This window comes from Populus nigra, chromosome 5 (genome assembly GCF_951802175.1).
Source record: "Populus nigra chromosome 5, ddPopNigr1.1, whole genome shotgun sequence".
Lineage (NCBI taxonomy): Eukaryota > Viridiplantae > Streptophyta > Magnoliopsida > Malpighiales > Salicaceae > Populus > Populus nigra.
In genome coordinates, this window is record NC_084856.1 from 12673671 (window position 1) to 12745759 (window position 72089).

General features: G+C 30.8%; 3 protein-coding genes and 1 long non-coding RNA gene across 8 annotated transcripts in view; 3 read left to right on the forward strand and 1 right to left on the reverse strand.

Moving 5' to 3' along the window:
- The window catches only part of LOC133695330 (SUMO-conjugating enzyme SCE1), a 3366-nt gene extending 1854 nt beyond the window's left edge, over window positions 1–1512 (forward strand). For both annotated transcript variants that reach the window (XM_062117265.1, XM_062117267.1), the window contains 3 exons: window positions 14–166; window positions 257–370; window positions 1113–1512. In XM_062117265.1, the coding sequence (XP_061973249.1) occupies window positions 14–166; window positions 257–370; window positions 1113–1175 (330 nt within the window). In that variant the 3' untranslated portion in view covers window positions 1176–1512. The remainder of the gene's footprint in view (window positions 1–13; window positions 167–256; window positions 371–1112) is intronic.
- A 12319-nt stretch (window positions 1513–13831) lies between these two features.
- LOC133694070 (uncharacterized) lies at window positions 13832–16191 on the forward strand. Of its 4 annotated transcripts, none has more exons than XR_009842229.1 (5): window positions 13832–14128; window positions 14588–14657; window positions 14845–14986; window positions 15418–15533; window positions 15906–16191. It is a non-coding gene; the product is annotated as an uncharacterized LOC133694070 (long non-coding RNA). The 4 variants fall into 4 exon arrangements; XR_009842228.1 differs by having other exon boundaries at window positions 13835–14128; window positions 14848–14986; XR_009842227.1 differs by having other exon boundaries at window positions 13837–14657.
- Window positions 16192–34037: 17846 nt separating this feature from the next.
- On the forward strand, window positions 34038–35290 carry LOC133694734 (ethylene-responsive transcription factor ERF010-like). The gene has a single exon (XM_062116414.1). It carries the CDS (start codon window positions 34485–34487, stop codon window positions 35046–35048), a length of 564 nt encoding a protein of 187 aa, XP_061972398.1. The 5' UTR covers window positions 34038–34484; the 3' UTR covers window positions 35049–35290.
- A 1353-nt stretch (window positions 35291–36643) lies between these two features.
- Window positions 36644–41876, reverse strand: LOC133694735 (CBS domain-containing protein CBSX1, chloroplastic-like). Its single transcript, XM_062116415.1, has 8 exons — window positions 41521–41876; window positions 40808–40895; window positions 40657–40721; window positions 39952–40000; window positions 39684–39736; window positions 37361–37476; window positions 37169–37226; window positions 36644–37080 (listed from the first exon to the last, which is right to left on the reverse strand). The coding sequence occupies exons 1-8, from the start codon at window positions 41734–41736 to the stop codon at window positions 37006–37008; spliced, it is 720 nt and encodes a 239-aa protein (XP_061972399.1). The 5' UTR covers window positions 41737–41876; the 3' UTR covers window positions 36644–37005.
- Window positions 41877–72089: the final 30213 nt, after the last annotated feature.

Consider the following 72089-nt stretch of genomic DNA (forward strand, 5'->3'; position numbering starts at 1 on the left):
TGTAATTTTGCAGACTGATTGGGAAGGTGGTTATTTTCCTCTTACACTCAACTTCAGTGAAGATTATCCTAGCAAGCCACCAAAGTGTAAATTTCCTCAGGGTTTCTTCCACCCTAATGTATATCCATCTGGAACTGTTTGCTTGTCAATCCTTAATGAGGACAGTGTAAGTATCTTCTGTTGCCTTTGATTATTGTTCCAGTTTTATAGGTTAATTATGTTATGGGATTTGTTCTGCTTATGGTGGTTTGTATAGGGATGGAGACCAGCCATCACAGTGAAGCAGATTCTTGTGGGTATCCAGGACTTGCTGGACCAGCCAAATCCTGCTGATCCTGCCCAAACTGAAGGTTATCATCTGTTTATCCAGGTATGCCAACTTTTGAAATTTTGCTCATCCATCTCTAGGATATTTCTCTGGTTTTCTGTCTAGAAAATCTGGAAGAGCCTTCGAGCTTTTTAGGTCAAAATTTGTTTGACATGGTATAGAAGGGCTCTATCATATATATATATATATATATATATATATATATATATATATATATTAAATATTTTAATGTAATTTCTAAACTGTTCTTTAGCATGCATTGTTAAATGATGTGTTCTGATCTGGTGAACCATGATCTTTGTTTAAAGTTTTTCTGGTTCTACCTTATCAAGTTCTTGCCATTAGAATTGTAACTCTCCTTGCTTCACCCAGCATGTGAGAAATATTGAAATACCTTAGAAAAGAAATGCTTAAATGTTTATCGGTGAGGTAGAAAAAACACTTTCTGGCCTTGGGCATTGAGAACCCTGCCTGCAAGCTCATTGGGTATCAAATTTCTTCTGGATAGTGCTGTGTAGATTTTGTTGTTGAAAACACCTGTTCCAATTTTATCAGATAAACAATTGAGATATGGTGAAGTACATGAAAAGTTGCTAGATGGTTAGTAGGGGATAATAATTTCTAATTTGTTGAGAATTGTAGCCATAAATGGCGAGGGTTCATGGGTGCCGTTTCCATGTGCAGAGAGGTCAATTTGTGTGAACAAGGGCGCAGAGTTTCTTGCACTTGGTATAGCATTACCATAACTTAATCTGAATTCTAAATGTACTTTGATTCGATGCAGGATGCTGCAGAGTACAAGAAAAGAGTGCGCCAGCAAGCTAAGCAATACCCTTCTCTTGTCTAAATGAAAGCTAGCGTTTCTGATTACTGTTGGTTCTTGGTAACTGTCCGTTGTCTGCAATTGTGTGATGCTGAACTTGTTTTTCCTGGTTATAGTTGGAACTTGGTAAATGTTGATGGCCTTCGTATCCTACTGCATGGTTGAACTTCTGTTTTGTCCCAAATTTGATTCCTTTTAATATTTTACAGCACACTAGTTAGGGAATGATACCTGTTCGTGTTTATATCAGATAGAAATCTAATGATCCTCCTGAGCGTATTTCTGTAATGAATGCCAAACAAGAGAAAATTTGGATTGCCACTATAGTTTAAGATAAAAGGCTTCTTATTCTCCACTGTTACTGATTGGCTTCCATTGATTGTGCTTAGTGTGGGGTTGGCATTATGGCAAAATGTTGCTTGCTAAAAATTGATTTTTTTATTTAAAATTATTTTTTAATATTTTTGGATTATTTTCATCTGTTGACATAAAAAATAAATTTTTAAAAATAATAATAAAGGATTATTTTAATGTATTTTTAAATAATTTTTTTTTTTAAATGCAGTCTAGCCTGCTTCTAAACGGGAACTGAGGCTTCCAAGGATAGCTGATGTCGCTCCTCTTTGAAAGTGACTGCTTGAGACCTTACATGTTTGAAAAACTTGTGCGCTTCAAAACTATGAATGAATCTGCTGAATTTTAATAGTATTTTTGTTTTTATATATTAAAAAAATTATTTTTTTAATTTTCATATGAAAAATAAATTTAAAAAATAAAAAAATATTATTTTAATATATTTTCAAATAAAAAATATTTTAAAAAATAGTTTTTTTTTATCACAATTTGACTCTACGTCACTGGTCCTTTAAGTTTCAATTTTGGGTTTGACCGTATCACATTTCTTTTCCCATCAAGTCCCTTTCATTAGTTTAAGGATTTTTGCATGTGAAAAAATGAATTTTAATTATCATTTAGCAATCTTGTGTTAAAATCTGTAAGAAAAAAAATTGAGGGAGAAAAGACCTGACGAGTGGCAAAAAGGGTAATTTTGATCATGTAAGAAAAGTACGAAATTTGTTTAGGCATACCACTTTTCATCCATTTATTAAAAAAAAATTCAAGCATAGGAAGGAATCATTTGCTTGACTTAAAATAAAATAAAATTAAGAGTTGAATGATTAGAGTTTTTTAAAAGTAATGTTAGCAATTAAGTTACTAATGATTGTATATAAAAAAATCATGTGCATAGTTTTTTTAAAGTTCTCATAATTATTGAATAAAAATAAAATGTCTAATTTTTTTATTATTAAGTTTTTATACACTTTTTTTAAAATTAATTATTCTTTTATTTTTGCACACAATAGCATAAAATTTACCAAAATATAATACTTTTGTTTTTTTTATTTGAATTTGTTTTTCAAATCACCGTAAGTCTCTATTAAGAAAAAACAATGTTATTAATAAAAAAATATGTTTTATATAAAATATACATAAAAAAAGAAGCTTTTTGGATAGATTCATAGTGTACCAAAAAAGCAAAGAAGTACGTTTTAGTTCCCAAACTAGGCTTCTTTTAAATTGGTCGAGTTTCTCCTATAACAAGTTTTGGGTTCAAGATGAGATGAAAGCAACATTATAGTAATGGTTTGCTATGAGAGATTTAGTTTAACAATTCTGAAGATGTTTTTTGTGCACCCGACATGATGGGTGGGACCTTCTAATTTGAATAGGAAAATAGAAAAATAAAATCATTACCTTGTAATTAAAGAAAACTAGGAATTCTAAAATAATTATTGGTTTCAAAGTTTCAGGGTAAGGAGTTTGTTATACTTAAGAAAATATTGATGTCACTTTTATTGTATCTTTTCAAATAAAATGTTACATTTGCTATGTGTTATCTCTTAGATTTATTCTACACATGTTATTTATTAATAAGAGATTTCGTCAATTTATTTTAACAACAATTTTTTTTTATGTTAGTCCCTAAAAATAGAACATTTTATCAATTTTGATCTTTTAATGAAAAACTTGATGTTAATTTCTAAAAATAAAAGATTCCATTGAATTTGATATTTTAACAAAAGATTTGATATTGATCCTTAAAATCGTGTTTTGAACCCATTTAGATGGTAAAAATTAGGTTTTGACCTTATGTTTTTTAATATGTCTAAAATAGGTTCTAATGGCACCATTTTATACTCAGTTGTACTTATATGGGGTCACATTAACCACTAGGTCTACTCACAATAATAATGAATAAAATGACATAACAAACAAAAATCATCAAAATAATATTTACAAATAAAGATGATAAGAAGAACGTTATAGTTTTTTTTTATAATCATATGATGAAAATGACATGTTATCAGTTCGAAAGGGACTCACCAGTAGGATAACTATTTACTGTATGATGAAAAAGTGAAATGAAAAGTATTGCCATGGACATTTTTCAACTCATCTATTCATGTTCTTGCTTAACAAAAATAAATTATTTGAAAAAACAAGGTTGCAATTCATCAAAATAGCATGCAATTATTTTTTTTATGTTTATGTTTTTTCTTGTTTTATATGAAAATGCACCTACTATATTTTTTAAAAGAAAACTCACATTTGAAATGCACATTCATATACAAGAAACATCATGCTAAAAAATTAGACACACAAGAAAGTCCAAAGTCCATATACAAATTACATTCAAATACAAAACTTTTAACACACAAAATCATCATAAGCAACCAATGTTTTGTCACAAAAATTAAAAAATATGTTAAAAATTAATTTGGGGTTTGAGATTTACCTTTTTGAGTTGTCAAAATCACTTAGGAAGGCCTGGAAAATTGTTGAGAGAACGACAATAATGGCGTCGAGTGCAAGCCACGTGCTGGAGAGGGATGCCACTTTTGACATATCATTCATGTTTTACATGAGGCTGGAAGGCATGTGACTTGCCCATCAGACACGTGGCTTCCTCCATTTTCATTCATGTGGTGGAGATGTCACAACCTACCATTGCTTATGGAGAGAGATCAAAGCCTTTAAAGTGTCAGCTTCTTTTTTCTCTCTCTATTGGTTTGTTTTTCTCTCATTAGTTTTTAGATCTGTTATCATTGGGTTATATGGCTTATATGATTGTGTAGTAGTCATCTAAGGGAGATAAATGGTGTTGGTGGTGCCTTGTTTAGAGGTTGGAGGAGAAATAACTTGAGGAGAGAAGTTTTGGTAGTAGTCCTTCTCTCTCCTCAATCTATGATGATATAAGGGTCATTATCTTTAATTGATGGAGGGCTTTTGTAGGGGGTTCATATATGAAGAGAATATCGGTGGTATCGCAAAAAAAATAAAAATAAAGGTTCAGTGAGAGAGAAACCAAGGAGAGCAGTTCCACATTCATTATCGCAATGAAAAGAAAGGAGTTTGTGGCAACTATTGTGATGGTTTAGGGGTTGTTATGAACGTTGGTGGCTATTGTGAGTTTTGTGAATGAGTGAGAATATGGTGGCTAGGGTTTTATTTTTTTGGGAGAAAAGTGTGATTTTTTCCCTTTTAAATTTTATTTTTATTTTTCTGCACACCATGTTCGTTTACCAATAGTGTCTAGGTTTTTTTACACTCTCCGCCTCCCTCTCTGTCAAAGTCTTTTCTCTATTTATTGTACGATTTTTTGTTTATCATAACCAAATTTCACTTTGATCTATCTTTTTTTTGTTTTGTGTTTCACCCACTAATTTTGTTTTTAATTTAATCTTTTAATTTTTTTTTTATGCTTTTGATTTAAAAAAAAGATTTCAATAAGAGAAAATTAGTAAAAAAAATTATGAAATGGGTGTGAATGGCTGAAATGTGTTGAGTTCTTTCTCTTCTTTTTGGATTTTTGAAAATATTTTTAGAAATAGAGGTTATATTTTAGGTTATGATAGTTGTTCCATTTTTAAAATGCTTGTGCTACAAAGTCTATATATAAAAAACTTTTTGTAGACTTGTTTAATAAACTTATAAAGAAAAGATGGTGTTTTTGAAAGGTTTACAAATAGTCAAAATAAAAGGTGATCATAGGAATGCCTGATCGTTTTAAGGGTCAACCAACTCAAAGCTTAGTTATGAATTACTTGATTTCCATGATATGTCAAAGATATGATCATTGCTAGATGGATGTCCTTTTATAACAGGATTGGACATGGGGTTGGATTCCTGGTGTGAACTTAAATTATTAGTGCAAGGTTGAAATCCTAGTATAAGGTTGAATTGTTATGACTCAAAATCAAACTTCTTAGTACTTGTTTGAATTTCAGTGACACAAGATAAATATTTTGGTACTAGTTTGAATTCTAATAACATAAAATCAAGCTATTTGGTACTGATTTGAATTCAGTGACATAAGACAAAACTTCTGGTACTGGTTTGAATTCTAGTGATGGATTGGTACATGGGTTTTGATAAAGCCAAAGTCAATAAATAAATTGATTTGATCACAATTTTTACCAAACAGTATTCGTTGATATTTTAATTGGCCTTGCAAAGTATTGAGAATAAAGTTGTTACAACTTTGAAATGATATGCTCAAAGATGAAAAATACTCGCATTCAAGTTAACCCTTATTTGTTTGAAAATGAAATAATCTTCATCTTTATGAACACTTTCAAGTCTCTTTATTTTAGGATGTATGATTTGCAATATTTTAAAGTAATTCTCTGATATGGTGAAAGAGTAAAACGGACTTTTAATGATAGGAAGATCCAAAATATGATGATACCTTTAGGAATTGAGAATGAACACTAAAAAACATGACATAAAATCTATGTCTTATCATCACAATATCAAATACCACAAATTTCAACCATTGATACACCTTTTCCATCCTACAATATATTGTATTCTCTAGTATAAAAAAAAGTACCCTAAACACCTTCAACAAACTTATTTAAACCTGAATATCATAACCTACAAGCCACGTAAGGTCCAAGTCATAAAAGAAAATGTCTTTAGCATTCCTTTCTAGTTACTCTCATCAATATCTACCAACACTTGATGAGTACTCACCAGATAGTGAATGGTACAACAAAAATGCTAACTGTGAATGTTATGAAGGAATTATGGGTTATTACATTGATCTTTTTCAAGAATTCAAGAAGCATAAAAATAACCTGATTTAGAACAGATAGCTGTCATTTGAAGAGAAAATGATGAATATGACATAATTCATAAATGATTTTAGGTTAGTTGATAAGGATATTATCTTAATGATGAGTGAGATCTTGTAGTTGGTATGTGAATAAATAGGTTCAAATTGACTTTTGAAGAAGTAGTGAAGATATCATGGTTATTAGAGAATCGGTGCCTTAACTTTACAAATGTGGTCATCATACTCTTTTTAGACTTTATTGTTTTTAATGTATTTTAAGGTTACATCATATATTTTAATAAAGTGAGCATTTTTCAATGACCAATTGCTATTTTAAAATCAATAGATGTTTTGATGAAGTAATATCTAATATTTCATTTCCATCCAAAATGGATAAATATAATGGCAAGCTCAAATTGTTTTGTCAAATTCCAAGATATATCAAGGAAATATTGGGGGCTAATCCTTATTCTATAAATCCTAAACTCTTTTTTCACTCTCAATGAACCTTGGAAGGATAAAATCTTGATAATATATCTTTTAAAGCCTTAAAATTACTTCTTTTTTTTTTTTTACTTCCAATGAACCTTAAAAAAAAAAATCTTGCTTATAAAAAATGATTTGATGAGATAAGTGATGATAAAAAGCACATAACTTCTTTTGTAATATTAACCTCATGGTTTTCGTAGTCAACAATGATTTTGAATAAAGTTAAGATTTATCAATATGGATAAATTTGGTTTTGAGATGAAGAAATGTCATCTTAAATAATCCCCATTTATATATATAAAATATCATTTGTAGTTTCCATTTGAACCTAAAATAGAATCAGCCTTTACATTATAGGTAAATTTTTAAAATTCTTCAAGTAAAGCAAACGTCATAAAGGATAAAATTGTCATAAAAGAGATCAATGGAAATGATCAATAAGTAAAGGGGAAAATAAAGCTCTCTAAAGCATCCTTAACTGAAGAAAAAATATCAAATGAAAAATCATGAAAACAAATTGAAGAATTAAGGTTGTAGTGAGATTAATCGCTGAAATGTCAAAATTAAAGCGACAAACGTAAATAATGTTTGCATGTAATAAGTGATTCTATGTCTTTGAACTTTTAAACATCGTTTAAGCCTTATGAATATCTTAATTTTTTTAAACACAAGTCTCAATCTACATTATGTGCTTTTAAAAGTCACTTCTAATAATAATAAAAAAACAGTTTGTTTATATTGATAAGTTTTAGCCTCTAAAAAGATAATAAAAAGATGTTTTCAAGAAAAATCATGACCTATTTATGTGATGGATATCGTTCTTCATGAAATCAAGTTATCAACATAATGCAAAGCAAGACTGCTTTTTTTGAAAGCCCAAACTTTTATTTGGAATCCAACCTTTCCTTTCCAGAAGAGCCCTCAATTATTGGAAAATGCCTTCATTTTTTTCTAAGAAAAATGAGCCAAAATCATGAGATGATCATTTTTTCTTACAATCCCAACCTGCATATACATTGTTTTTTGTCAACAAAATACATAAAAATTGCATCCCGGCATTGCATGACATGTTTTGGGCTCTCAACCAAGTGAATCTTATTTTTATGAAAATACTCTTAAAATCACGTTTCAATGATTTCATTTCAATAATTGGCTTGAATAAATACAAACATTAAAATTTACAACATGACCCCAAAACAAAAAAGGATGATTTTTAAACAAAATGGTAATTGACTGAATTTGCAAAGTTTCTAGCTATAATGATGATGATGTGTTTAAGCCGTATGGTGCATGATGGAAAGATAAATAGTCAAACTAACCGAGGGCAAATCTATTTGAAATAATTTGTGATGAAAATGATATAAGTGTGCCTCTTGATGGTTAAGAGAAAGATAAACAACCAAATTAGCTAGGAGGCAACTTTGTTTGAAAGAATCTATGATGATAATGCATGTATGCCTCATGTTGGATAATGGAAAGATAAACACGACTAGATCTGCTAGGGATAACTCTGTTTGAAGAAATATATGATGATAAGGCATGTATGCTTCATGATAGATAATGAAAAGATAAACACAACTAAATATGTTAGGGGTAACTTTATTTAAAAGAATATGTGATGAAGTGATGTAGATGTGCCTTATAAAGGTGGCTAAATCTACTGGGAGCAGTGTTGTTCAAAATAATTATTGATGATGATAACCATACTATGTTTAATTTTCATTCCCATTATCACTTCATTATTATTTCCATTTCATTTCTTTGAATAAAATGCCTTCAACATAGTTATTAAACTTGACTCGACTTAGTGGGTTGATCCAAGACCTGATTTGAGTTAGGTCTGTTAGTAGATTGACTAGGACATTAATTAACTCGATCCGATCAAAACCTAATTGATCTAGTTGATCCAATCACCTTTAATCTAGATCTAATCGTGTTAAAAAGATGTCTTCAAAGAAAAACAAAAAAATTGTTTAGAGTAGCATTTGAATGTGAACCTATTTTATTAACAAAAAAGATTTTACCAACTTACCAAGACCTAAAAAAAGATATTCAATTTAGTTTTAATATTACATACGTATAGTTAGTAGAAATCTAAATCAACCAACTAGATATAACATTAGACATTAGTCTAGTCAAGTCTTAGATTAGGTTTAACAATTATGTTTATAAAGCGGGAATAATAATTCCATTCATATTCCTATCATTCCATTCCTTGTTAAGAAAAAATATATTATAAATAATATGGATGATGATGATAAAGTATTACGTGTTTTTATTTATTTATAAAATTTTTTTTCCTTATTAACACCCAAGCAATCTAATCTAGGTCACATAGGATGGCCACTTCACTAAGAAATTGATCGATACTCTCAATTCAATCCAATTAAATGCTTAAATGATCCTTTATCAAAATTGAGTGACTAGTTGTTTGGTTCATCAGTAATTTAACAAGACAAGAAGTTTGTTTCAAATATGTCCCTTAATTCAAATAAATACACCACGAACGATCCCTCAATTTTTTTTAATAACTTTCAATTGGTCAATAAGTGCAAAGCTCTTTTCAAACAAGTCTTTTAGTTCAAACTAGTTAATTAGTTATTGATTAGACTCCAAATTATTTTGTAATGCAAGAGAAGAATGTGGTGGTTTTGTGAACGTATTTTCTTGCATTACAAAAATATAATAATAAAGAATTAAAAAGTTGATGAGTGTATTTAATGAAATATAATGAAAGTTAAATGGACTAATATATATATATATATATATATATATATATATATATATATATATATATATATATATATATTCTCCTCTCTCTAATGTTGGGGATGTTGGAGGTGATTGTTGTTCAGTTTTGGTATACACTAGTTTAGGTATACACTGCAACTTCTGATACCAATATAAGAAGAAGCACAGTACGTGGCGTTGTTATTTTTTAGAATGATTTTTAGATCAGATCACAAGTTTCCAGCCGATATACTGAGTTTGTAAGGAAAGAAGAAAAGAAAATAGATAACTTTTCTTATGCGAATGAGCAAGGCAAAACCAGCAATGTCAGGATCATTTATCAAACACGGAGCATACTTAATTTGCAATTTAAAGAAAAATAAAGAATATATGTAAAGATTCAGAAGTTTAAAGAAATAAACCTTGAAATTTGTATTGTTACAAAAGAGAGGATAATTTGCAGGAGATATGGGTTACAGTTTTGGAAATTGATACAGGAAAAATAAAATTACAGAAGAATATGATTCGTTTGCAGAGAAACTAGATATATGGTTGTATCTTGCTCTGCCCTTGAAATGGAAAAAGACCTCCTTTTATAGAGAAAGGAAGCCTAGCTTTTGCAGTAGTAGGAGACATCTTTTGTAAGTGGGTGTTGCCTTTTGCAAAAGTGGGAGACACCTTTTATAAATGGGTGACTGTTGGGCTGGAAGTATATTTGTATTTTTTTGCTGACACATTTTTTTTTAGTACCTCTTAACAAGTGGCAGGATGCTAAAATAATCGTCTTCATTATCATCTCTAAGGAAAATGACAGGAGATGTCGAATTAGATGAGCTAGATTGGGACAAGACATATATATATATATATATATATATATATATATATATATATATATATATATATATATATTGTTTATTGTATAGAAACTTTAAGCTGTTAAAATCAATATCGAAATACATTCTAACATTTTGAAATAAGTCTAAAAAAAGTATCTCTTTAATCAAAACCTATTTATCTTATTGATGATTTTTTTATACAAAATTAAATTGTAAAATTACAAAAAAAAAAACAATGTGAAAAAAATTGAAGGATTAGGTGTGTATGGGCTAGACATGTATGCTTGGGTTTTACTTCTTCTTTTTCTTTAAAGGGCATTGTTTGCAACTCTCTCAAACAACACATCAGTTGTATAGATAGACAATGCCTCACCTGCTTGGATAGATAACATATCATTTATTATCCTTCCATTTCTAGTCACTTGAGGTAGCTCGAGTGACTAAAAAAATCAGGGTACAAGTTTTGGATAAAAAAACAAAGATTTCAACCAATTTTTCCACCAAGAACATGAAATAAACATTTCATGAACCACTATATACCTCATTTTTAATAGCAAAACACATTCTAATTGGTCTAAAAATACAAAATCAAATCTAATACAAAAAACTTTTCAAACTTCAAACAACTTTTTCCAGTATCATTAAAGGTGAAAACCACTTTTATTAAGTCTCACTTTCATAGATGAATCTATAAACACCAAAATCAAAGTTATTGGTGGTCTTATTCCAGTCACTCATCTCTTATGTTTAGAGATTAAAACATAAAACAAATGAACTTTAAAACCTAAACAAAATTCCAAACATGATCAAACTTAAAATAATTAAAATTAAGAGATCAAACTATAGATTTACACACATGGAAAGGGCTATCATTTGTTTTTTGTAAAATGTTTTCATTTTCATTTGATTTTTTCTTTCTAATAATTCAAAATTCTTTCATTCAAAATTGAGATGTTATTCAATAACAAAACAATCTTAAATGCCCAGGGAACATGATAAAAGGCAATTCAAAGAGAATGAGAAAATAAAAAATTAAGGGACGAAGGATGAAGATTGCACAATAAACAATGCCATGAATAGTATTCCTTGAGACCTCATTTTCATTTAGATTCTTTTAATTTTTAAACCTGGAATGAATCTTAGTTTTTTAATAACATCTAATTTACTTTATATTTATATTAAACTGGTTTTTGAATGCAATGTGTTTTTAACTTTTAATTAGGGGGTGATTATTTTCGGTTCAGTTCGGTTTTTACCTATAAAATAACCAAACTGAATTTTTTTATTTTAAAAAATCAAAACTGAACTGAAACCGGTTCAAACCGACCGGTTTCAGTTTGATTTGGTTATTTTATATTAAAACCAAAAACTATATTGTTTTTTGGGTTTTTTTTGTAATTTTTAATTGGTATGGTTTCAGTTTAGCTCAGTTTTTTCGATTTTGGTTTGGTTTGGTTTTTCAATTTCAAGCTTATAGAACCAAAACCGAACCAAATCGGTTGGTTTTTAAAATATTCTAATCAGTTTAATTGGTTTTTTTTCAAGATTTATTTTTCTCAGTTCAATCGGTTTTTTTAGTTTTTTTGCTCACCCTACCTTTAATTGATACATATACTTGAATTGATCCCTCAATTTTCAATGAGATTGAATTTAGTTCTTGATAGTAGAGTTCTTTTCCAATAGATCCTTTAGATTAAACATCTTTACCGATAAATTATTATAGTCCAATACTTCCATCTACAAATTGGATCTTGGTTTGAGTCTCTATTATACTATACTTTGAAGATTATGAATAATTGTATTTGATATTAATTATTTTATTTCAAAGTTTATCATAGTTCTCTAATATATTTCAAAAGTATTATTCCTCTTTATTTGTACTTGTGTATGTCAACACATAAAACAATTTAATTTTATCGTGAATTTGTAAATTAAAATTAAAATTTGAAATAACAAAACTCAAGTTTCAAGGTTAGAGAATAAAGAAAGCTTGAACTATTAAGTAAGGAAAAAAATAAATAATAATTTAATTCAAACTTGATGATACTGACTCGACTCAATCTAAATAATTGAGTTTTTTTTTACCTTATTCAATGAATAATAAATTAGATACAGATATTGTCAAACCCGATCAAAAACTCGATCCAAACCTAACTTATAATTTTATTTTTAATTAAATAATAAATATTCATATAAATATTTAAAACCCGATAAATAAGATATAAATATCTAAATTTTTCATTCGATAGATAAAAAGTATAAATATATATAAAAAATTCTATGAATACTAATTTTCATCCTTAAAAAAAAGGGGAATACCTACCCATGCCACCGTCAATTGCTTAAGCATCCTTTTAAAGTTGATTTTCGCTTTCTCATACGATACTTAACCACCGATTATAATCAAATTCTTTTTTTTTTCTTTATCAAAATGGAAATGTTCAAATATAAGATCTCCATATAATATTAAATATTATAACGTATATATTATTGAATCTTTTTTCACAAAATAAATATTGAATTTAATTTAAAATTTTGAACAAACCTCAAAAAGCCCCCAACTTATAGGGGTAACCCAATTAGGTCATCAACATATTTTTCATCTCAATTAAGTCCCCAATGTATCAACGGATTCTTAGTCAAATCTTTTTGTTAGTTTAGGTTAATGTAATGGTTAGGTAGTCATGAAAAAATCAAGTAATTTCACTTTATTATATTAAAACCCATTAATTTGCTAAAAAAACTAAAAATTTCCACATTACATAATAAAATATATTGTTTAAATAAATAAAAGAGCTTTATATTTCTTTATAAAGTTTGGTCTATCACGTGAGTTTCATATAATTCAAAGCAAAAATCTTAGAAAATTCACTTGTTGTTTATGAAAAAAAAATCATATGAGTTTTAAGTTTATTTAAACGAAAAAAGGATTGATTAGAAAATTATATTATATTAGAATTCTAATTGAAAAAAAAATAGATTAAAGATTAAATAAAAAATATTTTTAAAAAATAATGTGTTTATCATAATATCAAACACACAACACTTAACATTTAAAAAAAATAAAAAAAAAAATCAAAGGGCTTAATCACCCTCTTTTACCGCTCAATGAATGACAAAATGGTCGCATGCTACTTGTCACCGTGGGATCGCTACTAATGGTATTCTCAACTATAAACGTTACTAGCACTTTTTATGTGTTTGGAAACACCGATAAAGTTTTGATTTTTTGAATTTAAAATTATTTGTATATATTTTTAAATTATTTTAATATATTGATATAAAAAATATTTTTAAAAACAATTAAATTTCTACTCATCCCAACGACATCCTACGCAAATGTTCCTACTTATGTCTCCTATGATCAGATTTGTATGCTCTTTGTTGCATGCTTTCCTGATGTATGTTTCTGGGTGAGAGATGTGGTTTTTTTTTTTAAAAAAAGAAATATTTATTTTAGCTTTTAGGAACCGCACACACCATATTTTCTAAAACCAAAAAAAATACATATTTTTTATTAAAAAAAACTACTAGATCTCCCACCCAAACACACTCGACATCAAGCCCTGCGAAATCTACTCTTTATTCCGCAAGTTCCCTGGCTACGAATCTTCTCATCTCCGTAGCCCCTCCCAAAATTCACAGGTTCCTTGCATGATAAATAAATATCTTTTTCTGTTCAGTTGATTTATTCAGATGTACTGTGATTGTTGCAGCCATTTGCTTTTGCTACGTTTGCAGACCAGCCGTCCGCCGTTGCAGCCATGCATGCACTGAATGCAAGAACATCTTGCCCTGATCCTGTAAAATGCCCTGCATTGTTGTAGAGTTAGTTTTACATGAAACTTAAGTTCTGTCCCAGCTAACAGTATATATTGCTGCTGTGGTTTGAGGCAATGCTAATTTCATTTTTCAATTTGAAGTCTGAGAAAAATTCTTATACTGAAATGGCTGGTATCCAGTTAGTGGTGAGGGCGCCCTCACTGGGTTGTTTTTATGCATCAGGGTCATATTTAGATTAATTGCAATGCTGTGTGTGTTAGAAATGCCACCAATAACTGAAAACTCTTGGCTCTGAACCTTTGTTGCGGGGGATGGTTTTCGATCTTGAAAGGGGATCAACCCTCTACATTGATCTTGCAAAATCTAATGCCAGATCTTGCAAAATCTAATGCCTGCATTAAATTTCCATGTAACTTGACTTTTCTTCTTATTTCAACACTCGAAATCTTATATGTATATCACTTGATTTTGAGGATCAGCGATGAATGGTCCGGTTTGGATAAGAAGGCTGGAGGGCCCTCTGGATTCTTGATGGCTCTCCTGATTCAGGTAAGACCACTGTCTAAAATTGCTAATGTCAGCTACAACACTTTTTTCTGTGTTTATGTTTTGGACTGAGCACTCCCGGTTATTTGCTTTGTGGTTTCCTTGGAATACAAATCAATTACTTAATCACATGGAGGGCACATTCTTCTGAAAGCTCACATTGCACATGTTTTGCACTCTTGGACACTAGCAGGTTTTGGCAGCGTTCACTTGCCTGGAATGACTATTTCTGCTTCAACACGATTGGTATTCCCATCTGCACAAAGGTCATTTGCACTTCTTGAGCACATCTTTATGATAGAGCTACAAATGAGTCAAAAGCTGGAAAACTGGTTAGATTACCTCACTGCTTTTTGTTTTTATGCAAATATCAGTCCCATGAGTTCTGCACCTTTCTTTTCTATCCCAAGTTTTATCTCCTCGAAATAGAATTGCTATCATGTTCTTATTGTTTGAGAAATTGTTCATTTCTAGATCTGGATTTTTTGTAATTCTCTTGTGGAACTAGAATTGTTCAATTTAGTTCATAGGATAAGTTGTACTTGTAAGTAGTCGTAGAATGCTGGAATATTCACCATAGAGAAACATGACATGCAAATGTTCTTACAGTAGATTGTGCTCCTGTAAGAGTTCTTGCACATCCTTTATGTTATTATGGGCCCATTAATTGTTGGATTGTTTTCTAATCAAAATAACAGAATGTGATCTGTACAAAAGCATTTATTCTCTGATGATGATAAACTAATGTTTCCTACATTGACAGAATAATTCTTCAGCACCCCCATGGCCAACACTCTTTGTGGCTAATCTGGGGCAAAATTGTACAGAGCAAGAGCTAATTCAAGTATTCTCAAGGCCAGGAAGCATTACTCATTCCAGGTGTGATATTCTGCTGATTCTTTTTCTAAAAAAAAAAAAATAAGTAAAAATACATGATGATTAGTAACTTGAAGGGCAATAGTAATTGTTTTTTTTGGTAACCATGAGTTACCGGATTAACTTACGCGTACCTCGACTAATCCTTCGAGACCCTAAAGTTAACGACCATGTATGCCTCCAGTTGTCCTGAGATTTATGGCACTCGAACTAATAACTTCTAAGAAGAAAACTCAGGACTTAATCAGTTAAGTTATACTAGAAAGAGTAATAATACTTGTAATGCCTTAAGAGTAACCATAGAAAAGGCCTTCTTTTGAAAAGAAAGTGGAATATTTGAATGAATTTCCCTGTAACTTGTAACTATCTATACAGGTTTGGCTTCAAGGTAACGAACGAATAGTCTCGTTATTCATGCTTCTCGTAATGAAATCGCGCTCTATCTTGCTTAGGTTTTGGATTGTTCGCTTCCTCCTTGGCATTTGAACAAGCAATATCTTTAGTTTGCTCTACTTCTGAAATTGATTTCACAGTTTGTCCCGCGGAAGCTTAAATTTGTTGGGAATATCAATATACTGTTTTATTTTGTCTTGGATATATAAATTTTATTTTCTTGAAAGTAAATCATAAAAACAACTAATAAAATATCAGTTTTACTATATTTCTCGTATCTTATTCAAATTCTTTATAACCTGACAACATGAAATATGGAGCATCACCATCGAATCATAATCTCTTTTTAATTTAATTTTTTTTTTATGCGGTGGGTGGGGATGTGCGCAAAAACCTAAGTATACAACGGATGCATGCACCATGTTATTAACATCACCAAGAAAGGGCGTTGAGCTGAACAGCATTGAATTACCATGGCAATCACCACCGAAATTTTGACTTTTTTGAGCCCAATAATTGAGCCGGCGGCAACATTTACATCACAATCCAAATATAGGGACATGTTCTTTCTTGGTGGCGTTGATACCAAGATTTTTCTGCTAACTGATCTGTTGACTTCTTCTAGTCAGAAACAGGCAGGCAGGCACACGACCTCATATTGGTACAAGGCTTAGCCAAGAAAGTAAATTTTTCCATGCGCTCTCATCATCAGGTGCATTGCCGATAAATGTATTTTTTGACTACTACAGCAAATAAAAACCTTACACGTACCTAATGCTTTCCTGGAAAAGCCAAAAGTTATGACCCTTCAAAACATCAATTCAGTCACCCATATGTATTTCCACACGTCATTGCATGCCGCGAGAATTATTGGAAATGGCTCCCCCCAAAGTTTTGTTTGCCGGACAATTTCTTTGATAATCTCGGACGTTTGTTTTTAATAAATTTATTCCAAATAAAAATATTGTATATGCTATACAAAACAAATTTTTAGGATATTAAACATTGATGTTAAAAATATAATAATAATGATAACATTGATAATAGAATGATGATGGTAGTTAAGCAAGTATTATGGTGGTAGTGTTTTAAAAGTAATATAAAATCATTATAAAGTCATATCTAATAATTTAAATTCGTAGATTGTGATAATTTTTTGATATAATATCATAATTTTAATGATCAAATAGTTATGAGTTTGAGTCTTTAACTCTTTTATTTTTTCTAACTAAAATCAATATAAGAGATCCTTTGATATTTAAGTTAGTAAATATAGGAGAATAAGAGTATGTTGAGTAGAAGAATAAAGTGTGGAGTGGAAGAAAAATGTGCGATGAGGGGAGCAAGATAAAGGGAAGAGCAATGTGGCTTAGTGGTGTTGTGTGATTTGTTATGTTTCCCTGAATAGAGTTTTGTAATGTTGAATGAACTTGTGCGATTTTTTAAATGCCTTGAATTCATTTTTACTTAGTGAATCAAGATATTTATAGACTTCAATCATGTCAACTTACCTCGAGGAGAGTAATGATGAATAATAGTTGTTTTCCTTTGTATGTAACATGAAAAGCTGAGTCATTTGTTGTGGTGTCTTATTATGCTATTAGTAGAGAGATTGCTGTTTGGTAAGTACCATTTAAGATAGCATGCAACCATGAAATAGCCATTGGTTAGAGAAGATGGGCCCTATACTAAAAACTTGTGTATAATCTAAGGAGAGTGCGATGTTGTATTGACTTTTTTGGAACTTGTCATCTTGCATTATAGTGTGTACTAGCAGCTAGAATTCTCGTTGGTTGAGCCTAAAAAAATGGCTATTGGAAGGCCTAAGGTGTTGTGGATGGGGTCGCTAGCCGATGGAAAGTTTGGTTAGGCCTGGCCCAAACAAGTAGGTCAATCCATTTTGGACAACCCACAAACTAGTAAGTACTAGTCCATTTGGGATAGTATAATTGGTGCAAGGCTGAAGTTGGATTGAAATTGAGGAATTAAAGTAAATAAAAGGAGAAAAACTAGTTGGTCTATGTAACACATATGCCATCAAGTAAGCCATGCATTGTTGCTTTTAAGCGACCTTTATGACTCACAAATAGCTCTGATGATGGCATTTCTTGACGCTATTGGATTCATCTCGTCAAGATCTTTCTAATGATTTCGTATGTGTGTTGATCAAAACTCTAGTAAGTCTTCGACATACCATTCTTTTTTCATCCTTTCTCTTCTCTCTATCTCTCTTCTGTCTTTAAAAACACCTTGTTTTTGTTAGTTTCTCCTACTTTTTTAGTTTTTTTTAGGACATGCCATTTTTTTCCATTTTTTTCTTGTTATGTAGTCCATTTAGGCTAGATATCTTATACCTAACCTAAAACTTTCTTTTTTATGACTGACAACTTAAGAACTCCAAGACATGAAAGAGTAATTGACCTCCCCACCGTAAGCACTCCAGCTCCTCCAGATCTCCACTAACTTTCTTGTTAAGTGAAGATGCTTAATGATGTTGTTCTAGCTATAAAACAATAACTTCACACTCTTTCACTCTCTCAATAAGAAACATAACACCTACCTTCATTGCATGCACCACTGAATGCACAAAGATAACTCTAGTTTTCTTAAGGAATATGATATAATGACGTGCAAGCAAGTAGATACGAGACACACTCATACTCCAACTCTCCAAAGGAAATGCCTCCGTATAAAGAGTGTTCCCATACTGGATGCTTTAGGAATGGCTACCACCATCGATCTCTTTTTTAGTCTCACTCTCATACTTTTTATTGAAAAAAAACCTTGACACAAGACGAGATTAGTAACTTTACAAGTTCCTAAGAATGGACACCACATACACCAAGTAAAAGATTCTCTACTTTGTCACTGAATGCTACATAGTTATCTCTCCATAGATTGCGACATTATGAAGACCAACTTAAACAACTATAATGGCATCATAAAACCAAGAAAGCATATGCAAAAGATGTGAAGCATCCTAGAGCATGTAACCCAAGACATCGATGTTATGTATATAATTCTTATGATAACATTACATGGATATACTTAGGTGTGGTATCATAACCTTGAGTTTTTCTCCATTTTTTACTTTCACTATCTTAGTGCCAAACTCATCTCATACTTCAGTATAAGCATACAACTAATAAAAGTACAACTAGACTTTTTTCCATCACATAACAAGAAGATGAGAGAACTGAAACATATCTTAAAGGTTTAGCAAGAAAATGATCAACATGAAAATTCTACTTTAAGCCATTACCCCCAAAGCCCTAATTAGTGAAGTCTATAACTATTCCTTATAGGAACGATTATACACTCTCCTCGATCGAACTATCCTCAAAGTTAAACATGCATGAAAAGTCATATTCTAGTAGATTAAATAAGCATGACTAGACAAGAATGCCTTTATTTATAATAATAAAGAGAAAAGTCTTGCAAGCATCATTAATATATTAACAATTATAGGGCATCCAAGAGGAATACTAATGGATCCTTTCACGACTAATTGATGTTTACCAGGTTCATGATCACACCTCAAACCACCACACTTTTCTGAGATATTGGCTACCATGAAGGGAAAAGAATTCATGTGATACCCACCTTTTATAAAGAGTGGGTGAGCACAAGAAACCCCAACAAATCTTGTTTCTTTAACCATAATGATCATGATACTAAGAAATATTATGCCTTAAAACAAGAGATAGAAAGATTGATCGTCTAGGGTCACCTCTAATAATTTATAAGGAAGGAAATGCAACTTGAATGAAAAAAAGAAAAATCCTAATGATCCATTACTCTATATCTAATAATATCTAAAAATTATACCTATACTTGTTTGAAAAACTCTTTTGAAATTTTTAATGAAAAAATCAATATTATCTCTCCAAGTAGTCTCCGTATATTTTTCTTCATGGTGTTGTTTATCTTCATGTATCTAATAAAACTCTTTATGTCTCCAATGAAAATCTCCATGTCTTCAAATATTGAGTTCTCAAAACATTCATCATGGCATGTTAACAAAAGCCATGAGATGGTAATATGGAAATATTTGTTTTCCTCTAACTTCTACAACTTAAATCTTTCAAAAATTGATGTTTAAAAAACTTATAAGAGGAGGAGAAGTGATGATAAAAAAAAGGGGGGGTTAAACCAGCTCAAATGGTCTTTATAGGTGATCAGTCAATTAGGCTAGTTTAAATAGACTGACAAAAAATAGACCAATCTGTTTAAGTTGAAAACAAAAACAAAAAGGAAAATAAAGAAATAGAGAATGGGATTTTAAAGACACTAGAGCTTTGATCAACACGTATGCAATATCATTAAAAAGATCTTGATGAGACAAATCTAATAACATTAAAAAAAAAAAGTCACCATTGAAGTTGTGAGTGAGTCATAAACACCGCTAAAAAGAAACAAAGCGTGACTAATTTTTCTTTTTCTCTTCACTTCATTCTCTTTATTTCAGTCTAAATTCAGTCTTGTAATAGCTGCACCAGCTTAAATGGGTTGTACTTACTAGTTCATAGGTCAGGTCAATTCAAAAGGACTAACATGTCTATCCATGACACCTTAGGCCTTCTAACAACCATTTTTTTATGCTTGACCCATGATAAGTTTAACTATCAACACACACCGCGATACAAAGTGACAAGTTATAAGAAAGTGAATATAGCATTGCATTCTCTTGAATTATGCATAAATTGTTAGTATAATACCCATATTTCCTAACCAATTGCTATTTTATTCTCGCACGTCACCTCAAAAAATACCTAACAAGCATCAATCTCTCTATCAATAACATAGCGAGACATCACTTATAAACATGAGCGTAACATTTCCATCCAATGCACATTAGTCAACAAGTTAATTTTATATTAAAAAAAAGTAATTATTCTCTATCATTACTTTCCATGAGATAAGCTGGTAATCGATTGTTATCTAATTTCAAAGTTCATGTACGGGAGTCACATTTACACACGACACAAGAAAAGTGCGCTTGTTTTGCACATGAATATGCAGTGGCTAAAATAATAGAAACCACCTTGCTTTATACCAACTATTACTAACATGAATTGTTTACAGCAAATAGTTGATTACCCACTAAACTGACCATGCGTTGTTTAGCTTTTCTGGCTCTGGGCATATGATATGGGTTCCCACTTTCTAGGGCTAGCTAGAGGGGCAATAACTCTATGAGCCTACAGATATTATTAAAGCTTACTTTATATCAATAATGTGGTTAATCTTTTTTCTTCTTCTTTTTAGCTTTTCGTTTGTTTATTGTTTTCCCCGAGCTCCTGATCTCGTCAGGGCTTGCATGCTAGCCAATGTATATTAACATTTTTCTTCTTCTTCTACAGATAGATCATTTGTAGATCTCCTCAAGATTGCTTCCAATTAAATTATTCTCATAACCCCATTAAAAAAATATAATAAAAATATTGTTTCACAACACACCGTGCATGCCCTTATCATCATGTTTGGCTATAGAGGAGGGGTCCCTTTCTAATAACAAGTGTTTATATATACGGCTGAATTATAATTTGGCACCATATGCTCGTGCCAGCTAAATGTCACCATGGAAGCATAACCCGAGACAAAAGCTAACACGATTATATATATATATACATTCCTAGTATTTTGAATAAAATTCTTACAGGTAGGTACGTATTTCTGAGCATCATAAGAGGGAAGAAGTTGACTATATATATATATATATATATAGTATTTTCAGTTTTTTTCAAGGTTGTCAATTCCGTTCTGTTTCGCCCGGAATAGCCGAAACGTTCCATACCAATTCAAAAAACGGAACAAAACGGAATAAATTTAATCTCATTTTAAATCTCGGTCCGTTCCGGATTTTTCGGCTAAATTCCACCCGGAACGTTCCTGTTTCATTCCACATGTTCCGTTCCGCTCTTGAAAGCCATTGAATCAAATTTAATTAATTAAACCACCCAATTATAAAAAGTTCTTTTTCATTACAATTTTCAACAACAATGATATTAATAATAATATTGAAAATTATTATTACTATTTTCATTAACAATGATATTATTTTTTTAAAATTAGATTTATCACTAATATATATGGTTTATATTCATGTTGTTTTTTTCATGTTTATACTTTGTAGGAATTTGAGCAAAACAAAGAATGCTTTAGATTCCATTAGCCTTGATAACATTAACCTAACTTTATATTTAAATATTTGTGTTAAAACATTTTACTTTCATAATATTTTGATATTTTGTTTAAGTTGAATTACTTTAAGTTAAAGATCTATTTAATTTTGACTATTTAGAAATATTTTAAATTTTAAAATTATATTTGTTTGGCATTATGTTTGTATTGCATAATTTATAATTAATTTATCTTGAATTTGAATTATGTTTGTTGAATATATATATATATATATATATATATATATATATATATATATGAACAGTACAACCCCGAAACGGCACGCCGAAACACTCCGAAACTGAAACATTCCATTCCAATTGAAAAAACGAAATACCTACCGAAACGGAATTGATAACCTTGGTTTTTTCCGCACTTGAGGTTGTGGTCTTGCAGGGGAAGGGAGTTGTTCCCTTTCTCTGTACTCGGATTCGATCCTTTCTATGCATGTTTGTCATCCCCGCGGTGTTTTACCTGTTCATTAGGCTTGCAGGGTATTCGATGGGCCCGAAGATTAGTCGTGGTGTGCATAAGCTGGTCTGGATACCCCGGATTATCCAAAAAAATAAAATTGACTACTTTTTTTCTTAATATTAAACCGGTTTTAATTAATGTACTTTAAGAAAAGAAAAGGAAAAAACTATGGAAATTTTGAGTAGCATTTCATCCTCTCTAATTTAGTAACTTTCCAAGGAGTTTTCTAAACTTCTTCCTTTTAGATTGTCTGTAATTAAATTTTTTTTATGTGTTTCAATCCCAGGAACCTCTTGGTAATCAATGTGTGAATAGGCTGTACTATTGACAAAATAATTGAGATTGGAATCAAATATGAAGGTCACTCTAATTATAAATTCATTCTTTGATTCATCATGTATCCTTTAACAAACTTGCAAATGCTACAAAAAAAATATTGTTGAAGATTGAGTGAAACAAACCTAACAAAAACATGAAATTATTTGAATTGTTAAAAGTATAGATTTAATAACCAGATCTAGTATTAATAAATAAATAAAGGGAGAGAAAGAAAGTAATTTTCACGGACAACCATCTAAGAACATGTATTTCTTAAAAAAAAAGTTTTTTAAAAGAGAGAGAGTGCTAGAGTTTTCTTATTCATCTGAAGTTTAATTTTTTTTTGTTGCAGATATTTCTATATTCTGAAAACTTTATAATGATCTTGTTTTTGAAACAGATAATGTCCCTACTTTTTAGCATTGATATAAGACTCACTTGTTTTAGTAGGTTAATTTAAAACTCGAGTGATCTAGAGCCTTGGTAGGATTTTAAATCATAAAAACCCGAGCTTGCAATTAATCCAGTCAAACTCAAGCAATCCACTGGATCAACCCGAAACTTGAGTGGCTCGATATTTTTTTTGTATTTTTTAAAATAAAATCTAAAAAAAATTAATTTATGAATACTTAACTTCACATATTTTTTTTTTTTATAGCTTACATATCTACATAGGTTATTTTTTAACTTTTTGATGTGGGATAATTAAATATAGTTTATATTCATATTAATTATTTTTTAACTTTTTAATGTGTGATAACTATACTATATTATACTTCATATTTATTTTATAACTTACATTTATATATATTATTTTAAAGAAATTTCATGTGAGTTATTAAAACCTCAAACATATTTTTTTGGGTTAACCTGGATCAATTCATGTAACCTGACCTCTTAATTGGCTTGATTCCATACCGAGTTCAATACCTATACTTTGTATAATACAAATATAGAGAAAAGCGGCACACATATATACAAGATTAAAAAGATGATAATGTGTGTGTGTATTTATATATATAATACAAAAGAAAGTAAAAATATAAAATAGAATTTAAAATGGAAGAGAAAGAAATATTGCATAATACAATTAAGAGAACTGATTTACCCCGTAAACATGGTTTATTAGATTGCTTAAAATAGACGCAACAATTAACAAATAATTCTTAAAATAATTTGATATTTGACTCGATATTAAATTGTATATTACTTAGGATTTTAAAAAATAAAGTATATAATTTTTTTTTTAGTTTAATGTGGATGTCCGGATCAACTTGTGTATACTTCAATTAATCTTTTAATATTATTATATGTGAAGGGTTGGATTGGTTTAGATAGTAAAAAAGAAAAAACAATTATACGTTATTATTTTATGTATATCAATAAATAATTAACTCCCCCGAAGCGGAGGGGACCATGAGAAATTTAAAATTTAATTTGACAGATAAGAACAATGTTCTACAAGGACAAAAAAGCCCATCCATTCATATCGTTATTGCGTGGAGGGAAAGTCAATTCCTAACGGTATCTATCCACCGACCACCGACCACCGACCTCCGACCTACCCTTTCCTTTCCTTAGAAAATTATTATCACTCCTCAAAACAACAAAAACAAAATAAAAATCCCAACACTAATTAATAATACAAATGTCACTGTACCTATCGATCTTCTCCTGGCCACCATGACACAGTGATCCTTCTTTTTTTCACAGCCATTGGATTCCACCTCACTTGCTCACAAAACGACACCTACCATCACTACACCTTTTTTTTTCTTCTCAAGTATATAGTTTTCTTCCAGTATAAAACAATAAATGACTCCGAGCGGCGTGGTCCAATCACACATTGAAATGATTTAGACACCATTTCGAAACTCGGTGCAAACCGTGTTTCTAAAAAATTTAATTTTTTTTGTTAAAATTTAATATGTTTGGATCGTTTTGATGTGCTAATATCAAAAATAATTTTTTAAAAAAAATAAAAAATATTATTGGCATGCATTTCGACACGAAAAGTTATTTGAAAAGCAACCGCAATCACACTGCTAAACAAGCTCAATTTTTACAGCTTAACCTGCAAATGTATGAACGAGTCGTACTCTGCTATATTTAACCAGTAATCTTTAAATTATATATTTATGTTTTTATATATTTTTTGATGATAATAATAATATAAAAATTGAACTAATAATATGTTTGATTTAGAACAAGCTTTAAACAGATTTTATACGAAGAACACATCAACAAGCATGATAGAAGTCCAAGAAGGAAGAAAATTGAAGACCTATTTTAAGTATTCATTTTTAGTGCTCAACTTAAAATCTTTATATTATACCTAACAACACAAATTAAAATGAATGCTCACACTTCACTTTCCATATATATATATATATATATATATATATATATATATATATATATATATATATATATATATTGTCTATTTGCAGAATTAAGAAGGGAATCTGAACATATATCATATACAAATTGTTTTGGAGCAAAACACTTCAAGATCATCAATCCTTAATCATACTTATATTTGTGCATTAAAACCTTCATAATATTGCACAAAAGTATATATTCTCATTCTCACAACACTTAAACACTTTCTAATCCATTATGTGTTATCTAGTGAGATATATAGATACTTAAATTCTCAATTGTAAAATCTACTTTATTGAGAAAGTTATTTTGTGATAACAAAATCATATTTGTAAACCCTTGAGAGTTTGAGAAAAACTCTTGGTATTGGTGAGGTATTGTCACCAAAGAAAAATCTTGAAGAGGGAACATCTTTAAGTGATGTAAAAAGCTTGGTGTGGATTCATCAAATATCAATTATACCTTTTAACTTGGACTAGTGAAGGAATAAAATACTCAAGTATGGTTTGATACTTGAGGTGTGGATGTAGGCCTGTTGAATCACGTTAAAAATTAAGTATGTAATTCTCTCTGTTATATTTTATTTTAAGCACTTTAATTGTATTATTGGCAATTGGGTTTAATTGGGTTAAATTGCATTATTTGTTAATATTAGTAAAGCACATAATTCACCTCTATAGATGTTATTTTTGTCTTAATTCTAGAATAACAATCGGTATTAAAGCTTAGTTTTCATTTATATAAGTTTGATTAGACTTTAAGTAAAATGACAACCACTAGCTATAATCTCTAAAATGAAGGATCATCAATATTTTGGCCATCTTTCTTTGATTTTAATGAATATGCCTATTGGAAAACTAGGATGATTATATATCTTTAATCTATTGATTATGATTTATGGCTATCTATTAAAAATGGACCTCACAAACCTACTAAAATTGAAGATGGTATAACGATTCCTAAAGCTAAGATTGAGTAAACTGATGGTGATAAAAAGTTACTTTATATGAATGTTAGAGTTATGAACAATTTGTGTTGTACATTGAGTATAAGTGAGTTTAATAGGATCACATATTATAAATAAGCTAGGGACATATGATATACTTTAAAAATAACACATGAAGGTACTAATCAAGTTAAATAATCCAAAATAGACATGCTAGTACATCAATATAAGTTATTCAAAATATTTTCAAATGGATCCATAACTAGTATGTTTACTAGAATGACAACTATAACTAATAGTTTAGATGCTCTTGGTAGGACTTATACTAATATCGATATTATGAGCAAAGTTCTTAGTTCCTTACCAAAGACTTCGGAATGAAAGGTGACGGTAATCCAAGAAGCCAAGGACCATACCAAACTTCTATTGGAAGAGCTCATCGATTAATTGATGACACATGAGATCACCATGGAAAAGGAAGAGCTAAAAAAGAAGCCAAAGAAAAATCTGGCATTCAAAACTATACATCATGTTGAAGAAGAAAATGATGATGGAGAAGAAGAAGTTGAAAAGGACATTGCATTTTCACAAGACAATTCTGAAATTTCCTAATAAAAAAGCATAGAAGGATAGAAATAAAAAAGAATCTATCAAGGAAGCACTTAGATGTTATAAGAGCAATAAGACGAGACACATAAAGGTTCATTTTCCCAACCATGTTTTTAAACTAAAAAAGGCCTTTATGGTTTAAAACAAGCACCTAGGGCTTGATATGATAAACTCAAGATCTTTCTTATTAAAAATGGTTTCAACATTGATAAAATTGACACTAATTTTTTTACAAAAAGAAAAGGAAAAGATATATTGATTGTACAAAGTTATGTTGATGATATAATATGTGGCGCCACTAATGAATCTCATTATTAGGATTTTGTATAGTGCATGCAAGAAGAATTCAAAATCAACATTATGGAAGAATTTTTATTTCTTCCTTGGATTGCAAATAAAAAAAAAGGATGACATATTCATTAACTAAAGCAAGTACATCAAGAATCTTTTAAAGAGATTTGGGATAGAACATGTCAAGAAAGTCTATACACCCATGGGCACATTAACAAAGCTTGATATAGATGAAAATTGTAAAAACATAAACATCACCAAATATCAAGGTATGATTGACTTACTCTTATACTTAACTGCAAATATACTTGATATTATATTTTGTGTTTGTCTAAATGTATGTTTTCAAGGATGTCCTAAAGAATCTGATATAACTGCTATCAAATACATTTTTCATTGCTTGCATGGTACAATTGATTTATGGTTTTGGTATCCAAATGAAGTGAGCTTAGTTTAATTAGCAATTTGGATGCTAATTTTATTGAGTGCAAAGTTGATATAAAAAGTACTAGTGAAACTTGTTATTTTCTAAGATCATCACTAGTATATTGGGTTTGTAAAAAACATAACTCAGTAGCCATATCAACAATTAAAGTAGGGTTGTTGGATATTAAGGTCAGGAATAAATGTTTCATATCTAAGTAGGTTTCTCTGGTCCGGTAACACCTCCTCTAATCACTCTGCTCTTATTACATGGAATAAGGTTTGTCTGCCCTAATCAAAAAGAGGTTTAGGGCTGTTGGGTATTAAGGTTAGAAATAAATGTTTCCTAGTTAAGTAGGTGTGAAACATTCATCTAAAGTTTGATTCTTTTTGGATTCGCTGGGTTGATCATTTCTACCTTCCACATAACTCTTTATGGTCTTCAGAGAGGTTGCACTCTTCCTTCCCACTATCGAAATCCTTGTGCTCTCTTAAAGACCAGCTTGTAGTACAACTTGGGGGTATTCCTGATACTATCGCTACTCTTCATGATTGGTATCAGGGGTCTGGTTCCTTTATTACTAATGCTCATGAGTTCTTCCGTCTTAAAGGTTCTACTGTCAGCTGGCACAGTGCTGTCTAGGAGTAGTGGTCTTTACCTCGGTATAGATTTATCCTTTGGCTTGTTGTTCTTGGTAAGCTCAGAACTCGTGATCGCCTCAACTTCCTCTCCACTGATACTATTTGTGTCCTCTGTAACTGAAAAGATGAATCTCATACTCGCCTGTTTTTCAGTTGTGATTGGTCTTCTCATAAGCATGAATCACTCTATATCCTCCCTTTCTTTTGTTATTAGAGGTCTGTCTAGCCGCAGTAAAAGGTTGCACCATAGAATGAGATGAGTTTATCCTGCTATTCTTGTGCACTTAATTTGGAATGAAAGGAACAAGAGAATATTTAAGCGTATGTCCCAGTCGGTTGATTCTGTCTTCCGCAAGTTCCAAATCTTGTTTTTTATGGTTCTTTATTTTCATGAAAATCATACACCTCTGTTATTGTGACTGCATGCTTATGTATTGGCCATGCAAAAAGTACGTGTTAGGTTGTTTGTTGTTGCCAAACAATTTGGCGTTAGACTTTTTATCCCTTTTGGTGTGGATTTTTATGCTTCTTTGTTATGCTTCTGTGGATCCTATTTGTTTGGTTAGTTTGGGCACCCTATCTAGGATTTGGTTCTTTTTCTAACCATTATTTTAGGAAGCTTTTGGTTTTCTTTTTTTCTGGTTTTCTCTGGTTCTTCAGAGTTGTATTGTATTATGGGTTTCTCTAGATTCTCGGAGCTGTATATTTTTTTATCTTTAATAAATATTCTTACATTTGATAAAAAAAAAATTAAAGTAGAATATATAGTGGCGAGTAGTTGTTGTGCTCAAATCTTATGGATGAAATAAACCTTAGAAGACTTTAGACTTGTATTTTATCATGTACCCATTAAGTGTGATAACACTAGTGCAATAAGTCTATCTAAGAATCCTATACAGCACTCACATATAAAACACATAGAAGTGAACATCACTTTCTAAGAGATCACATGACTAAAAAAGATATTGCACTTGAGTTTGTGGGCACAGAACATCAATTAGTAGTTATATTCACAAAGTCTTTAAGAAAAGATCATTTTTGTGAAATGAGTAAAAATTTAGGCTTTATTTATGCTAAATATATTTGAGGTATTATTTATACGTGTATATATTATTAGAAATAAGTTAGATATGTTTAAGTGGTAAAATGTATATCCTTCTAGCATGAAATATCTGTTCTACTACAAAATTCACTGATTGTATAGGTTTGAGATGAACTAGTCAACCAATTCATTATAGCTAGTTCAATCGGCTGATTGGTTAAGCAAGAAAAACAAAGGATGGCTATTGTCAAATTTATGAGATTTTGAGTTTTAAGTTAGGTTCAGTTTTTTAGTCTACAAGTTGGACAAAAAAGGTATATTTTGACTCATAAAACATATGTGAAAGAGAAATTTCATAAAAATATGAACCTTGTGTGAATCGACCGACCAATTCATACAATTAGAACAACCAACCGACCAGTTGAACTAGAGCATTAATAATATTGTTATTATCAAAAAATTGAAATTTTCAACTTTTGATTCCTTTGTTTTTTTAATATAATTTTTACATGGAAATGTTCCATTTTAAATGCAAAGAATAAATCATAAGAGAATTTTATGAATTCTTGTTTTGGGTTTCAATCGGTCAATCGGTTTAACTTAACTCAAAAAAATCAATGGATCAATTGCTCGATAGCGCGCGCGCGCACACACACATGTTATTTCCAACAAAAACTCTAACCTACTATACTCTTAAATTTTCATCAAATCTTAACAAATCAAAAACCTTTTAAGTTGTTCCTTGAAGATTAAAGTCAAATGGCACAAAGAAAACACTAAAGAAAAGTTGAATCATGCAACAAAAAGGAAAATGATCCAATTTCATACCAAGGTGATAATATCCAATAATTCTTGAACTTTTTTACAAATAGTTCAACTGCTATAGAAAGAGGTTTATAAGATGATTTATGTGCTTTTGATATAGATGAGATATTTGAATCTATGGGTTGGAGCACTTTATTTTATATGAAGAAACCAACTTACCTAAAATTAATAATGATGTTCTTTGCAAATATGAGGATCAATATAGATGGTCTTTAGTAGTTTGTAAGATAAATCAATTGTTTTTAATTGTGACATTCTAGGTGATATTTTAGGAATAAGTAATTAAGGTCCTAGAGTATTTAAGGTTAAATTAATACCCACCATAGAAGGATTTATATATGATAAAGATGTGGTATTGCATTCGGCTAAATACAATTTTACCAAAGGAGCAAAAATCAAGAACCAAGATTTGCTCTTACAATCTAGAATTATCTATAGGATTATAACACTCAACATATTGCCTAAAAAGGGCATTTATGATGAGGTGGTTTTCATGGATTCATGCTTAATTGATTGTATATTATAATACAGAATTTGATCATGACACATGATCAAAAACAAAAATCTATTCCTTATGGTCAATTTCTAACTACTATATTTGAGCATTTTGAGATTTTATTGATGGGTACAAATAGGACACTGTATTCAAAATTAATAAGGATAAACAATAGAACCCTAAAAAAAAAAAAATATGTGTTAAATAAGGATGGTACATGGGTTTCTAGAGACTAGATGAAGGTTTACGCTAAGGAATAGCATGATGAGGAAGAACATCTACATAATGGTAATGTTGATGAATTTGATGCCATATTTGAAACACCACCACTTGCTTCCTTGCCTAAAGATGCATCGAGTATAGGATGAAAAGCTAACAAACATACATTGAGACAAATGTGTGTCATCTTAGAGATACTCAAGTGCATATTGTAGCTAATCAAAAGAATATGGTCGGTGATGGCCAATTCTCTCCCTCGTTATCCACCACCCTAGATGTTGTACCATGAATATATGTATGTTTCGATGTTTTTATTTCTTTATTTTGTAATGAATCTTGGATTATTTTTAGAGACTATATAATGTATAGTTTATTCTTTTTTATAGATTCCATTATATTTTTGTTTATCTTTTTATCTCTCCACGTTATGTTTTTGTTGATGCTAAAGGGGGAGAAATGGATATGAATTGAATCATTTCAAAAAGGAGTGAATTGTAGTTCAATAATATATGCATATATGTAGGGGGAGAAATTCCAATTTCTTTATGTATAAGTATTTATTGAAAATACAATTTTATCTCATTTACTTATATAATGCTAGACTGTTTAAATGTTTCTTATATATTACATTGCAAAAAATAGAATGAGACATGTATTTTATATCCAAGTTGTATATTAATTATTATTATAAAAAAAGAAGAGATTGTTGACCTTTAGGTCATACATTTATGTTTTTATATATATTTTAATGATAAGAATAATATGAAAGTTAGAATGATAATATGTTTGGTTGAGAATAAGCTTTAAACAGGTTTTATGTGAAGAACATATCAAGAAAGCATGACAGATGTCCAAGAAGAAAGCAAAATGAAGAATTAGTTTAAGTATTTATTTTTAGTGCTCAATTTAAATCTTTATATTCTACATAATAGCACAAATTAAAATGAATGCACACATTTTATTTTGCATATATTTAACATGATTAATAAAATGATTCTAAGAATTTATCAAGATTATCAAAACTAGAATTTTGCATAAACTAGTCGACTGTTTGGTAATATCAAATGAACTTGTCGATCACTTGTTCATCCATGATGAACACCTAGGAATTCTACAAGAACCGATTGATCGATTGTCTTAACCAATCTAAATCGGTCGACCACTTTAGCTGTTAGAGAAACATTAACAGGTATAAACGATTATAAGATACTAGTTTTTTCTATATATATATATATATATATATATATAACTTGTTTAATTGTAGAATTAAAAAGGGAATCTGAACATATATCATATACAAGATATTATAAGAGCAAAAACACTTCAAGATCATCTATCCTTAATCATACTCATATTTGTGCATTAAAATCTTCATAATCTTACACAAGAGTATACATTCTCATTCTCACAACACTTAAACACTTTTCAATCCATGAAGTGTTATCTAATGAGATATAAAAATACTTAGATTTTCAATTATAAAATTCACTCTATTAAGAGAGTAATTCTGTGATAACAAAATCACATTTATAAACTCTTGAGAGTTTGAGAAAAACTCTTGGTATTGTTGAGTTATTGTCACCAAAGAAAAATCTTAAAGAAAAAACATCTTTAAAAAGCTTGGTGTGGATTGATCAAGTGACAATTGTATCATTTGACTTGGACTAATGAAGGAATAAAATACTCAAGTATGATTTGGTACTTGAGACGTGGATGTATGCTTGTTGAATCTAGGTGTTATTATTATCTTAATCCTAGAACAACATAAGAAAAAACTATATTTCGCTTAATGATATGATAACAAAAATAGACACTAATAAAACTGAGCATTAATTAAATATGAGGATATTCGTTTACTACAATAACTTCATAGAAAATAATCAAAACAAATTATTAGAGGAATTTAAAATCAATAAAATATTGAAGGGTAAAGTTACAAAAAATAAAAAATAAAAAAGTATTTAATCGAAAGAAAAAAATTAAAACATGGAATTTAAAAAAAGGGTCCAATCTAGTAGGTTAACATTGAAACCTCTCGACTCGACTACTTATCTATCCTAAGTTTAAAATTAACTCATATGAGAGTACCCCAACATGTCCCAGTCGACTTAATGGGTCCAAAAACAACCAAGAAGAATTGTAAAAATCATGGTTTAGTTTAAAAAAATAAATAAACTAAAGATGACGTCTTTTTTTAATATTAAAAAGATGACATATTGGATCGGCTTATGCTTTACGGCATAACAAGCAAAACTCATGATCTAGATCATGAACTATATTAGGTTTAACAACTTTTTTTTAAATTATGTTTTACTTAATGATATAATAAAAAAAATAAACGCTTACAAAATTAAACATCAACCAAATATCAAAACATTTACTTAAGACTGCGATAACTTCATAGAAAATAAATTGAAATAAATTATTACAATCAATTCAAAATCAATAAAATATTGAATGATGAAATTAAAAGAAAAAAATTAATTAAAAAAATAAAAAATAAAATTAAAAAATATTAAAAGCAGCTCCTTCGTTGATCATATAAACAGTAAAAAAGTTAGAATTTTACCTCAATTCTTTTAGTAGTATAGATAATTATAACTTTGTCTCTACATGTTAATAATATTTACTAATTATTCCTTATAATTTTAGAAACTATATCTTTAATTTCTATGTTCTTAAGTTCATTTATAATTTAACTCCTTAGTTATCTTTTTCTCCCTATTTTTTCTTTAATTTTTGAATTATAAGAAAAGCATGGGGAAGAAGAGATATTTTAGATAAAATATATTTTCAGAAAATATAATAAATAAAAGAGAAGCAAGAAAGGTAGAAACTTTTGATGAGAAAAGGAGGTATTTTAGAAAAAAAAATAATATTCAAAGCCACTTGTTTAATTATTTTAAGGAGTATTATGGAAACTAATTAATTAATCTCAATAAAATATATATGATAGTGGTTTTTAAAAAATATATATATTTTTTGCTTGAAAATGTATTAAATTAATATTTTTTATTTTTTAAAATTTATTTTTAATATTAATATATCAAAATAATTTAAAAATATATAAAAAAATTAACTTTAAAAAATTTAATTTTTTATAAAATACTATTTATACCGCGTTCCCTAGATTATATATATAATTCACCGGCCTTTATTTTAAGGTTTTTGTATACTAGTGGCAAATGCAATAAGTGGCTCTCACAGGCCAAAAACATAACCTCGGATGGAAAGAGGAAGCATCCACATCTAATTACCATTACGTTTTTTCTTTTCCTTTAATTAATAAATTATTTATTTTCTCCACTTCACAACATATACTGCAAAGCAGCTCCCACCCCTTCTCTTTTAAACATATTCACAAACAGCGTGTCGGTGAATCTGGATTTTCTTTCTAGCTATCACCCCTCTATATAAAAAAAGATAAAGGAGGAAGAAAATTTTCCATCCATAGGGAATTAGTATCGACGTGTTAGCTCACCCAAATGACACCCCTTATTCTCCAAGACTCATTCTCCAAGACTCATCACAACATCTCCTCTCTGCTCTCTTCCCAATCCTAAAAACTTGTTGCTTTGCTTTCTTAATTCTTCCATGAAAACTTGTCAAGAATCCGAACCCTGAATACCCTGTTGAAAGAACAAAAGGAATACATATTTTAAAAAAAATATTGGGGTGAAGGGTTTTTTTTGTGGGTGTGTTGAGAGATCGATGGAAAGCAGGGTAGACAAGGAGATGGCGACAAGAAAGAGAGGAGGGATGGGAAGTGAGAGGCAATACAAGGGAATAAGGATGAGGAAGTGGGGAAAATGGGTGGCTGAGATAAGAGAGCCTAACAAAAGGTCAAGGATTTGGCTTGGTTCGTACTCAACACCTGTAGCGGCGGCTCGCGCTTATGACACCGCCGTTTTTTATTTGAGAGGACCGTCGGCGAGGTTGAATTTTCCTGAATTTTTGGCTGGAGAGAATTTTAGCTGCGGTGGATCATATGGGGACATGTCAGCTGCTTCTATAAGGAAAAGAGCAACCGAGGTTGGAGCTCGTGTCGACGCTTTTGAGACAGCGTTAAACCACCACCACCACCGCCATCACGATGACCGTCAAAGAAATAGTAGTAATAGTACCAGTAGCAATGATAATAATGAAACGGTCGCTGATAGTAGAGAGTTAAAATCACGGCCGGTTGACCTGAATAAGGTGCCTGACCCAGAGGATTCCGATGGAGATGAGTGGGAGAGGAGTTTAGCCACCGGTGGTAATCCGATGGGTTGCTAACATGGCCAAAAGGAGGTATGTTATATGGCTGATCAAAATCATGAAGCCTTATATGTGGATTAATCACTTTTAATACTAGTATTTTACTTACTAGTCAAGTAGTTTATGTTTTCCTCTTGTTAATTTTTTAGCTAGTTTTTATTTTTAGTTGATTAAACTTTTTTCCTTGTTTGATTATGGTAATTTAGCAAATTTTGGTAAATGTATATTACTTGGTTTATGACTCAAGGATGTTTTATATATATTATTCTGTGTTTCCATAGAATAACATAGGATTCGAACTCGATGCCTCTTTTGTTTTCTGTGAAGGTTGGACTATGTATTAAAGGACAATCAGTTATCCTTTCCTTGTTTTGTATTCATGGGAAATGGATGCAACAGAGAGAGAGAGAGAGAGAGAGAGAGAGAGAGAGAGATGTCTGAGGGATTTCCCGACTTGGCAAAATTTTCGTTTTCCTTTTCTTTTTTTTTTTTTTTTTTTTTTTTTTTTTTTTTTTTGATTATCGTGGGTGTCCGGGCCAGCTTGCGCGCACCTCGACTAATCCCACGGGCCCTGAACGTTTTCCTTTTCTTTGTTTGAGAGAGCGAGGGAGAGAGAATAGATGTTGAAGCGCAGAGCTAGGGAACAGGAGGTGGCCTACATAGCCTGCAGTTGGTGCAAATAGCCATGCTAACCACTAAAGTTATAACTACTAAAGTGATAAAATTTTGAGTTAGGTATTTTCTGGTTCTGCACTGTTGCATAATTTGAGTTGTGGGCACCCCTGGGGGGAAGAGAGACAGATGAGAGTGATTGCCATCGTACTAGTGCAAGCTGACTATGGTCATGGGGCCAACCTGATGGGTTACTATCTCAGATCATGTCAAATCACCGCTCCCGACTTAGCAAGAAAATTTCGCATTCGCCATTAAGCCTTCAACCCACTCGGATCTTTTTGAGAATCGTATAAACAACTTGCCTTCCACAGTTAGACGGTAGAGGACAAGCAACTAGCTCACCATTAGCGGATATGAGTGTGTATTCATTCCTGCATTGATACTCGCTTGTCCTCTCCAAGATAATTTGCAAGTTGTGAGACACATAATTTCAGGTAGCTCAACATTCAATTACAACCAAGCCAAATCATTGTTCTTGGCCACAGCATGGTAGGGCAGCTCAGGTTTATTCACTAGTGCATTCACGTTCCTTGGCCCTGGTTTAGACTTCAAAAGAATCATGTCTGCCATGAGTAAATATCCAGAAAAAACAACAGATATGCAGAGTCTTAAGCCTTGTAATGAGCTCGAAATACTTCCAGGCATAAAAGATGTCCAGCTCAGCAATAACAGCAAAAAATGGTAAGAAGATTCCAAATTCGAAAGTGAATAATTTGCTGCCCTTAGTCCAAATGTTCTACCTGATATTCCTAGGTGTTTTTCACAGATATTATGTGGTCTCCAACGAAGACTACATTTTGCCAACAGAAAGGGATTGGCATAAAAACAATCAGCATAATTTCACTTCACAACTAATAGTAACACGCCATCTTTCAATTTTTTACCATGCAAGGCTCCTCCACTATTAGGTTCAGCAACCAGTACGACAACAAAGGACATAGAGCAGTCATTATCACTTTCAATTTAATCACCGTCCAGATTTAATGCATCGCAAGGACGGGCAGACAAATATCTGCTAGTAGCTTATAACATCATAAATCTGAAGAAACCACCATCATGATCATACTAGCGTCTTGAGATGAACCATTATTGGCTCCTGTCGCCACTAATCCTTGTAACTATAACTCTTACTATACTAGGAAAAGTAGAAAATGATGTGATACAAACACGAGCCAAAATTGTATGTATAAAGCAGCCAGCTTCTTTTGTTGCCGAGCTCAAAACAGCTCGCATAAACCAATCAGACCCAGCTTGCCATGTTGACTGCTGCATTTTTCCTTGAAAAAAAAATACGGGGATACTACGCTTTCCTTTCCATGGCATGTTTTATATGCAAAGCAGCTCTTACAACATTTCCTCTTGTGATAATTCCAACCTTCAAGTTAAAGAAAAATGGCTGATTAAACCACCATTAAACATGATTAGATGATATTGATCAATACAAAAAGTCTGATATCTCTTACAAGCTTGCCGTTGGCATCCACAACTGGAAGTCTACGGTATTTTGTCTCAAGTAATAATCTGGCATTAGATATAAACAAAGTCAGAAGTTAATTTTTGGCCACAACTTGTCAGAATAAACATAAATAAAGTGTAGGGAATATTCAGAAAGATCAACTTGGAAAAAAAAAAGGAAAAAAAAAGGGCTACTGTACCTTACAGAATCCTCAAGATTGGTGGTTTCACGAACAACAACTGGTGCTGGTGTCATCAAGTCACCAACAACCTTCCCATTGGTTTTATTGAGCAACATTTGTACCTCGTTGAAAGTCTGCAATCATCATTTACTATATTGTATCAGCAAATTACATAGTTGGATGATTGGATCATGTGCAACATCTCATCAACTCAAAGCACATGAATTTGCAACTTCTCTGGAATGAAATTTCATCAAGAAGACCCAATATATGAAGGATAGAAAAGTGCTAGCAAGAGAGTAACTTCTGGCGCTTAAACTCTCACTATAGAGCTAGAAGTTCAAGTTGTTGAATAGAGGCCTTTTCTATTGAAATATGATATGCCTAAAAATACTGTTGAAATATGATAGAAGGACAGAGTTTGATGCAGACAGGAAAAAAAAAAGACAGCAAGTACAAGCAACACAAAATTCTGCTGAATAGAGTTACTACAATGATTTAGCAATGAAACAAATAACTTATCCTAAAAATCCTCCTGCGTCATTCTCCTCGGGCTGGAAGGAATTCATCCTCGAGTTCATGTTTTTACCTTGATCTTGTCGGTATCCAATCAAGACTCTAACTTCTTTTCTTTTTTTGCTTTAAGTGTATAACAGTTTTAGATATTAACTTCAATCTCTTCACGTTAAATTTTGCATAAGCAACATCAATTGACGAATGATTTCTCTCTCACTAACTTTTAGAGCAATGAATTGCAAACCATGAACTTGCTTTATCAACATGTGTTGTATCCATATAACATTTAAACAAATCTACCTTTGCGATAATAAATAATAAGCTTGTAATCAAAAGGATCAACATAGCCTAAATCAACAATTTTCTTTGGTCGAGCACCTTCCATGTTCTATTTACACTAAACCTTTAACTTATCAATGACAATGACAACATTATTGATGACATCATTATTGTCATTTGTATCAATGTTTATGCCATCATTATCAACATATAATCATTATCAAAATAAACATAATAAATTGATGGTTAATTTCAATCCATAAAATAACTAGAATCATAAAAAAAAAAAAAATTAGTTTCAATATCATAATCATCCATATCAAGAAGGTGCCTCTTTTGCTTGTGCTTCTTAAACTGGTTCTCAAAATAGGTCATTGATCCATGATCACTCTCCTCAAGTTTTTTTCTTCTCCATCTTTGTTAATCAACGTGATAATTCTTCAACTTGTCTCCATAATTTTATCACCGTTAATTGATAGGTTAATTCTACAATCTATCTTCACATGTCTTCTATCACCAATTCCTGAACGTCTCTTTCTTGAAGTAGAACCTCTCCATCCCTCCTACACGAACATGTCCTATTCTATGACAACCTCTTCCAACCATGTTTTATTAAACACAGATATAGCAACTAACCATCAGGAATTGTTGAGCTCTGATATCAACTAACATAGACGAAAAGAACACAAGAAAAACAAGCACTAGTAACACAACGTTCTACCAAATAAGGTTACCACACAAACCCTAATACAAAATTTATTACTCAATGTTTTCTTTCAAGTAGTCTCTTGAATTACAAGCTAAATAACCCTATTTATACTAGTCCTAGGCAAAAACTAAATAAGAAAAATTCATAAACTAAATGATTCCTAAACTAAATAGGAAGAATACATAACACTATAAGAAAATATTTTCCTAAACTAAATAGAAATAGGGTTATTAACAAAACACTAAAGATATGCCTAAAAATATCTTTAGTGTTTTGTTAATAATCTCTAAGGTTCCAAATTACAGACAAGGAGTGTTCATAAAAACCCAGCAATATACATTATAGGCAAGTGAGCAACTTCTAAATCAATTGGGGAAAGCAACCATATGCCCTGCACCCTTGGGATTTCATCTACGAGTATGAGTTGCATCAGTCGCACAAATTCCCTTAATTGTTATTCAAGGCAGTAAAGAATTGCCATGTGATCTCAAGCTCAGCTCAAGTCAATTTCAGTTGATGTCTTGAAATTTGCCATTTTTTTCCAATCCTATCCATTCATAGCTAATAGAATCAATTCTCAAACCATTCACCCATTAGTGGACCAGCTCTCATCATCATCATCCTTGCCTCCCTAGGAATATGCTAGAAATGCAGAATTCAGACCACTCCAAATACATTACCCTTCTGAATGTTGTGATGCAAAGAGGTTGGTTTATGAAGCTCCATACAAACAATACTTGGGAAAAAAATGTCAAAAGGTGGGCAATAAAACATGCATGTATTTGCATTGAAAGTGTGCAAGTCTGGGTTTGAAAAAAGGAGAAAGTTCTCACATACTTTCCAAGTGCTGTCGACTTCAGGAAACATGTTAGTTTCGGTTCTTCCACCACCTAGTTGAAATATTGAAACAGATCCTTAAGTAAGAAATGATAAATCACAAATTTTTCTGATATCAAGCATCTAGTTTGATGCCAGTTACGTATAACTTCATCTATATTGTTGACTGAAGAAATTGCAACATAAAAGGACAAAATGAATTGTTCTTTTCTTTTTCTTTTTTTTAAAGAAAAGACAAGTTAAGATTAGCTTAATTATTTTAAATCACCTGATATGGAGTCCAATGCTAACAAGTCATAATCTGACACAAGACCAACCTACAATAGCAACGAACATTCAAGTTATTCCCACAACTTAATTGTGTTAGCTCATAAGAAAATTGCAAATAAATTGCACCCGTAGATTATAATCATAATCCCAATAAGGGATGGTTATAACCATTCTAAACGAAGGCATAAACATCCATACAATAGCACCAGCACATTAAAATCAATAGCTTAGAAATGCTGGTAAGGACATATGAGTATTTGTTTTGATGCATCCAGAAATTTCTTCATCATCCCAAGCTCATTGAGGATCATTTACAATTTTCAAATCAGGTTTTGCTATCATTCTTCATTTTCAAAAAAAAATTTGGTCAATGATTTTCCAAGTGAATAACAGCATCCTGAACTGGTTGTTGTTAGGAGGAGATAAAAAGCTGAAGCAAAAACAATCTAAGTGAATTGTTAGTTTAAGCAGCAAAGACTGCAACAGACTCTCAGATTGGGGGACCCCGAGCCAATTTGGATATTCAATATCGGATATCTTGAAATGCCTTCAGAAAGTGAAACGAATAACTTCAAAAAAATAATAAGATCCAGAAATCGGATGTTAATTGTTATCTTTATTTGGAAACCAAAAAAGGGAAAGAATGAATCGACCTTATTAATAACCAGACCCCAAACCAAAAACAAAGTCAAGGAAGGGTTACCAGTTTCCAATCATCATCAATCACAGGAAAACCAGTAATTCTACGTTCTACAAGAGTCTCCAGTGCTGTTAATTGGCATAAAACACAGCACATTAGGTGTTGGAAAAACTATGTGCACTCCATGGATAAAATATAGAAATCTAACAAATACCTTCATTTACAGTTGTTGTCGGTTTTACCACATGCAAATCCTCTTTCCTTGTCATAAAATCACCAACTGTATATACCCCACTTTTTGGCTGCGCATCAGCAAGTCAAAGAAAAAGAATCACATATAGAAGAACGTTAACTTTCAAACCACACTTCATGGTGCAAAAAGACTTCAAATGGGTAAAACCAGATAGAACCTGCCATAAAATTCTCATTCTTTTGATTGGTATTTTCAAACTTAGGACCAATCTCAGACCCAAACCCCAATCTTGACATTTGTGGCTTTTGGCTAAAACTCCAACAGCCTAAAGTACAATAAATTACCAAATTGAATTCTTTCTCCATCACAGCACCAAAATTAATGACATTTTCCAGTAGAGAATTCTCTAATATCGCCATCGCTTACCCTCAACAACACACAAAATCTGAATATAGCTTTCACACCAAAATTCAAATCCTCTCCGTAGACAACCTTACACACCCGACATGCACAGGGGTAAATTAGCCTCTTTAATGCATCAATTGAAGTACCCAAAGTTCTTTCTCAAAACCCAATTGATGCATGCTTTCTTCCTATCTCCCACCACAAGCAATTAAATTAACCAAAATACCAAAAAAAAATAATAAACTTTCAAACGAAAATATTGAATTGCTAACAAATAAGATAAAAAAATTGACTAAACAAAGTGAACAAGGGTTGAGAAAGCGAGTTACAGAATTGGCCATCAAGGTGCCACTACTTGCAGCTGCTATAAAGGAAGGAGACCTGCGAGGCCAAGAAATGGAGGATAACGAGACAAGTTTCCGTCCAGGAGTAGAAAAGAGAAGGCAGGGCATCTGGTGAGTGAGGGAAACAGCAGATGCTGTGGTGGTGGTGACGCACAGGCGTGTGAGGGAGAGAGAGTCGGAGTGTAGAATCGAAGCGTCCATGTGTCGGCTCTTTATGGATGGTGAATTCTGGAGATAGAACCAACGATAGTGTTTAAGCGAGGTCGGAGAAGAGAGACACACAGTAGACCAGAGACAAGTGTGTGTGTGTGTGTGTGTGTCTTTTTTTTTGGATGTGGATGTCGAGCTGGAGGAGAGATAGATGAAACCGACCTCACCTTTATGTGATATTTTAAGACCAAACTGGGTTCTTTTCTAAAAAAAATCTTTTTTTAAAGTGGATTAAAAGTTGCTTCATAAATTAACTGTTACCAGATTTTTAAATATTTTTATAATTTATTTTAATTTATAATTATTTTTTTTATTTATTTTAGCTGCGGCTTCCATGTTTTTTTTTTTATTCTCATCTCAAAGTTTCTTGAGGTTTTTTTCATTAATTAACTTTTGATATTTTCATATATGTAATTTCTCTCCACCAGAGTTAAATTTTATTTTTTTGTTTTATGCGTGTCTTCTTTGTCTAATGTTTTAGAAGTTTCTTTTTATTTCTTAACTTTTAGTATTTTCTTTTGTATAATTTCTCCCAAACACTTGTTAATTTTCTATTGGATATTTTTGGGAAATCATTTTTGGTGTTTAAGAAATGATTTTTATGTAGTTTTATAATAATTATATAGAAACATGGTGTGATTTTCAATTATTTTGTACTTGGCTGGTTGGTTTCTCAATACTGAATGGATCCTTCTATTTGAGAATATGTTTTAATTATTAATCATCAAATAATCATATCACTAATGAAATATGCTTGATTTCCTCAGCTCTTTGAACTTCCTTTCAATGGAGCTTTCACTAGTCTTCCTAGGCCAAGAGGATGAGAGTTCAGAAAGTTTTATACCTTACACACTTTAATTATCCAAGTATTGCTATTTTCTGGAACTTTTGTGCTTCATTTCGGCACCGTTTGGGAACGCGGCTGCGGCCGCGTTCCCAAAAATTTTGAAAATTTTTTGTTTTTTTTTTTTGCTAAAATTTAATATGATTTGTACGTTTTGGATCGTTTTGATGTGCTGATGTCAAAAATGATTTTTAAAAAATGAAAAAACATCGTTGGCATGCATTTTGGCACGAAAAGTTATTTGAAAAGCACCCGCAACCACACTGCCAAACACGCTCTTCATTTGAGTTGTTAGATTAAGTTAACTTTGCAAGATAGTATAGATTGTATTATTAACAAAAAAAACTAAGGATATAGCTAAATCATTATAGTCACACCTATACAATACTATTTACTAAAATAATACTTGTTTTTTTTTTCTTTTCGATTTTGAGTATGTTTGGTATTGTGGTAGCTCTTGTGGTTGTGGTTTGAGAAAAGTTGTTTTATAAAAAGTACTTTTAGTTGAGGTTGGTTTGAAAAAATATGTATTTGGTTAAAATTGTGGTTGAAATTGAGGTTGAAGAAAAAGTAGTTTTAATGTGTTTGGTTAAAAAAATGCTTTTCAAATTGAGGTTATAAAATAATTTAATATATATATATATATATATATATATATATATATATATATTAATTTAAATATTATAGATTTAACTATTGCTATTATATCGTGAAATAAATTATACTTTATATAAAAAAAATTTATTGTTCCATTAAACTATCTACAATTTTATTACATACAAAATTCATCCGACAAGAACTACAGTTTCGATGATTTTTAGAGCGTGCAATAAAATTAGATAAAATATTATCAGGAATAAAATTGAGATTACAGTACGAATAAATTTAATTCAACTTAAACTAATTTTTTTAAAAATAAAAATTACTATCACATTCACGTGAACAATGCGAGTGAAATCAATTAACTGCATTGATTTTTCAAAAAAAAAAAATGTTAACTGGTTTTTCAAAAAAAAAAATGTTTAAGTGAACAGTGCGAGTGAATTAAAATTCACTCGCACTGTTGGAGGGATGCTGCATTGTTCACTGAACAGTGCAGCATGGTGTAGCCACGAGAAGCAGGTAGGACCTGCTTTTGATTTCCATGCGTTTCAAATGCATAATTTGGTGGGATCCATGAATAGGAACTTACATTTTTTTTGTTACCAAACATTGTTGCATCTGTGTTTTAAGCAAAACGCAGACGCAACAACGTAGACAAACACGCTCTTCACCTCCAACAACCCAATCTTCTTTATGGTTTTGTTTAGTTTTTTTTTTAATTTTATTCTTTAATATTAAATTGTTTTGAGAATTGTGTTTTGTAATTTCAATTTTCTTTATATTGGATTATATTATGGTCTCATGAATTTAAATTTTTTTTCTCAATTTCAACCTTCAACTAATGATCTGTTGGAATTAGGGCTTTGTTTTTTTTTCAATTTTCTTTTTATTAATTTATCTCGATATCATAACCTAGGTTATAGGTTTAATAGGTTAACCCGAGTTGACTCGGGTTTTTTTTTACCGCTTTTTCTAATGATTATTTTTCAATTTCATCTTTTAACATTAGATTGATTGAAAATTAGGTTTTGTAATTTTTTTTATTTGCATTATGAGTGATTATCCTGATCTCAAAACTTGAGTTGTGGGTTTGGCAGGTTGACTTGGGTTAACTTGATTCATTTTTTTGTTCTTTTATAATTGATTTTTTTTAATTTTACCCTGCAATAACCCAATCTTATTTTTTTTGTCAATTTTATCATTTAATATTATGTTATTTAAGAATTAAGCTTCATAATGTTTTTTTAATTTGCTTCGTGTAAAGTTATCCCAACCTTATGAATTTATTTTTGTTCTCGATTTAAACCTTCAAGATTGGATCTATTGGAAATGAAGTTCATGATTTTTTTTATTTGCTTTGTATGAAGTTATCTCGGTCTCATGACTTAGACCACAAGTTTAATAGGTTAACCAGAGTTGACTTGGGTTTTTTTTTTTAATTATTTTTTTTATTTCATCTTTCAACACTTGGTTAGTTTGAAATTAGACTTTGTAATTTTTCTTTTATTTTCTTTCTATAAGGTTATTTTAATCTCATGACTCTAGTCACAAGTTTGGAAGGTTAACCCGGGTTAACTTTGTTAAAATTTTGTCTTTTTTTAATTGATTTTTTTTAATTGGGATTCATAATTTTTTTCAAATTATTTTCTAGTGGGTTATCTTGATCTTATGATTCAGGTCACGAGTTTAACAAGTTAACCCGAGTTGATTTAGTTTATTGTTTTTTTCCTTTTTTAATTGAATATTTTTTTTCTTTCAATTTCACACTCCAACAACTCAATCTTCTTTTTATTTAGTTCTTTTTCAATTTTATCCTTCAATATTAAGTTATTTAGGAATTGGGTTTTGCAATTTTTTTTCAATTCCATCATTCAATATTGGGTTAATTAGGAATTGATCTTTATAATTTATCATGATTTGTCTTAGAGTCATCAAGGTCTCATGACGCATGTTACGTATTTGATAGGTTAACTATGGTAGATCCAATATGCTTCATCTTAGTATTTGAAAATAAATATCATCCAATATGTCACTGTATCAATGTTTAAAAAATATTTTGTTCAATATACATCATATTATGAATTCATGATTTTTTTTTATTAAAAAGCATGTTAGCAACGCTTGGATACCTTTTTTTTACTTTGAAAAAAATATCTGACCCTTAGAACAATATGGAACAATAATCTAGTGTGATATGTGATATATGTTAACATTCTTTTTATTCATTGCTTCTACTTCAAGATGTTTTGTCTTAGATCTTATAATGGGTTCTCATTATGACTATTTATTCTTGTGTTGTAGACTTAAACTACATTTTTAAAACAACACAAAGTGTTTATTATGTGATGTATTAGAATAACAAAAGATGTGGAGTTTCTATTTTGGGGTCTTTTGATTTTATATGGATTCTTGTCGTTTTGTATTTTCTTTATTTGTATTTGTTTATTTTTGGTAGATATAAGAAATTTGAGAAAGGAAAGAGGCCTAGAAAAAGTGGAAACAAATTTTGAAAAAGTTGTTACATATTTTTAACCCCACAAAAAATCAAGAAAAGGAAAAAAAAAAGAAAAAAGAAAGAAAATCCAAAAATACATGAAGATACACATGAAGAAAGCTTAGAGATTGCCTAGGTTGGTGATGAAAGACCAAAATGACAAGTGAAAAAGTTGAAGGGTTAGAATGTATAAGATTGGCAAAATTGACGATTAACTTCAGGGTTGATATTTGAGTCTGGTGGAGGTTAAATTGTATGCAATTAAAAGTTTTGTGTCAATTAAGGGTGCATGTGCCACAATTAGAAGAACAAAGACTAAATTGAAACTTTGTTAAAATCCTAAATTTAAAACCCTAAATTCTAGGGTTTAACTTAGACAATACGTCGTTTAGCCTCTGTTCATGTTCTTCCTTACTAGTTCATGATGATTAGGATGACATCTTCCTAGTGCATGTTGTGGAGTTCTAGACCACCAAATGGCATGTGGTTTTTTGCAAATAGAAGAGGAACATCCCCTTTACAACCCTATTTTCATGAAATTAGATGTTTACATCCCATTTCTACTTTGGAATTCTCTAATATCTTGTTTTTAATCAGCTATCACTAAATTTTCAGATCTTGGGCTGATCAAGTAGGCACCTTCAAGCGAGTGAATGTGGAGCTACAAACATAGTTTTAAGACCTGGCCTAGTCCAAGGCCCAGGTTCCGGGTTTTGACCGAGTCGGCCGAGTCAATTAAATTTTTTTAAAAAAATCAAAACGACATCATTTTAGTAAAACAAAAAAACAAAAAATCAACGGGTTGCAACTAGGTCTTGCCAGGTCAACTGAGTCGCCGGGTCACACCGGATTTTTCCTTCCTCCATTTTTTCTTCAACCCGGCCCGATTCCGGCCCCGGGTTAACCCACCAGGCTGGGCCGGGTTTCAAAACTATGGCTACAAACCTCTAAATTGAACAAGGTTAGATAAAAAAAAGGATGTGCACCCCTTTCTACCAACTTTAGGTGGTCTTTAATGACGATGACATCGTAATTGCTCCGATGAAGTATTGAAAGTGGCCAACTCATGCAGTCTTGACTGAGACATCCATTGATGCAAAACCACCTAACTTTTTCATGTGCTCACAGTTCAAAGCTCCTAAAGGGTTCTCATCAAGGGCTATAAATAATTCTCCCGAGATCAAAAGGTGAAAAATGCATGCCTTTGTCTCCAAGCAAAGGAAAACCACCTAGGCCAAAACCATCATTACAAAAATCATTAAAGGACAAAGGTTCTAGTTGTGAAATTTTGTCTAGAACTCTCTCATTTTGATCAAAGGGCTCAGCTTTGATCAATCTTTAATGAAATCCATAAAAAACGCTAGAAAAACCCTATAAATACCCTTAGAAACTCAATCTAAAATAAGAGGAAGAAAAAGAGAGAAATATTAAGAAAATACCATAGGTGTGAAGGTTTATAAGCCTAGCATAAGGGTTTCTTCATCTTAAAAAAGACAATAAGTTTGTGGAAACAAAACTTTATAAAGAAAAGCAAAGAAAGGCAGTAGTTGTTTTAGGAGTTTGAATGTACATTTCTTAACCTAAAAGTGGAGTTCATGTGGCGTGCTTGATTTGATTTTAATTAGCATTTGATTTGTTTTTATGTTTACAATTAAGTAAATGTGTTTGGAATGTTTAAAAGTAAGGAGGCGTTTGTTTTATATATATATAGTTTTTATATTTTATGGTTTGATGTTGTTCTTTAAAGCATTTTAGGATATGTTTGAATTTTTTTGATGTAATAAAAGCCTTCTAGTTAAGTTAGTTTTTGATAAAATAGTGTTTTTGTTTTCTTAGTTTTCTTAGTTCGATTAATGTGTTGATAAACCATGTTGTTAATCCTGGGCTTATAAGACTTTGACCATGACCAAAATATGTTTTGAAAATCATTTTGAATTCAAATTGCATGGATAAGCTTTCTGTTTTATTTGACAGTTTTGGAAAATGAGATTTCATGCATGTTTTCCATGATTTGTTGTTTTTTGTTGTTTGTTTTGGTTCAAATGTATATGACAATGACAATGTGGTTTGTGTGAATAAAAAAGATTCGGTTTTGAAACTTGGTATGCATTTCTGGGTTTGGCAGTAAGTTGATACATTTCTGGGCAAAAATCTGGGTTGGTATTTTTCACGTTCTTCCCAAAAACATTGTCTTAGCCACGAGTTTTTTAACATGCTTTATTTCTTTTTCTTTTTACATCTTCACAATCGTATGACATCATTAAACAATAATCTAGGGTCTTCGTGCATCAATAACATATTTTTAATCATTTTAATCTTAGCGTTTGGTTTTGGACCGAAACTCTCTTTCGATAAAATTGTGTTGATTTAATGATAATCCAAGCAAATGGACCATTGATTCTTGATCTAAATTTGATTATGAACAAAATATTATTTTGTAACACGTTCACTCAATTAACAACCATCTTTTTTCCTTGCCATGTTTTTCTTTTATGAAGTTGTTAATTGATTCTTTTTCAATCTTCAACACTAAGTCAATAATTTTCTCTTTTTTTTCTGCAAAGTCCATTTTTTTAACAGCCAACACATCTTTTTCTTCTTCTTTTTTTTTAATCATTTCTTTGCTATAATGTTGCTAATTTTGTTTCATAAGAATATTTCTTTTTGTTCATTCATGACATCCATGTTATTGATGGCTTAGACAATTTATTTTATTTAAGAAAAGTTATTTCCAACAAATTTATTTAATGGGAAAACAATTTTCTTTGCTCATTTAACCATCTGCTTATGTTAAATAACATTGGCCTAAGTGTTTTTCTTTTGTCAAATGTTTTTACCACAACGCCATCTCTTTTGCATCATGTTTAATCCTTCATTTTAGTTGCACTTTTCAGCCCATTAAATTTCAAGATCCTTTATTTAAATTGTTCTCTATGATATTTCACTACTTATCTTTATTTTATTTCATTATATCTTTCAGTGATCTTCCTACCAATAGTATGGAATGTTTTCGACACCAAATAAACAGCCTTGGTAACAACAATAACATAGGACTCATCTCTTTATGTTTTTTACTCATGTAACAATTTCTTTTTCTTATACACATATGTTATCTATTATTCTTACTATTTCTATTATTATGTAGGAAACAATAAATTTATAATACCATCAAAATATTAACTTCTTGCTTGTTTTGATGTTTAAAATTGGGGCTAAAGTGGGTGAGGAAAATCTTGACTCCTCACCCAAGTAATTTCTCCTACTAAAGAGAAGAGAGGAAAAAAAATACGTAACCTAGGAAAAAAAAGGAGTAGAAGAAAAAGAATAAGAGAGAGAGAGAGAGAGAGAGAGAGAGAGAGATCAGATATACAAAACATTAAAAAGAAAAAGAAAAACACAAAAAAAAAGATAACATGTTGCCTAGAAAAAACAAGAAAGAGATATCATATATACAAAACATTAAAAGAAAAGGAAAACCACAAAAAAAAGAAGGGCATGTTGTCGCCTAGAAAAAAAGATTAGAAGAGAGAGAAAAAAAAGAAAGAGAAGAAAAAAATTGAAAGAAAGATAGAGATTAGATATACAAAAAATCAAAAAAAGAATAAAAAGAATAAAATAAAAAAACTCCAAAACAAATGGAGAATACATTGTAGGCTAGCATCTTCGTTCTCCTCTTTTCTTTTCACCAACTTCATCAACAAGATCCTTTTTGCTTTCAGCCTTTGATCTTTATTAGCAACCATTAGCCTTCACAACTCAAACTAATAACCATCAATCCTTATGCTTCTCCCATTTCCATAACAATTTGACTCATTAATGTCTAGCCTTCATCTTCTTTAACCTCTCACCAAAACCAATAACATTTGAACACCATAGCATCACCTCATCTCGTGCACACACCTTCTAACTCAAACCAATAACTATAAGCACCTAGTTCTTTCCACCACCACAACACCAAGCTAAAGCACAAACACTCATTTCTCTTTACCACTACAAAACCAAACTGACCATCATTTAAGCCTAGAACCTCAACACCCACACCATTACCCCAAAAATTATAAATTGTGTTATGGTTGATGTTCTTTTTTTTATTATTGGAATGCTAAATTTTTATTTTAGAGCATTCTGGCATCTCATTATAAAGTCATGTATTGTGTGTGTGTGTGTACACTAAGCTCGAAACCACAACACCTATACCATCACATAAGGTTGTCAATTTTGTTCTAGTTGACGTTCCATTCTTCTTATTGGACAATAAATTTCAATTCTAAAACGGTTAATCAAAACATAATTGACAACCTGGGTGGTGGTGTGGTTCATGCACTAACAACAAACAAGACAAAAGGGTTTGGAAGTTTTGTTTCTTAGCTTTTTTTTACTAGTTTGGTGTCAACACATAAACCGCGCGTAGCTCTATTAATCTAACCAAATTCTAATGGCTTTTAGGGTATTTTCTAACCCTCTGACTTATTTAACATTCTTTTTATATGAGTTTTAGTAATTTTAAGCTTTGTATGATATATTAAAGTATCATGGACCACATATTAAGTGGCACCCTCAAGAGTTTGAAGCCACAAGGTTAGAAATTAATTTTCCATGATGGATCTATGAGGATCAAGTTAGTTTTGGTTCATCAAAGAAATAATGGTTTGATCATAGTGTTGAATATTTTATGTGAATAGCTATATATGTACTCTTAGTAATTATGTGATAAGTTTTGTTGGTTTGATTGATTGTGTTGAAGAAGACCTTGATACGTAAACCTTGTGTTAATTAAGGTTGTCATGGTGGTGGCTTGATTAGAGGAGTCGTTATATGGAGACTTTGTATGATGCATGGTGGATGTTGGCTTTACCTGGAATCTTTAAAATACTAGTTAAAGGTTTCTTTGTTTTTTTTAAAAAAATTAGGTGGTGACATTTTCTTTTCATTTTACCTTTTTACTATATAATTTGTTGAAATATCCTTTGTAGCACTCTCTAAAAATAAAATTTTTTTAAAAAGATTTGTTGAGTAATGAATAATTGATGTAAATTGTTAATTCATTTGACCATTTAGTGCTTTATTTTTTGTGAAAGTTGAATTGATTATACTTAGGCCTTGTTTGCTATAAAGCAAGTTTCTTTAGGAAAATTGATTTTCTTTTTTTTAATGTTTGATAGTGTCATAGAAAATTAATTGAAAAACACTTTTCAGTGTTTGATTATGCCATGAAAAATAAGCTGGAAAATTACTTATTAATATTTTTTTTCGAGTTTATATAACATATATAAAACATTAAACGTAACTATTTGATCACAAACAAGAAAAGAATGAGATAGAAAATGACGTGGACACCTCTCAAAATATATTAAAATCATATTTGAATGGTTTGCTACTTGACCCAACAAGAACCTACATTAGAGAATCAATAGTTATACGCAATGATCATTCATACCCTACGCCTAAAAAAGAGACGTGAATGAGTAGTATAAAATCACAATAAAGTTGATCAATCTTTCAAAGAGTTTGTAAGTTCAATCAAGAACTTAGTATGGAAATTACTTAATCACATAAAAGATTGCAAAAGCATCAATATCTTTATTAAAAATAGTTTTTTTTTCAAAACTTTTCTACAAAAGAGTATTTATACTAGGAAAAATCCTAAGTATAATAAGATATCCCTAATAAATATGGATAAACCTAATAAATAATAATAATCCAATGAACTCAAATTTAAATAAAGACCTAATATCTGTAAAAGGACTAACAATAATTAAAAGATAAATAAAATAATAATCCAACTAATCTAAATAAGACTAAAGTTATTTTTGTAATCTATTGGCAAAATTAAAGCTCAACCTTAAATGCGTGTTTCTCTCTTATATTATTGAATTAGAAAATGTGTTATATATCAATGGAAAGATATGAATGTATAATTTCCAATGCAACTAGAATAGGATTAAAAGTCATTCTGTAACTCCATTTATGACCAAAATAATAGAGAAAGATAAAAATTGGTTGATTTAAATCTTTTTATTCTAATATTTTTGTATTGTTTAAATGCCCACCTATAAACCTTTCTTGAACATGGACTCAACTAATCAAGGCTTATACTTTATTGTGTGATATCTTTTGGAAGTCCACTTTAACCCATATTTCTTGATGAAATCCAATGAAAGCCTAATTGAACCTCTTAGCCTTGAGTCTTATCATTAGACCAACTGGAACCTCTAACGGGTCTCTTGGTGTTACTTGGATTGAACCATTCCCTCTCTCATTGAAAGAACTTGACCTTAAACCATACATAAAAAAAAAAGATTATAAACATTGAATATAACACCAACACTATACTCACCTGGTAGATTCAATTTACAAGCATTGTCATTAATCCTCTATATAATATGAAAATAACAATTTCCTTGAGGCATCAATTTTGATCTCTTTATTCAAGAAGCCTTTCCTTCCTTATATTCATCTAAACCTAATCTTCTTGTTCAAACTTTACTAACTTACATCCTTTATTAGTCTTGAACACATATTGCTTATTTTTTTTCTCTATCTATTATCGTATCTTTGCATATAAGTCTTTCACCACCTATGCTTTTTTATTACCATCAAGACTAACCATTTCATCAACAGATAAAACCATAAACAATTTCATATAAGAAATAATCAGTAGTAGAATACACATTATGATTATATGCAAATTCAATAAATTGAAACAATTTTCTAAATTTTTAAGATTTTTTTTTAAATTATAGCTCTTAATAATTGAGTTAAAGTTCTTTTTACTACTTCAGTTTGACCATCTATTTTTAGATGACAAGTTATAGAAAATAAAAGTTTAATTTTAACTTTCCCCACAAAACCTTCCAAAAATAACTCAAAAGCTTAACATTTAGATCAGACACAATGCTCTTTACAACCCGATGTTACCAAAATACCTCTTTAAAGAATAAATCTACTATATTTGTTTCTCATAAGTTGTATAGCAAGACATGAAATGTGTCATCTTAGAAAATCTATCTATAACAAAAAAAAATATAGAGCCTCTTCCTTTCCTTAACCCAAAATAACATCCATAGAAATATAAATCCAAGATTCCATAGAAACGGGTAAAGGTGTATATAATATATAAGGCATCACTCTAGACTTAACTTGTTTACGTGTTTTGCACCTATCATAAATTCTTCGCACATCTCACTTACCGTCTTAGATGTAGGCCACTCTTTTATAACCTTAACCTTAGCCTCATCCATCCCAATACATTTTGCACTAACATATCTCAGAAAAACAATCCTTTCTATACAAAAGTCACACTTTTTTAGATTAGCATACAAACTTTCCTTTCTAAGCACATCAAGTATCTATATTAAATGATCTATATGCTTATCTAATCCTTTACTGTAAATCGATATATCATCAAATTAAATAACTACAAAACCTACGAATGAATACACGCAATATATAGTTCATCAATCTCGTAAAAATATTAGGTGTATTAGTAAATCCAAAAGGCATGACTAACTGCTCATACAAATCATATTTATTTTTAAAATTGGTTTTTCATTTATCATCTTCTTTCATTATAATCTGATGATATCCACTTTTAAAATTAATTTTGAAAAATAAACAAGACCTATGCAATTCACAAAACATATCATTTAATTTAGGAATAAGATATTTATACTTTACCATTATATTATTGATTGTTCTACAATCAGCACACTTTTTCCAAGTACCATCGTTCTTAGGTACTAAAAGTAAGGGAACATCATATGGACTCATACTCTCTCAAATATAACCTTTCGATATTAACTCCTCTACTTGCCTTTAAAGCTCTTTTGTTTCCTCAAGATTACTTCTATAGGCTAGTTTATTAGGAATAGTTGAACCTAATACTAGATCAATTTGATATTCTATTCCTCTTATAAGTGGCAATCTACTTGGAATTTCATCAAGAAATACATCTTCAAATTCTTGTAACAAAGAAACATAAACATTAGGAACACAAGAATCAAGTTTGTTAGTGTGAAAGTATGCCTCCTTATACAAGAGTAAAATCATAGGCATATCAGAAAAATAAGCATTTGTAAGATCACATTGTTTTACATAAAAATTAAGGTATTTTCCTATTTTTCCTACTCGCTCTTCTTTTCTCATCCTTTACACTTGGCCTTCCCCTTATTTTTTTTTATTTTGGTTGAAACCTTCAAATTTATCTTTAATGGACAAAACTTTACCATTTAGTGTTTGACATTCTTGGCTCACCTTATTTTCACTCAACATCACATCCTTACTATTATTTTGTAACAAGATTGGTTTAGCTTCTACTTGTAATAAATTGATCTCACCAAATAATAGCATAATCAATGAATTCAATTATAACTAGTTTTACCTTATTTTTCTCTGAATATTGATGACAATCAAATATAAATTTCACCTTCTTTTTCCCAATCCAAATAAGTCTCTGAATCATTCTTTCCCTGAAATGCTGGAATTTTAAGTTTTATGCTTACCCAAATTATGATCTATACCATCTTGATCATCAATATTCTTATCATGGCCAAAATCTACCATAAAATCTCTTCTAGTTGTGTCTCATATAAAGGGTTTTGATGTGTAGAAGACTTCCTTCGATGATTATCTACATCATCCTCTTCATCATCATCGGAGTTTTTAGATACACATTTATCTAGATGAGAAAGTGCTCGTCTAGCAACCTTTTAACCTTTCTTTTTCCTTACGACAAGGAACATTTTGTTTATTAATCATCTTAGTATTCAATTTATGTATCTTTCCTATTAAAGCCTCCATCATTACTAATTAGTACTTAAAAGTGTATTTTTTTCAAGGTTTTATATCATCATTCTGCACTTGAAGTATCAATAACTCCTTAACTAGAGCATGTTTTATAATAACAAGTCTGATAATATAAGATAGCTTTAATTTATGGTAAATGCTCATTTTAAATGCAAACATATCTCACAATTTAAAGGATTGATTGATGTGATTAACTATTGAAAGTGAAAGGACAAAGAAAAGGCTAAGCTTAGAAAGGAGATATCGAATTCAATTTAAATTGGAACACTGTTCAGTTATTGGGTCATATCTGGAGCTGCAGATCTTGGATTTTAGTTTGATTTATATGGATAGAAAGCTAAGAAATAGGCCTATAATGTTCATAAATAGTGGAAAACCAAATCTGCCATTTTTAAATTCAAAGTTTGGCCACAAAAGAGAAGTCAAAATCTGTCCTGCAATCCAGCCCAAACACTGCTAAGAAGTTTACCCATATCTAGAGATATAGAAGGCACAATGATGTGAAATTTGGTGAGTAGAAGGAAAAGACAATTTTCAACAACTTTCATGAAGAAGACCTGCTCACATTCTGGTGGTAAGAATGGCATTTCATCCAGATAAGAGCTTGAGGGCTATCCACCACGTCCACCAGCAGCACTACGTAGTATTTTAGCTATATCTCGAGCTCTAGTAATCCAAATACTCTGACATTTTATGGGTGAAAAGATAAGATGATTGCCAACAACTGTCATGAAGAACACTTTGCCAAATTCTGATTGCATCAATGTCATTTTATCTAGCCAGAATGCTTGAGTGCTGCTGTTCACCAAGTCCACTAAATCAATAGTTGGCCACTACATCAATAATCAATTACCAAATGAATAGTTCTGAATTTTAGCCTATAAAAGGAGGCATTTGCCATTCATTTAGGAATCTTGGTTCTTCAGATCAAGATCATGTTCTTGCTCTCTCTCTTTATATTTTTGTAATGCTTAAGTTTTGCTTTCATTAATCTCTTGTTTATACTTTTCATTTCCTTTACTATACTTAGTTAACTTATATCATGTTTATGTTCTTATATTGTTTATTTATGTTTTTCTTCTTCATAATGTTTAGCTAAGTTTATCATGTCAAGGTGAAAAGGTTTTACTAATGGTGTTAGAATATATATAATATAAACTCAATATGGATTTTAATGTTTCTATCCAAGAAAGTTTGCTATTAACATGTCTTATCATTTTTATCTTATTAATTCTTAATACCTTGCTTGTTAAATGGTTAATCTAGATTTGTGTTGTATAACACTTGGTACATCAAATACTTGATCCTTCATAGTCTTCGGCCAACATCGTTGTTATAAGAGGAATTTGATTTGTTGTCAACATAAGTTAGCATCATGAATACCTGATAAAATTTATAAGTATAGTGTTACGTAAATAAGATGATTAATATGATCATGTTGATAATTTATAAAGAGTTTATACTTTACTGATCTCTAATACTATTAGTGAATCCTCTAACCTTGATATTTGTTTTTATCATTGTTTAATCTTCACATTTATCTTACATCTTAAAGTCCTCTTTAACCCATCATCATCATCATCATTATTATTATTTATAATTTATATAGTCCACCTCCCTGTAGTTCGACCCCGGTCTTGTTGGGTTATTTATTACTTTGACACTTCTGCACTTGGGATAAGACATCAACTCTTTGATCGTGTCAAGTTTTTGGCGCCGCTGCCGAGGAGGTAAATTCTTGTGTAAATTATAATATTTATTTTATTTTCACTTTTCTTGTATCTAACTTTTGTTTCCTTTTCTTTTGTTTTCTTCTTCCTTATATTCTCTTCTTACACGTGCATGAGAGTTTGATCACGTACATTAAGTGGTAGACTTTGTAGGGTATCCTCATCATTTTTAGAAAATATGGCTGAAGAAGATAACTAATCACTTCATAATGAGAATAATCGAGTTAGAACACTAAGAGACCACATGAATCCTACAAGAACAAGTGCATTCTCATGTATAGTTTTTCCTCCTGATGCATCTCACTTTAATTTTAAGCCAAACATTATTCAACTTTTACCTTCTTTTCATGGCTTAGATCTAGAAAATCCATACTTGCATTTAAGAGAATTTGAAGAAATTTGTAACACCTATAATGATTTAAATTGTAGTATGAACACAATCAGATTAAAGCTTTTTCCTTTTTCATTAAAAGATAAAGCTAAAACATGACTACAAAATCTTAGGTAAGGATCCATTCGTGCTTGGGATGAAATGCAACAATAATTTTTAAAGAAGTTTTTTCCATCTCACAGAACAAACTCTTTCAAAAGATAAATCACCACTTTCACTCAAAAACTAGGAGAAACATTTTACCAATGTTGGGTAGGTATCAAGACTTGCTTAATACTTGCCCTCATCATGGTTTTGAAACATGGAGATTGGTTTTACATTTTTATGAAGGGTTAACACCTAAAGATAGACAAATAGTGGAATTGATGTGCAATGGAACTTTTGAAAATAAAGATCCTGATGAAGCAATGGAGTACCTAGACTTGCTAGCTGAAAATGTTAAAAATAGGGACACTACAAGTACTTATGAGGCACCAGGTAAGACTCAACCTTATACATCTAGTGGAGGTACATACAACCTTAGGGAAGATCATGACCTCCAAGCCAAATTTACATCTTTAGCTAGAAAAGTTGAGGCACTAGAATTAAAAAAGAGTGGTAAATTAAAATCTATTCAAGACATTGTGTGTCAAATCTTTGAAACGAATGAACATGCAACCAATGACTGTCCAACTTTGCCTTCTTTCAAAAAATGCCTCTATGAACAAGCCCATGCTTTAAATAGTTTCCAAAGGCTCAATCATAACCCGTACTCACAAACATACAACCCTGGTTAGAGAAATCACCCAAATTTTAGTTGGAAGAGTGGTAACAATAATGCTCAAACTTCACAGCCACCGTTTCAAGCACACCATAATTTACCTTCTTATGCTCCACCTCCTAGAAGAAATCTTGAGGAAACATTGCATGCATTCATTGAAAAGCAGGAGACAATCAACACTCAAAATGCTCAAATTATGGCAGATCTAAAAGATGCTCTTGCAAAATTCACATCTGCTCTCAGTTTTTAAGAAAAAGGTAAGTTTCCATCTCAACTACAGCAAAATCCCAAGGGGCAATACAATGTAAATGCAAGTAGTTTTGGAAAGCAACACATGGATCAAGTCAAATTAGTTATCACTCTTCGCAGTGGTAAGGTTATTGAAAAACACACTTTTGAACCTTGTGAGAAAGATGAGTTAATCTTCGAGGGTAAGGAAGGGGTTGAATCTGAACATTGCAAAGAAAAGATTGATTCCCCGCCATCACTTCCATTTCCTCATGTCATGACCAAACAAAGGAAAGTCAATCACAACTCTGAAATCTTTGAAACTTTCAAATAGGTAAGGATCAATATACCTTTGTTAGATGCTATTAAACATGTACCTTTTTATACTAAATTTTTAAAAGATCTGTGCACTGTGAAGAGAAAACTGAATGTGAAAAATAAAGCCTTTTTAGCCGAACAAGTAAGTGCCATTCTTCAGAACAATAATGCTTTGACATATAAATATCCTGGTTGTCCTACAATTTCTTGCTTTATTGGAGAACATAAAATTGAAAGAGCTTTACTTGATCTTGGAGCTAGTGTGAATTTACTTCCATATTCAGTCTTTCAAAGTCTCAATCTAGGTGAGTTAAAACCAACTTCTGTAACTCTTTTACTTGCTGATAGATCTGTAAAAATGCCTAGAGGAATAATTGAAGATGTATTAGTACAAGTTGATAAATTCATTTATCCTATGGATTTTATTGTCTTAGATACACAACCTGTTGAAGCATGTAATTCAATTCCTGTTATTTTAGGACGTCCGTTTCTTGCAATTTTTAATGCGTTGATTAATTGAAGGAATGAACTGATGAAGTTATCATTTGGAAACATAACATTGGAGATGAATATTTTCAACATTTGCAAGCAACCTGGAGATAATAATGATTTACAAGAAGTAGACTTTATTGAAAAATTAGTTCATGATAAATTTGAAACTATTTCCAGTGAAATTAAGTTTAATGAATCTGAGAATTTGCAAATGGTTTATTTTCAGGAAGAATTAAAAGCAAGTAATTGGAGACAACAAATTGAAGAATTGCCACCACGATCAATTGAGTCTATACCTTCAAGTGTTCAACCACCAAAACTTGATTTGAAGCCGTTACCATTCAATCTCAAATACTCATTTTTAGAAGAAAATGAAACTTTTCCGGTAATAATCTCTTCCAAACTTAATGCACATCAAAAAGGTAAGTTATTACAAACTCTGAAAATGCACAAAAACGCATTAGGATGGACCATAGCTGACATAAAAGGAATTAGTCCTTTGATTTGCACAAACATGATTTATTTGGAGGAAAATGCTAAGCCCTCTAGAGAAATGCAACGAAGGCTTAATCCTAATATGAAAGAAGTAGTGAGGAATGAAGTCATTAAGCTTCTAGATAATGGAATCATTTATCCTATTTCTGGGTAAGTCCTACCCAAGTTGTACCCAAGAAGTCTGGAGTCACTGTGATAACAAATGAGAAAAATGAGTTAATTCCAACTAGGACTATTACTGGTTGGCGCGTGTGCATTGACTATAGGAAACTTAATTCAATGACTAGAAAAGATCATTTCCCTTTACCTTTCATGGATCAAATTCTAGAAAGAGTTGCAGGTCATGAATTTTATTGTTTCCTAGATGGCTATTCAGGTTACAACCAAATTGAAATTGCATTGGAAGATCAAGAGAAGACTACTTTCACATGTCCATTTGGTACTTTTATATATCAAAGGGTGCCTTTTAAATTATGTAATGCACCAGCCACGTTTCAAAGATGCATGCTTAGCATATTCAGTGATATGGTTGAATGTTTTTTTGAAATTTTTATGGATGATTTTTCTGTTTTTGGCGATTCATTTTATAATTGTTTGACTAACTTAGAAAAGGTTTTGAGCAGGTGTGAAGAGAAGAATCTTATGCTGAATTGGGAAAAATGTCATTTTATGGTAACAAACAGCATTGTATTTGGTCACATTGTTTCATCGAAAAGAATTGAAGTTGACAAATCTAAAATCGAGTTAATTGCCAACATGCCAACACCAAAATCTGTTAAAGATGTTAGATCATTCTTAGGATATGCTGGTTTCTATAGAAGGTTCATCAAAGATTTTAGTGTAATATCTAAGCCATTGTGTAACCTTCTAACAAAGGAGAATTTTTTGAATGGACTGAACAATGTGAAGAAGCCTTTGTTAAACTTAAAAACTTGCTTACTTCTGCTCCTGTCATTCAACCTCCTGATTGGTCATTACCTTTTGAAATAATGTGTGATGCTAGTGATTATGCCGTAGGTGTTGTCTTAGGACAAAGAAAAGATAAGAAACCCTATGTGATTTACTATGCAAGCAAAACTTTAAATAGTGCTCAAATGAATTACACTACCACTAAAAAGGAATTACTTGCAGTAGAGCTTGGGAATCTGACTAAAAAAGACCATGTTTGCTAGTTTTTTAGAAAACTAAATGGGAAGCCTATCCTCGACCTATAGAGGGCGTTTAAGCCGTTCTTGGACGTAAAACCAAGGGAAGATGTGAGTCACAATCACAACTGCTTGTACATACATATTTTTTTTAAATAAAAAAATAAAAAATAAAAAATAAAAGAGAGAGAGAGAGAGAGAGAGAGAGAGAGAGAGAGAGAATCCAGCTGGCCTATATATAGGTGGTATGATTGCATTTTTAATTTCTCATCTATAACATCTTCTCTTCCTTCCCTTCATTTCTACTCAACCCACACATTTAACAGATATCAAAGTGTGTAGAAATGACAGGTTCCTCAAGTCCTCAAATAAGAAATATTTGTGTTTTCGGTGGATCCAGTCTTAGGAAAGAAAAAGAGTTTTTAGAATCAGCAAATCATCTTGGTCAGGTATTATATGAGAGAAAGCTTCATTTAGTGTATGGAGGAGGCTGCCTTGGGTTAATAGGGAGTGTGTCAACAGCTGCATTTTTAGGAGACAGTCAAGTTTTGGGTATCGTTCTAAAAGCTTTAGCCAAAAGGGACATTATTGGAAATACAGTTGGAGAGGAACTACAGGTCTTCCCAATGTCTGATCGACTGAATACAATGTTTAAACATGTCCATGCCTTCATTGCCTTACCAGTGGTCTGGGCACATTGGAAGAGATCTTTCATATTTTCTCTTGGGCCCAACTGCACATTCACCATAAACCTATATGTTTGTTAAATGTTAATGGTTTTTATGATAAATTGTTGTCTTTTCTTGATTAAGTTGTGAAACAAGAATTTCTAACATCCTCGGCACGACAAATCATAATCTCTGCTGCTACTGCTGAACAATTGATTGACCAACTACAATCTTTCATCCGTATCATTGATCCCTCCATGAGTTGCATACATTGGTAAACTAAGGAAAGCCATAAAAAGCTTAGATTGGATTTGAGCCTTCGTTTGTGAAACCTTGTGTCTTTTAGTTTTATTAATAGCATATTATTTTGTTTTGTTATTTCTTATATTTGTTTAAGTGTATTTCAGGTTTGTCAGTGTTCGTTGTTTCAGGTGATGTCTTCTATACTCTATCTTTCTACTTTTGGACATTGAGGACAATGTCTCGTTTTGGTTGGGGGGAAATGGTAGTCGATACCTAAAAAAAAGTTAACTAACTGTGTTTTCTATTTGCAAAACTGTTGTTACTAAGATGGCAGAGTCAAGGAGTTCTTTTGTTAAAGTGACTCTTGAGACGCATCTTAGTAAACATTCTTAACAGGGTCTATCATAATACTTCTTGAAATATTCAGGTTTATAAACTCTCGCATTATTATCATTTGATTTTGCTTATATACTAATTTAACAAGTATTCTTAAACCTTCATTTTCACACACACACTTTAACATATGATTGTGGGTCGCACATTGGATTATTACATTATTTATGTTCTTTTGTTAAAGGTAACAACTAAGGGAAAGAGATAGTATATAATTTGCAAAAAAAAAAACAAAAAATAATAATAATAAAAACGTAGATAAGTTTGGTTTCGTAGCCTCCTTAATCTAAGCAATTAAGCCCGAAGGGGTGTCTTAACACCTAATACCCTAAAGTCAACTGACTTGGCAGATATTGGCCCAATGCTTGTTACATGGGTTAATAAGAAAAGATTAAGGGAATCAAACATTGCACTATTTACGTATCAGTATCTGCAGCCCGAATTATTAAGCTTGAAGGGGTGTTTCAACACCTAATGCCCTAAGACCAACTAGTTTGGGAGTCATTAGTTGAAAGCTCGTTACATGGGTTAAAGAAGCATTGTGTTTTAAGTTATATGTGTATATATATAAAAAGAGAAAAAAAAAGGATAATAACCTCAACCCAAGGAAGTTAACCTTAAACATTAGAAAGAATATTGTTTTCTTCCAATAAAAGTTCCATCATCTATGTTTTCATACATTTAAGCACGTAAAAAAAAAGGTTTATTAATATTTTGTTTAAGAGGTATTGAGCAGATATATATAAATTTAATGAGAGTTTGTTTACTTGAATAGATTAATGGAAGTTAAATGATGAATGTCTTACTTTGTGGAACTTGCAAATTGTGGAAGTTAAATGATGAATGCCTTACTTTGTGGAACTTGCAAATTGTTTTTCTATTTTAATGCTTTGATTACTAGGGACTAGGGACTAGTAATAACACTTGGTACATCAAATACTTGATCCTTCATAGTCTTCGGCCAACAACGTTGTTATAAGGGAAATTTGATTTGTTGTCAACATAAGTTAGCATCATGAATACTTGATAAAATTTATAAGTATAGTGTTACGTAAATAAGATGATTAATATGATCATGTTGATAATTTATAAAGAGTTTATACTTTACTTATCTCTAATACTATTAGTGAATCCTCTAACCTTGACATTTGTTTTTATCATTGTTTAATCTTCACATTTATCTTACATCTCAAAGTCCTCTTTAACCCATCATCATCATCATCATCATCATCATCACCATCATCACCATCATCATTATTATTATATAGTTCACCTCCCTGTGGTTCGACCCCGGTCTTGCCGGGTTATTTATTACTTTGACACTCCTGCACTTAGGATAAGACATCAACTTTTTGATCGTGTCAATTACCTCCAACCTATCTTGTGTTTCTATAAGGTCCTTCACATTTAATTATGTCATACTTTTTGATGATATTGTGAATACTTGCAATATAGGTTAGTAGTAAAGAAAACTTTTCCCACACACTCTCTCACATGTTTGCACTCAATTTAATGTCACTCCACTCGTGTTTCACAATTCAATCGGGCTTCTCACTCTAATAATCTTATTATACCATTTAACTCCCTATTTCTTTCGAGTATGTTTATGATTGAGGTGTAGTTGGGTTTTTTTAGTGGGATCCATATAAAAAGCAACAAAAAGCATGTATTTTAGCTTTTTAGTGAGGTGTGGTTTGTGCTTTAAGGGAATTGTACCTCTCAAAAAACTTAACCTCACCTCATCTCACCACACCTCATTCCCAAACACTCTTACTTAGTTTTTTAAAGGTAACCTAGTAACTTATCAAATAATCAATCAAAACAATGTAGTGATTTTATAATAATGAAGACTTAAGAAATATATAAAACTAATAAAAAAACCTAGAGGATAAATTTACGAATAGCAATGTAAATTCAAGTGAAATATAATGATGAAAAGAAGATACAAAATAAAAGTAATGGAGTTTATATTAAAGATTTAAAGAAAACTAACTAATTCAAAAAGTCAAGATTTAACTTCAAGAATTTCAAGAAAACAATTAAAATAAAGCAAGAAGATTAATACTAACCAAATTTTAATGAAACAAGGTAAGATAATCCATGAAAAACAAGAACTCAATTTGGCAATACCAAGATTTGGTATGTACTTATTCAGCAAAATCAAGAAACTATTCAAGAAACTTTCAGCCAACCCTAAAATTCAAGGGCTTGAATTCGGTTATGCACTAAATTGTCAATTCAATCAATTCTTGAATTTTTCTTCAACTTTTATTCTTTTTGTCACGAGGGGCGCGACGTCATTTGACAACGACGGAGGTTCCTGTCATGCCTCGTGTGTGAGGTGTGGTGTGTTGGGAAGGTTTTTTTTTTTATTTAATCATAAAATTATGATTAAGTTTAGGAGTTGCCACCTAGTATTATGGTCACTAGGAACCTATGGTCTACGAGAGTCTGAGTAAAGGACTAGTTGTGCAAGGAGAAGACGCATCACCCCCAGTGCACCCTACCTAAGGTAAGCTGCATTGTTGTTTGATTGTTTTTTCTAAGTCGGGTTTCTATTCGTTGGCTTAAGACAGATCTTTCTTCATGAGAGAGTCTTCCTAATCATTCTAAAGTCTGAATTTTAGCATCGCATTTATTTACACCTTGTATCTTTAATACTTGATGGTGTAATTTATCGTGTAATTTTACACCCCACAAATATTAAAGTCTACATCTGGACCCTAAAAAAGATTGGAAAAAGTTTTTGATATTTTGGTCAAACCCTAATGGATGATCATAAACTGGTTATGATCTCCATTTTTGGATTTTTTTAAACATGAAAAAGATGTAGTTTTTGTTTTTTTTTTTATGAAAAATATGCTTGGAAAAATTTTAGAATTTGGCCGTGTGCATCAAAATATTATTTTTAAAAAAATATTTTGGAGAAAACCGGGTATTTTAATACCGGATTTATATTTTACAATGTAAATATACAACCCGATATTATGCAAAATTGGTAGAAAAATATTTGAGAAAATCACAATTTTTTTAAAATGATTTTTGAATTTTTTTGGAAATTGTCGTTTTTTTTAAGAAATATATAATATAATATTATATATTAATTAAATATTATTAAACATATGGGCCGGGCCGGGCTGGGCCAGATAACTGGGCCAAACCCAGCTGGGTTAGGCCGAAATCGGCCCCACAAAACTGGCTCCTTTAAGGGGGTGGGCCGGACCAGCTCCACCACTTGGGCTGGGCTGGACCTGCCCAAAGTTTATTATGTGCAGAACATGAACAGTAGTTCACGTTCTGTATGCAACCGGAATGGTTGCAGAAATGGAGGTCGATGAAGGAGTAGCTCACTTGACAGAGTCTTTGCCGTGATCAGGAGGTTGAGTTGATGGTTTCGGTGGCGTCGCTGGGAGGAACGGTGGGCGGAGTTGATCATGGGGGAAGGAAGAAGGATTTAGCAGAGGTGGGAGAGAGAAAGAAAGGTGATTGTTTCGGGCGTGGGGGTGGTCGGCTTGTGGTTGGGATAGCTATATATGGTGGAGCTGGTGGTGGCTGGAGCAGCGGAGAGAGAGAGGGAAACTGCAGAAACGGGGGTAGTGGGAGCTGGTTTTTTGCCGACTTTGGACATGATTTTCTCCTCCTTTAGGTCATTAATGGAGCCTCTATTTATAGGCGGTGGAAGAGGGTAAACGCGTCTGCACCGGGGTAAAATTTTAGCACTTGATTTGGTTGGGAAGGATCCCAACCATTGGTTCAAAGTAGCCTCCTTGAGTTGTCAAATCTGCAGGAAAAAGCTCCATGAGTTGACCTCTTCACGTCGTCGCCAGTGTCGCCGTGCTGTCATTTATCCTAAAATGTTCACATGGGATTCTAGAGGAACTTCAGGTGATCCGTTTCGTGCAAGTTTGGTTTGATTTGATGGAGAAATGAAACATTAAATACACTTGCAAAGTAGGCACTTAGGCCATTTCTTTCGGGTAAAAGAAGAAGACAATGAACAGTGACTAGACGACGCGTCATCTGGTCCTTTTTTTTTTAATGTAAAATGGTGTTGTTTTGGATAGAATTAGGGATTTAAACTGAATTTTCAATTGAGTCCTCCATCGTTCAATTACTTTCAATTGAACCTCTAATTGTCCCTAAACTTCTGATTTAATGCAATTAAGTCCCTAATGAACTTCAATTGGAACCCCGAAGTTATGCGCCTTTTACAATATGGTCCTTGGTCTCGGATTTTGTCAATTTAACCCTTAATTGACCATTAAACTTTCAATTTCTTCAATTTCACCCCCGGTTTTTGTCAATTAAACCCCTCAATTGTGGGGCCTTTTGCAGATTGGTCATTGGTTGTAAATTTCTTCAATTTAGCCCCTAATTGACCCTAAAACTTCAATTTTCTTGCAATTTGGCCCCTAATTTCAATCAATTAACTTGGTAAAAATTAAATTTGGTCTCTTAAAATTCTAGTTTCCTCAATTAAGCCCAAATTAGGCTCCCAAACTGAATTTTTTCACCAATTAAGCCCTAAATAAAATTAATTTGACCCATTTAAAGTATAATTAAGTCATTGCACTTAATTAAATCCTTCAATTGGACCCAAATTAATTCTTAAAAATAATTAAAATTTAATTTGGCCCATGATTAAATCAAATTGGCTTATTAAAAATTTAATTATGTCCTTGGTCTTAATACTTATGCAAATTCATCTAATAATCATTTTAATTTGACCTTGAATTTGCATTTTTTTCTCCAGTTTTGGGTATAATGGGGTACAATTAGGTCTTGAATTTCCTCCAAAAAAATTACAACTTCATTCCCCGGCCTACTTTCTCCTTTATTTTATTTTTTGATTTTTATTTTGAAAAAAAATGAATTTTGAAGAATAACCCATAATTGGGTTATGACACTTTTATCCACACAATTCAACAAGAACATTATTCTTTTTCTTTTTATTTTCTTTTACTCTAGGCCAAAATCAAGAAAGAAAGAAGATGAAGATCAAACACATAATTTTTCTTTGATGTGTTTGGAAAAATCAAGAAACTAAGTGAGATGATTTCTTTATACAGGGTTTGAAACAAACTTTGAAATAATAAAATAATTTTTTTAAAAAAAAACAAGACCCTAGCCGAAACTAGGAAGAAAAAAATTCAAGAAATGACATAAACTTAATATTAAAAGGATATAACCTGATAATAGTACAAACTCTTATACCAACTGATGCGGACACCTCCCAAGATATGTTAAAATCATATTTGAATGATTTGCAACTTGACCCAACAAGAACCTGCCTTGAAAAGCCAAAGTTATATACAATTATCACTTCTACCCTACACCTATAAAGAGATGCAAACAAGTAATCTAAAATTATAATGAAGTTAATCAATCATTTGAAGAGTTTGGAATTTCAATCAAGAAATTAGTATGGAAATCACTCAACCACATAAAAAATAGCAAGAATGCCGATTTATTTATTAAAAGCAGTTTTTTTGTTTTTCAAAAGGTCTCTAAAAAAGAATATTTATACTAGAAAAAAAACATAAGTCTAACTTGGTATCCCTAATAACTATGGATAAACCTAATAAATAATAATAATAATTTAATAAACCTAAAATTAAATAAAGGCTCTAATATTTCTAAAATAACTACTAATAACTAAAAGATAAAATAATAACTCAACTAATTTAAATAAGACTAAATTTGTTTCCATAATCTGCTGACAGAATCGAAACCCAACTCCAAACGCATGTTTCTCTCTCGTATTAATGAATTAGAAAACGTTCCATATGTCAATGGAAAGATATTGATGTCTACTTGCCAATGCAACTAGAATCAAATTAAAAGCCTTTTGTAACTCCATTTATGACTAAAACAGTAGATAAATGTTAAAATTGATATATTTGAATCTTTTTATTCCAATCTTTTTGTAATGTTTGAATGCCCACCTACTAGCCCTTTTTGAATATGAACTAAATTAATCAAGGCTTGTACTTCATTATTTAATATCTTCTTAAAGTCTACCTTAGCTCATATTTCTTGAAGAAATTTATTGAAAGTCTCTTTGAACCTCTTAGCTATAAGTTTTATCATTAGACCATCTAGAACCTCTAACAGATCTCTTGGTGTTGCTTGGATCATTTTAGAAAAGGTGTAATGGTGAACAAAAAGAAATAATATATTATATCATATAGTTATATATAGTTTATTTTATAAAATCCAACTATACATATAATATAAATATTTTAAATATAATATTATGGACACATAACCATTTTTCGGTGTTTGGAGAACATTCAATATAGGTTTTTTCTATGATATCCTAAATTTATAGCATAATTAATATGATTTAAAATGTATGATTATTGTATAATATAATATGTTTTGTATTCAAATGTATTTTCTAGCAATATTATCTAAATTAAAGTATTATATGCAATAATATGTCAAATTAATATAATTTTATATTGTATATTAATAAATCCTAATTTATTATTTCCCATATTAATATATCCTAATTTATACTTTTCTTCTAGTCGAACATATAGGTGTATAGGGTATTGTTTATGCCTAAGATAAATACTCTCTAAATAATTATGAGTAATTGGGTCAAATTATAAAAAAATTATCTGCCAAGGTTAAGTTGGATGCTTTAAAGAACTTCCGGGACCAAGCCCATAACAAATACGAGCCAAACTTATTAAATCATTTGTGCAATCTTTGAGACATTAACGTGCGGCATGGAGCTAGAAAAAAAAAATTGTTTACCAAAATATTTTTAGAATAATTATTGTTTATTTAGGAAAAATACTATTCCTGTTTAGTAATTTCCCCCTAATTAATGTGCCTTATTTTTTAAGTTTATTTGACCACAAGTTTAATATTTTTTAAAAATTTCTCAAACTGTTCCAATTTTATTTTTTTTCACATGCTTTGTGCTAGATAATTAATCTTTCTTTATAACTTTATGTTTTATCTTTCATTAAATTCACTTTCATAAATTTATTATTTTACCTTTCATGCAATTTATTTTCATTAGTTTATTGTTTTTTTTACACTATTCTTGTGTAGTTTTCTTTATTTTACCTTCTAGTTGAATCAGCACATGTGTAAGTGGCAAAAAAAAAACATAGCTTCGTCAGACTCAGCCTATAGGAGTGCTTGTAGGTTTGGCCCATGAACCTTATCGTTCTGTCCACAAATAATGGTCAAAACTCAAAACCTTGATTGCCCTTGCAAAGGCCAAAATCCTAATGTTCTTTAACTGGAAGCCCAAATTACAATTTTTTGTATCGAATTCTTGTTCTAATAGAAGCCCCAGCCCCAAAATTCTCTGGAAAATTGCCGATAGTGATAGTAAAATTTATCTTGTTATTCATTATATATATATATAAAATCTAATGAATGAGGTAAAATTTGGGCATACAATATGAACGCAACAGCACAATATCAACCCGTTGATTATAATATACCAAATTTATTTAGTAAAATATCCTTCAAACTACACAAATTTAAAACCAAATCCATGAATGAAAACTACCTCTAAAAGTTTACAAATTTATAAATGCATATCAAACTCACATCCTACTATGTCAATTGTCAAATAAATAAACTCCCCCAACAATAATACCAAATATCATTCATTCCTCAATACTCAAATACATTCAATAAGAGTATATATAGAAGGTATAAATTTGCAATTTAGTGTGCTTAGGTCTTTTAAAAATACTAGAATTAAATAGGTTTTTCAAAGTGAAAAATAATAGAACTTGTGAATATATATTCTATGGTATAAGACTTTCCTCGAATCCAATATATATATATATATATATATATATATATATATATATATATATATATATATATATATATTCTATGGTATAAGACTTAGAACTATTTAAAGACGAACCTAACTCATAATGGATAAGTCTAATAGGAATATTTGGCTTACAAACTTATCAAGGCTTAAGCCTATAAATTTTATAATTGGAGGGCTCGCATAGCCCTCCCAAGTTACTAGTAATAAATATAGTTATTAAAATCAGTCTAGCCTAGAAAGTTAACCCAATATCTGCCGAATCAAAGCCTATCTTAGGATGGGTTTGTATTTAAATCAGTTAGAAAGTTGACCCGATCAAACTCGAGTGATCTAGTAAATCAACCATAACCTAATTGACCAAGCCAAACTTAGGTAAGACCCAATCATGTTAACTCCAAGGATTAAAGTTTATTTTATATTCAAAATGACAACATTTTAAGTTTTTTAAAAACACTTTTTTTTTGTCCAAGATGATGTCATTTTGGGATATAGTAAGGATAACCCATATACTTGTTAGTTGACCTAGCCAACTCATGAGCTGGGTTAAATATAATAAATATGGTAATAAAAATAATAAAGCCCTAACCCTCTAGCCCCCAACTTTTTCTTCTTTTCATTTAGTTGATAATTTTTTATTTTTTATTTTTCTTTAATTGTTTTATATATATATATATATATATATATATATATATATCTTCATCACTTACACCAAACAATCATCAATTCAATATCATTATATGATGCATGATCTTTCAAATATAGGGATCGAAAGGGACTTGAAAAGGTTTTGAGAGTTTTATTTTTAGACCCGATAAACACAAAGTTTTGAAGTGTGCTTTATGAGTTATGGAAACTTGGTAGATATGATGTTGTTCTTTATATATGTGATTCTATCAAAAGAATTAATGTAGCTTGTCTTAATCCCTTTTTATCCCAATTTTCCTAACCTATTTTTTAAAAAAATTAAAAAGTTTTTTTAAAATGTTTTTTTTTTGTGAAATTTGATCAATTTCTTTTTTAAATTATGGCCATTTTATAAAATTTAGCATTTTTTATATTTTATTTTTTTGTGTTGAGTTTTCAAAAGAAAAATAAAAGAGAAAAAGAAAATAATCTATTTTTTTAGAAAAACTTTTTGGTCTATTTGCTACCATTGCCTTTTTTTCACCCGGTTCAAATAAAACCAATTGATTTGGATGGCCGGGATCATAACCTAGCATTGGGTTTCCCAAAACATATATACACCATGGAAATGGTAAACTTAAAATTTTTCAATAGTCTCAAGAATCTTATTAGACAAATCTAGAGTTTACGGTTTATGCAATGAATACTTGAGGATCAGATATTCTTTTTTGGCTTTGAATATTTGCTTCAAGGATGAGTTGTCATAAATTATAACTCGTCCAAGTATTCGGTCTCTAATGGTAATCTACATGAACCACCATTGAGAAATATGTTAAACCCTTTTAGGAGAGAGAGATTCTTTTACCTTAGAGTGCCGACTCTTTTCTTTTATGTTTTATATGTTTCCATATTGTACTTTTCTCACTTTTTTTTTTTTAGGAAAAAAAATAGGCATAACATTCTATTTATAGAGAAATCTAAAAATCCTATAAATGATAAAATATCAATATACCTCTCAAATAATATCACATATATTAGTTTAGGATAATTTTATAAATTTATTCAATCAAGTCCTTACTTGATATTTTCTAGGTCTATAATTGTAATCCCTTGTATTAAATACAATCTAGTCCTCAATTTCTAAAATTTATTTATAATTAAGTCACATTTGATTAATCATCCAATTTTAATTTCTAACAAATAGTTTTTATGTGTGTGACCCATTAGGTTTCCTAATAAGTTAGTCCAAATATAAATCATAATCTCAAAAAAAAAAAGATTAAATAAATTAAACAGTTTAATTTATTATCAATTCAATAATTGATTGATTTATATTTGAAGATCAAGTACAATGTCTAACAACTTATCATGATCCCTCAAATGTTAAGAAAATCATTAGCGGTTTGACTTAATCTTTTAGTGACTAGTTTCTTAGTGTAATTAATATCCATTCATTAAGAATGTTTAGATTTAAAATTATAGCATGAAGTATGCGTGTTTTGTCATATCATGTTAGTTCTCAACATTATAGTCATTGATTATTTGAATAAGATTTTGAAACTCTTTCAAAAGTCGTTCCGCTTTTCTTAAGTATTTCACAATCAATACTATTTAAGAACAGATGAAATGTTTTTCCTATTTCATATAGAGTGATGAATTATGTCATAATTACTTAAATACCTTCATATAGTTTATTTTATACCCAATGTCTATCAATTTATTATCCTTAATTAGGACAACGTGTGGTTAGAATCAAAGCATAACACTTCTTATAGAAGATAATTTAGTGATATTAAATATAAGGATCACTTACACAATTATCATGTGAGCCTTTTCATAGATATAAGTGATCTTTCCGTCATCTGACAAACACTTATATATTAGTTTCAGATATCCTTCATATCTCAGTTTATGAGAGCATCTACGATCCTTTCATAAAAAAAGAAACATGATTTATACTTGTTTTAACAACTTTAATTAATATTCAGTCTTGATAGAACATTGACCAAAAACATTTAGAAGCAATGTTTTGATGCAATGAAAATCTCATAATTATAATAACTTTGTAATTTTCATTGCAAAATATTTTTGTCCCATGAATTTTATCTTTACTTTAAATTCATAAATTAAATATTAGATTCGTTAATCAAATATCAATAGATATTAAAGATAAAGAAAATCTTTATTAATAATAAATATGTTTACATAAATAAAATCAGATCAATCGATTGATTGTATGATATATTCACTAACACCCAAATCATTAGATTTTTCTTCTTTCTTTAAAATGCAAAT

What these genes read in the sequence shown, in the direction of transcription:
- LOC133694734 (XM_062116414.1), top strand. Translation starts at nt 34,485, where the DNA reads ATGGAAAGCAGGGTAGACAAGGAGATGGCGACAAGAAAGAGAGGAGGG.
- LOC133694735 (XM_062116415.1), bottom strand. Translation starts at nt 41,736, where the DNA reads ATGGACGCTTCGATTCTACACTCCGACTCTCTCTCCCTCACACGCCTG. An exon ending in GACAACAACTGTAAATGAAG is followed by an intron (nt 40,722 to 40,807) that starts GTATTTGTTAGA and finishes GCCAATTAACAG; the next exon opens with CACTGGAGACTCTTGTAGAA. An exon ending in AATCTTGAGGATTCTGTAAG is followed by an intron (nt 37,227 to 37,360) that starts GTACAGTAGCCC and finishes ATCTAATGCCAG; the next exon opens with ATTATTACTTGAGACAAAAT.